Raw genomic sequence first — 72,089 nt, forward strand, 5'->3', positions numbered from 1 at the left:
AAACACAGAAAAGCTAACAAAATCTAGCAAATTCTGCAGCACTTTGTTAACTAGCTAATTAGCTGAGGACAATCCGAAGCTAGCTCTGTGTTGGAGGTTATTTGGAAGTAAAAGACACTGAATTATATTTAGTTTTCTGTGGGCTCATTTGCTTTTGACCTGTCAGGAAAAGAAATTAGAATACATTGGTGATAATAAAGCAATCAGAATGACCACCAGTTTATGTAGCAGGTAATGTTAGCTATTATGTCGAGGTTGATGTGTAAATATGATAATGCTATTCTCGTACCCAAACTCCCCACAGGGATTATCTGGCTTTGAATCAATTTACATCTTGACAATTTGAGAAATACAATAATTGGCTCAGGATTTCATTTTGCCACCTTGAAAGTACCATGCAATATTTTCCTATTGTTGATTTGGATGTATTCCGCTAATTATGGTGTGCCGTAATTAATCACTGATATTTAGACATTTATTTTATGTCTATCATGCCCAAGTTCTTTTTTTTTTTTTTTTTTTTTTTTAGGTACAATTCATGTTGTTTATTTAATTTGTGTCAATGTTTCACTGCTTGTACTTAAACCTGAAAGCAATTAGTTTGAAATTGTAACCCTTCCTGTCTATGTGTTTATTCACAGTCAATCAGCAACACGGTGAAGTGGTGGAGGAGGGGAGCGGGGGGGAAAAGCGTATATATATGTCTGTGCTAGTCTGTCTGTGGTAGTACATGGTGCAGGTAGGGGGCCACAGACAGAATTTAGCTCACTCAGTGACCTGGGGAGACTAGGACCAGCAGTGATTTTCATAATTAGACTGATAGTTTCTAATAACACTATAATGTACTTATATTTTGTGTTGTAAGTGTATATGTGTCAGTAATCTAAGAGCATGGGGTGTAAAAAAAAAAAGGTCTCTCATATAACTAAACTGACCACAATCATGGCTTTGATTAACTAGTCTTTCTCCCTGTATAGACATTAAGATGTATTTTTCTTTCTTCCATGCCCCGTTGTGCAGAACCCTGCTGTGTTGCTCCTCTCTCCATTTCCGCAGTACTATTGATCCAGCCTCCACAAGCCGAGAGCGCGCAGACCGAGCAGCCCAGAATGGAAGTGCACTACTGATGGTGGACACACTCGAAGTGTTTATCATCGCCTTACTGACCGGCGCGATCTTCTCCCAGAGACCTGCAAGAACCACAACCAGTGTGTAAAAGCCACTGGAAACATAAAGCTTATGCGGGATGATTCCTCGCACGGATTTCACTGCGCTGTAATGTATATGTGACAAATAAAGGCTTCTTTTTCTTCTTTGTCTTCTTCTTGTTCTTCATCAGGTTCTACGCTGCAGCAACATATGGATTGCTTGTTCAAGGTGAATCAATTCACATCGATTAAAGAGAATACTGAAGAGAAATGTTTTAGAAAAGGAAAAAAAAAAATCATCCGTCGCCTCCAGCACAATTTGACAAAAACGGGTTAAAAATAGTCACACGCACACACACACACACACACACACACACACACACAGACACACACACAACCTCTCCCCACCTCCGAAATCCTCACTCCCCTGTTACATCCAGCCTCTTTGACAGCTACCTTTCAATCCTGTAATCGAGGGGTAAGTAGCAATTTTCATTCTGCTTCACCATTCACAGCGCACGCTAATGAAAGGCAGAGGCTTGTAGGAATGGGCTCAAATGGGCTGATAGACAAGGCCTCTCCATTCTATTATGGGAGGATGGCTTCTTATCTCTGGTGCACAGCGATGCTCTTCCCAATCCATTTGTCACCAGATTTACCCTTTAAACCATCGCCAACCCCCCAGTTCGAATTCAAGCCTTCCCCAAGCCTGACCAAACGTCTCGCCCATCGTCCATGATGTCTTCATTGCAACACTGCAATCAGGACATGAATTTGCAAAAAGAAATACCTCTGCCTTGGAGCCTGCTGTAGAAGAGGAGGTCAAGAAAGTGGACAGCTTCTGCAGAGATAGGAACGCCAGGAAGAAAAGAATTGTAAGTGGTGTAACAGTGTGAACAATGAATGGTATGATAATCCACTAATAACCAAGATCCACAGTATTCAGTACGTTCAGTTTTAGTACTAATCAAATGCATCATTTGTAGACGGAAGCTATTAGTACATTGTTTCGATACATGAATACTAATATATTTCCTTATATATAAATGATGTGTTGCAGTCTGGGAAAACCCGTTACAATTTAGAAATTTTGGACTATATACAGCACAGTACAGTTCTGAACACTATTTTCAGATTTTCCCGAACTGAAATATGTTTTTTTGCATGTGTCTCCGTATGTATATCTGATTATAACCAAAAGTGAAAAGTGAGAAAGTTTCATTTGAAGAGTCAATTGTGACTGTGGTAGAGGAGTATCAGGGACATTTTGACAGCTTGTATCTGATGACAAACAAAATCGATTGGGCTTTTGTCCATTTTTGTGACATTCTCTGTGTGAGGAAATCACACCTAGCTTTCAGGGTTTCAGGCAGACTGAACGCTGTGTTTTTTAAACTTCCTCCTTATTTACCTAGTGTGATTTCTGCAGAAAGATCAGATAGACTAGATCAGATATTAACTGCTTCTTAAAGTTGAGGTGTCAAGGTATGTTATTGGCAGAAAACCCCATTTCTTTTGTGTAATTTCTTCTACTGCAAGTTGATGTATTCTGTATATTTTACGATCAAGATCATTCAGCTGTAGTACAGTGATGCAGAGAGAAAACTCCAGTGGAAAAAAAAGCCAAACTGATGAATACCAAATGGACAAGTAAAACGACATGCCTTCAATTAGTGAATGACCTGAGGCTGAGAGGAGACACAGTTCAACAACATGGAACAGTCCAATGCAGTTCATTTTATGGAGTGCACTTTTGTCTGCAATAAAATATTACAGGGATGAACAGCCTAGAACTTTTTTTTGCCCCTTCTAAGAAATGAAGAATTCTTTTCCATGGATGGAGGCCTGTGGATTTTTCTGCTATTGGAACTATTTTCTCATCTTTTACCCCACTGGCCCCATGAGAAGTGATGGAGAGGGGCCTCGTCTAGCTCGGGCCTCAACTTACAACAGTGTTACCAAGGAACGGAGCTGGAGCTCGCTCAAGTTCCACTAAACTCTGCAGAGCGCTGAAAAAAAATGCCTCACTGTTTCCTTTGGCAGCACAGGGCTCTTTTTTCTATTATTCCCAGAGTGTGTGTGTTTGTGTGTGTGTGTGTGTGTGTGTGTGTGTGTGTGTGTGTGTGTATGTGTGTGTAAGGGAGAGGGAGAGAGAGAGAGAAAGCTGTCTCCTGACCTGGGGAGGGGGAAAGGAAAGGTCGCTCTGCTTTTCTACCAATTCCTCTGCTGGACTTTTGGAAAAAAAACAGGTCTCGAGCATGCACCCAGCCCCCCTCAAGGTATACAGCTTTACAAACTTAGACCTGTTCTCCGAGGATTAACGGCTGAGGCAACTCAAACCATGTGTCTTTTCTCGCTCTGTTTTCCCCCTACAATCTGGCTTATGAATGCATAATACTTTAAAATCCTAATTGCATTCATAATCTTCTTTCGCGAATGTTAAAATGTACGGTGAGATTTTAAACAGGCAGTCGTTTTACATTACATTGCTTAAATCGATTATTTGTATGGACAAAGTCTTGAGGTTGATTAGCTGAGTTATTCAGGAAAGCAGGGAGAAAAATGAAAAATTGGTTTTTTTTTTCCTAAGGATTGTCAAGGTAAGAGAGAGAGAGAGAGAGAGAGAGAGAGAGAGAGAGAGAGAGAGAGAGAGAGAGAGAAAACCTCTCACTTGTGTATCTCTGAAGAAATACGTGAGAGGCAATCACTGCAGAGATTTTTTTTCCCCTTGAACCTCTAGAAGTGTTCCTCCCTTCTTCTCTCCCTCTCTCCTCCCTCTTTCCCCACCTCTCCTCTCTCTTCACCTCTCCTCCCGTGCCTGACTGCTGCTTAACTCAGCTCCGTGCTCACAGCACAGCCAGGCAACGAGAGCAGACAATTATCCTCAATATCTGTCACTCACATGACAAGCACTGCGTCTCCCCGCCACGCTTCAACAGATGCAGGTGGGAGAACAAAGAGGCAAAGGCTCCTGCTTTTACCAACCCTCCTCTCACTCTTTCTCTCTCCCTTTCTCTGTTTTTCTCTCTCCAACTCTCCCTTTCCTGTCTTCTCGCCGTTTCCTCTACCCATGTCTCTGTCCTTCTCTCCTCTACTCTGTTATCCCCCCCTCCCTTTCTTTCTTCCTTTCTCCCTCCTCCTCTCTTTCTGTCTTGTCATGTGCCTGCTATCTCCTTCCTCATTACCTGGCCCATTTGCATGCAAGCTGTCAAAAGGGAACACAAATGAAGAAAGAAATAAAAAAGAAAAAAAGAGGTAAACAACGTGTGTGTGTGTGTGTGTGTGTGTGTGTGTGTGTGTGTGTGTGTGTGTGTGTGTGTGTATGTGTCTGTGTGTGTGTCTGTGTGTGTGTGTCTGTGTGTGTGCGAGCGAGACAGACAATGAGAGTCTATTTACACTAACCATCACCTTCTAATGCAGCCAAACTACAGCCACATCAGTGGCGGAAATATCCACACTCCTCCAATTCACATCACATGGAAAAATCAATACCTGCACTCACAGTCCTGAAGATAAAATTCAATATCATCAGAACTAAGTGTTCACAACTTCTCTTCCGGATATGATTATTACAGATGAGCAGAGCCTCGCTGCACAAACAAGCTCCAGATATCCACTGGGGCTGGCGCAATAGACAATGCTCTAATGAGCCTTTATTCATTAATGGCGGCTTTTGTTCCTGTAAACAGCATGAATATTTAAGGCAGCCCAAGATTCCCTCCTGGCTAATGAATGCGTCTAAGCCCGAGCATCAGACTCTCGGGGGAGCTGGGCCACTGGGGCCGGTTGCTAAGCGCTCAACCACCGCTCGGGTTTTCATGAGGAATGCTGTTCTGCGCCACCGGTCTGCTCTGACACACACTCATATGGGTACACACACGTACAATACTGACAGTACACCCCTGGTGGCATTGTTTCAGAGGGAAGGTAGAGATGAGATCATACGCATGTAACAATTACACACACACGCACACACATACACACACACATCAACTGACACGGCTTCAATCTGCACTTCCAGTTGCGAAATAAAAGGCATCTGATGGAGCAGATGATCGGATCTAAACCATGCCACCATCTAATATCATCTACAGAACAAGATCAATTGTTTATATTCTATATTCTATATATAATGTTCACTGACTGATTCCACAACTGGGCCTTTTAACGCTTAAAAATTAACGTAATTAATTCAATCAATTAATTTCAAATTCATTTTTGTCACCAGGTTTCTTTGCTTAAAATGTCTGCATTTGGCTCTTAACAGGATTAACACGTAGCAGGGTTGAGGTTCAAATTAGCAAACATACAAAACGTAGTTAACTAAGATCAATGCTAACGGTATTAGGACATTAAAGACAGTTAGGATATTAAAAACAAATGAAATAATTTACTCTAATAATATAATCTATAATTTGGGGAAAAGGTTTGTACATTCAAAATGACCATGCCAGTCAAAATCACAATGTGTTTAATAAAAAAGGGGAAAAAAAGATTGAGAAAGCTTACTTTTCTTCTTCCCGCGATCTTTAGGAAATTTGGACTATGCAACTTCCTGTTGAAGGAATCGTGGAATACTCCACATATTTTATAGGGGTGAACGTCTTCAACAGGGTTAAGTTCATATGTAACTATAATGCACAGCTTTCATAACCTATTACGGATGATTCACGGAAAAAATGTTTCAAGCATGAGGTGTTTACTGAATTCATACATGAATACAAAAATAATATGATTTAAAAATATCTCTATTTTTTAATGATTATAGTTCATGTGTAATCATAGTGGGCTAGGAAAGACAAAAAAATGCTGCTTTGTAAGTAGAGGTTTTATTACCATTTTTAGTTATTTATATGAATCATGCAAATATAATGTTGTGAAGGACACTTTACCTATATAAAAGGTGTCTTTTTTTTTTTTTTTACATACATGCATACAATTTACGTACATATTTATCAATTTCATATCAGTGTGACATGTCCAAAACATGGATTTCTTCCATTACTCTCAGAACTGAATCATGAACAAAATGTAAGACAGAATCGTCTTCTAATATGTTTAAATGTTTAAGCAAGATGCCGTAACCTTATATCACATGTTCTTTCGCTGGTGTGATGAAATAAGACGAGTCCCAGTTCATACACTCATAAACAAACTCTGTCTCCTAACAAGTAATTGGTCCATAGGGAATTGTTATCGTCTTCTAGAGGAGCTCTAATCTCTGTAGCAAATGCCTTGAGTTCCTTGGTTCTGTGTAGTGACAGGAATTTTATTTTAGGATTGAGCAGTATTAAATGGTTGAGAGGTGACCCAGAACTTGACTGTAATCACATGACTGTTAGTCCTGTCTAACACACACACATAAGTGTGGACATGTATAAGCATTTCGAATGGACTTTGTATGAGCACTGTATATCACTTATATCACTATATGGCCAAAAGTATTTGGACACATGAGTTTTGAACATCCCATTCCAAAACCATGGGCATTAATATCAAGTTGTTTGCCCTTTCCTGCTACGACAGCCTCTACTCTGCTGAAAAGGCTTTCTACTTAGATTTTGGACAGTGGCTGTGAGGATTCATGCTAATATCCTGCAAGAAGGTATGGTGCAACGTTGGTGTTCCAGTTCATCCGAAAGGTTTTCAGTGAGGTTGAGGTCAGGGCTCTGTGCACAAGTTCTTCCAGACCAATCTGAGTAAACCATGTCTTTATAGACCTCACTTTGTGCACATGGGAATTGTCATGCTGGAACATGTTTGGGCCTCTTAGTTCCAGTGAAAGGAAATCGTAAAGCTACAACATACAAAGAGAACTGTTTGTTTCCAACTTTGTGGCAACAGTTTGGGGAAGGACCACATATGGGTGTGATGGTCAGGCGTCCACATACTTTTGGCCATATAGCGTAGTGATTGACTCAGTGAAAGAACTCAATGAAAAGATATTAAATATCTTGTTTTAAGATGGATAATTTCCAAGCAAGGTTGGTAAAAGCTTGCTCAATGAGGCAGGGCAACAGAGCTGGGCCTATTTAAGTCTGTTTTTAAATTTAAAATTGTTAATTTTTAATTTTAAAGTCAGTTTTTATATATATATATATATATATACTTTTAACTTCTACTCACTATATTTAAAAATAAAAATCCCTACTTCCTACTCACTACAATTTTTAAACACTATATAGCTCTACAATTCTACAATCATCTATTTGTAACGTCATAAGGTGACATTTTAGCATCAGAGAGCTTCACGGAGTCGATCTAAATTCCTAACAAAGCTAAACTTTAACAGATGTGACAGCAAGAGTGATGATGAGAGCTAATACCCATCACTGTAATCTGTCTGCTTCTATGTACACTTTGTATTGATCGTTGCAGTTTGTTTTGTTTTGTTTAGCTCTTCACATTTAGTCAGTCTGTACCATCAGTTATTCTAACGCAAGCTAACATTTGAGAGATTAAGAATAAAGATGCTGTTCGTTCACTTTAGCTAATATTTTCCCACATACTTGTGTGAAAAAGGAACTAATTCACCATCAGTTACTACAATCAGCATGTGGTTAGAAGCTGATATCTTTTTCTTTTGTGGATCTTGTGATTACCTTAATTTGAAGCTGAGCTTTTGATGAGTAATTGCACTTTTACTCGAGCAAAAAATATGTTTACAATTTTGCCATCTCTGCATGGCAACAGCTAGTGCACTGCGGAGCCACTAAACCAAATGCTGCTCAATCCCTGCTTGAATCCTCACCTCATTTTTTAATCATGCACTGTGGCTGTGCTTCACGAGGCAAAAATGGTCAACATCCCTCAATAAGGAGAACTGATTGGTGGCTCATTGTATCCTGGCGACGTTGTATCACCTGAATTCGAGGCTAGAGGAGCACACATCATACCATGCCTCCAGCGCCCTCCTAGCTGTTGTCAGTTACTGCCAATTTAATGGTGCGTTAAACACACCATTGCCAACGAGGCTTGTGCTGCCACCACTTTCCTTTTTTAACAGCAGAGCAGCCATTAGCGGATCCACAGGTCATGTTGCAGCCTGGTTAGCCAGTCTGACGAGATTAAAAGCCTCTGTTCATTTTAATAGTCAGTCGTTTGCCCACCACCGATGGTTATCGTACGGGTTACAGTTTTGTGGGGGAAATCTCGCATCAGTTATAAAGATTTTATGGATGAACTGGGACGGGGAAACCATGAAATGTTTTCTAAATGGGGAAGCTGTTGCCGCTTAAACAGCTATATATATTTATAGTTAACTGTTCTGAAAAGCGGTGTGGTAATTACGTTAGTTAATTTAATGACTCAGTTGTTGACTCAGGTGAGTCGCAGACTGGCTGAAATGACTCTTGAACACACTGGCGCCCCTCAGGGCCCGTATTGGGTTTCTCGCATCTGTTTTGGCAGAGTGTGTGACTGGTGGAGGGGTCATATATGGACTGGAGCAGGAATGGTAATACACACACACACACACACACACACACACACACACACACAGAGTAAAACTATGTCAAATGCAATTGCTGGTACAAATACCTCTCCCTTCCCCCTTTGGGTCTCCTTCTGTATGTCTGTTCTTCATGACAACACGTCAAATGTTAAATATCATAAAAAGTCAAGCAGCCTTCCTCTTTTGCTTGAATGTAAATGCCTGTTGAACATAAATACATCACAGAACTCACGACGCATCGTCCCCAGTGACAGACAAGATTTGTGATTTGAATGATGGCATCCTGCAATATATCAGAGTGGCTTGGCCATCACCACTCAGCATGTGGGAATTTACACCAGCAACTTACACACTCACTGTTTGGAACAGAAACTGCTGCTACAATGTGCATTTTTACCCCATTTCCATTCATGCACAGAAAAATAATGCAGCACAGTGTCCCTGGTTGTCATATTCCCATGGGACTGCAACATATAAAAAGTGAATAATGTGCACTTCATGGCAATCAGTGAGATACGCGCACACACACACACACACACACACACACACACACACACACACACAGAGTCCATGCTTCCCCAGTTGCCAATCCGTTACTCTGTCAGACAGCGAACGTAAACAAATTGTCTAACTGCAATGAAAACACACTCCCCTAGCCCATGTGCCTGTGGGAGACAAGCGTCTCTTTCCCTCTTCTGCTCCACTGTGGGAACTAGAACATCACTCACACAAAATTGCTGGACATTATAAGACCTCGACTCAATTACAGTCACCAGCTTCACAATGACGTTTAAAAAAAATAAAAAATAAAAACGCCTCTCATATCGGCTCACATAACATCAGCCAGACTAAGAGCTTTAAAAATGTTTTTGATGGAGTAAAAAAATGTATTTTGTATACGAGACATCAAACCATTTTTTTAATATACCATTTTAGATACATTTTCTCACATTTTGGTCATTTGCCAACTACTAGCTAGTTCTCTCCTATCACATAACAGCTACCAGCCAGCGTGGGTGAAGCCTAACACATGCTTCCTCCCAGACACACGAAGCCACCACATCACGGGGCAGCATAACACACTCTGAGAAAAACTGGATTAACTGCCCTCTTCCACATACAGTACATGGACTCACAAACACCTATGAATGGCTGATGTCACTGTGATTGACAGGGGTATGCCATCCCTCCCACCCAGAGAGCGATTTTGCTTCTCTTGGGCTCGCAGCCAAGGATGCAGATTTAAAAGATAGGATGAACGATTTTCTGTGCCGCCATTCGGTGATTTGCTGAAGCTTTCTATAAGGAGACATTTATTTAGGATTTATGGAAAGAGTGAGGGAACAACTGTTTATAGCTGCTATAATATAAGTGATAACAGGAACTAATTTGTCTCATGGATGTTCCACAATTGTAAAAGTTATTAAAATATAAATAGATTTTTAAAAATAGTTTAATGTGCCAAAACAAATAGTAAAACGATTATAGGAAAATAATCAAGTTCAGAGTGATAACATTAACTCTGCTTCAATCATTAATTATTTTCCTTTAACAGAATGCCCTCAAGTGTTTAATTCCTTACTTTAATAACAATGTCAATTTAAGGCAGATCATTGATGGACGTCTCTGGCCAGTCTGGTAAGCGGTCAACCAAAAAGAGCATTTGACCCCAAAAGTATTCCTTCTGACAACAGATTAAAGTAGAAACCAAAGACAAAGTACTTCACACACCATTCGTACTGTTTAACATATTTTCAATGGCAGCATTTTGAAGCACCTTGAGATTTGCAACGGGTGATGCAATAACTGCCACGTCATTGTGTCTCATCTTGTGCGCTGTGTGTTTTGCCAACAGTTCCAGCTGTGCCACCGCCTTAAGCCTGTATACATCATAACACGAAACGAAGATTAAGTGGGATCTACTGGGACTCTTTGTGTTCATTTGTCATGACATGAATGAATTTATCAAGAAAAAAGAACCCTAAATATTGGTATGCAACCTTTAAAGCTTACCAGCCTACATGAAGCAAATTCATTGAACATTTTCACAGGACTACTAGAGGGAATGTTTTTCTAATGAGCTTGGTGGGTTTGATAGCGCAACAGTGCACTAATGCTAATAGCGTTAAACTGGCCTCTTGGTAGGAACCAGTTATCATGATTAATTTCCATCATGCCAGTTCCTCACATAGCCCTCATTTGTTCATAGCAACATTCGTGGATTTAAAAAAATAAATAAATAAAATTAAAAAAAAAAAAAAAAAATTTATTTTTTTGGGGGGATGAAGTATTTCTATAATCAATAATAAATAACAACATAAGCCATAAACTTAAGACTTATATAAAAACTGTGTTGTGATCCTCACCATTGCCTCATCTTTCAAAAGGGAGTGATCCAGACATGAGGTAATCCATCAGGAATAATGCTCCGAAGCCTGTGCCATACAAAACACACATTTAGAAAATGTTCTTGGCATACTGTTCTTTTTTTCATAGCCAAATGTAGTGGATAAACTGAAATATGTGGGTTTTTTCCATAGACAAAATATATGTATACTTAATTCGAAGTGGTTGACTCTTAAACATATTAAATCTTTACATTTGACTGCACTTCAGGTTAATACTCCAGTCCAAGTTAGTACCTCATCACAACTAGCTGTAAATAGCCTCCCATACATTTTTATTTTGACTGTAACATGAGCTATTACACAACTCAGGCTCGTTATTGTTCTGCATTTGGAGCCAGCAAGTCCACACACACACACACACACACACACACACATACACATACACACGCGCACACACACACACACACGCGCGCGCGCGCGCACACGCACACACACACACACACACACACAGAGTGTGGCTCGCCTTCCACAGCAAGAACGACTGGAGCTGGAGTCTGTGAGCCAGCTTTATTTCAGTACCTTTAGTCCCAGTGGAAGAAATGTCAGGCATTTGCCTCACCAGTCTCTGTGTATGTGTGTGAGTGATGGGGGAGGGGGTGTATATTTATGAGCATGATGTGCACTGAGTATTTTTGGCTCCGCGTGAGGAGAGGGGAGGAGACTGAGGTGTTCCTTTCAGGGGTGCGAGCGGCCAGCAAGCATGGAGAATGTAATCTAAAGAAATGGGAACAATCAAGAAGGGAGATAGTTGAAGCAGTGGGGGAGAGAGAGTGAGAGAGAATGGGAGTGAGAGAAAGAAAGAGAGAGAGAGAGAGAGAGAGAGAGAGAGAGAGAGAGAACGTTAGAGAGAGAAGTGGATAAGAAGTAAGGCTCTTTGATCCATTGCATCACCCGCTGCTATGCGTAAGCCAACTGGAGGACCCGGTGAACTGGCAGCTATTCTGAGAGAGAAGACGCCACTGATCTGTCTCATGACTGCTACAAAACACCGTCAGGGTCACGCAGCACACACACACACACACACACACACACGCAGCGGGTTTCAGAGCTCTCGGTATGACCTCATCATCATGGGCACACAAAACACGCTCTATATCAGCTGTGCTTTAACGGATTATATTTTATCCTGGATACCAGTGCGTCCTTAACTCTAAATTTAAATAAAACTCATGCGGACACGTGGGCTCAAGTGGGAGGGTGCCAATATTTTACATCCACGCCAAATTTGGAGAATATACCAAGGATACAGCATATACAACAGGCAAGAATAACCTCAGTAACCCCAGTGACTGCATCTCTGTCATATCTGCTGTCACACCAACCTGTCAAGCAGCCTCTCCGAAGTACTGAATTGGTGATGCTTGTTAAGATTCAAGCATTTGTCACAGCTCTCCCCCACACACACAGCTTGGCAAGGAGCTTCACATACGCGCGCGCACACACACACACGTACACACACGTACACACACACACACTAGCACTCGCAGACAGCCCCTGGCTAAACTCTAAATTAAAGACCTAATGTGCAATCCTCCTGTGATGCTCACAGCTAATGAAATGGAGAAGCTAAGCCCCTGAGCAGTGGACACAGGAGAGGAGGACACCTGACTCCCTTTGTGTGTGTTCTCCGTCTGCCTCACATAACTACACTCTGTAGCAAATGTAGCAAATGTGATACCTGCGATGTGTTATCTGTTGGATAACATAAATCCCCTCCATACAGTGCTTGGCACTGCCTTATATGTTTGGATTTTATATTATTATTGTCAATCTCATCGTCGCGTAGTCCCACGGTAGTCCACTAGATTCGTGCTTGCCGAGCATTATGATAAAAAATACAAGTAGACGTTCATAAATATGTACAATGGAATAAATGTCCCTGTATAGGGAGGGCACTTGCATCACGTTGCACTCCTGTACCGAGCTCGTCTCATTATCCTTCAGAGATGCTCTGCCTATACAGAACGGTTTTTTTTTTTTTGGTTTTGTTTTTTTCCTCGTCCAATCAGACAGAAGAGACAGGTCATTAGGAGGGCAGTCTGGACCTGTCGCCATGAGGTTAAAGGGCAAGCACCTGAGTAATGGAGGCCACAATGGATATTTACTTTTTGCAAAAGAGTTTGGACAGAAATGGACAGATAAAATAATGTCCTGTGAGATTATTGATGATCTTATTGATGGAAGTGCTACTCATTACTGTGTTCCACTGCAAAAAAGTTTAAAAGCATAAATGAAGCATTCATGTAAATTGACATCACCGGGTGCCAAGGTGTGTATAACTTCGCATATACAGTAGATTCATGGCATCAGAAGTGCTGTTTCATCTGGTTTTTAAGGCAATTTTCCGAAAAGGAAACGATCCCTGACAGTGGAAATGGAAAAAGCATTCCTCAATCCCGGTGCTTCTTTTCTCTCCTTGTGAGTCATATCAGGTAGACTGTTTGCTGATGCCATCGTGTGGATTTTGGCTGTGGATTTTTTCCCAGGTGCCAGTCTGGAAAAGGGAGACGGCAATGCACGTACGGGCCAAGTGCTTCTCCTTGTCGGATCCGATAGCTAAGACAGCACGGCGAGCCGCAGAGCCCCAGCGCTGGCTGTCAGCCAGCTGGCCGTCTGGGATTACTCCAGATTGGAGCTCATTAGTGTCCCACTGAGAATCCTTCTAAATGGTATCAAGCTGCTATTTTAGAGGAAGTAATCTCAAGATGGTAATTGTGCTGCTTGAATTATTTCAAAGAGATTGGTTGAGTTCGGAGAGGTACCTGGTGCTCGGGAAGAAGGAAATACTATGAAGGCAGTTCTGGAGCTCAAAGTCACGGGCTGTTTGAGATAAATAAGGAATAGTAGCAGTCCATCAAATACACACATTCAAGGCACCCAGTTGGCCTTGAAGGTGTGAGTACTGATATGCAACAGCGTCCCCGCCTCCTTCGCTGGCCTGGGGCCAGTAGTAGCTAAGATCAAGATGATGGACTTGCTCTCTAGGTATGTCGGACCCTGAAAGATGAGCACGGCTAATAGTCTCATTACACACACCTCCTCAAGCGCACACATCGCAAATGCCACTGCTCGGTGAGGAGAGAAAGCAGAGTGAAAGAGAGAGAAAGAATAAACTTACTACTAATCTTACTTTACTTCTCCCACATGAGCACTTTAGCTCTTTCCATACATAACAGTTCTGTAAGGGTCTAAAAAGACCTTGAGAAGATTAACAGACCAAAGGCTTATCACATCCAGATCTCTAAACTGCATTTTGTCCCATACACTTTTTCTTGATCTGATCTACTGCAATGGCCTTCTCTCTTGCTGGCAAGCACCCAACACCAGATAGGCTTTCTCTTTCTGTGGTGGCTCCTGTTTCAGCTCCACATCTCTATCTCAGGCCTTATCAGGTGACCCAACTGCTTAATATTGTTTATGAGAGCGTGCACCTGGACATTTACTGACGGTCACTTTAGAAAAAGCTGACTATATAAAGAAAGAGTATTGTGTAGTCTATCTAGACTAAGACCCAAGTCACTCAAACCTAAGATGTGCTGCTAACTTGAGGCTAAATGCTAACGCTAACTACAACAGAAAGGTAATTGCTATAATTAGCACGATTCATTCGCACAGCAAGAACCAGTCCCTATTTCAATTTATTATTAAAGTTTTCCTGCAAAGTGTCCATTCCTTCAACAAACGAGACCAACTAAAAGGTTCAAGTGGATTCTTTTAGAAAGTGAGAAACCAGACACTATTCGTTTTCCTCCCTCGTTTTGGCTGCCTACTGATAGAGGCTAGATCAGGTAACCTTGCCCGAAAGCTAAGGGGACATAGTTGGAGCAGGAATCTAATATGGAGATGCAGAAATTACAGACAGGACTTGGGATGAATAATTCAGTTAAGACTGCCAGTTCACTGATTAATTAATCATCAAGCACCTCTCCACTGGGGGTTATGTGAGAGCCAGACAAATGAACTGTTTGCATTCAGCTGTCTCTCTGAGTGCTGCTCACTATAAGTTTTAATCAACTCAAGAGTCTTATGCCATAAAGAAGCCCATGTAAATGTGTAAAGATTCTGTTTAAATGGCTCAATTTCGTATTATATTCCATAACTGACAGAAGGCCGCAACAGCATTATGTGCATGACTCATGAGAAATCAACACAGATCAATACGTCCAAGCAAGAAGGTAATATTGTATCAGACTGGCTTCATCATTGTTGCACTTTGGATAACGGTGCAGCCCCCCCCAACCGCTAATTTAAAGACAGCAGGAAAGCCTGGGGGAGATGGGGGGGAGAAGGGGAAGTCTACGGGTTTGGGCCTTTGGGTTCTGACTGCAGCAATGCCTCTGCTCCTTCCAGTCCATCACAACCCGCTCCCCTGTTAATGAGTTCACAAAGCCTCCTCAGGAAGACCCAGAGAGGCCAGCCAGCAGCTTGTGGAGGGGGGCTCTTGAAGAATTGGAAGGGGAAGAAGAGAAAATAGGAGTTAAAAAGAAAAAGAGGTTGCGGTTTCCAACTCCCTATCCATGTTGAGTCATGGGTAGTGCAGTAGACCAAGGGCAATAAGTCTTGGAATACAGGTCGATGTGAATAATTTAAGGCTGTTTTCCTGGACACAGATTAAGCCTAGTCACTGGATTGAGTTATACTGTCAGCAAGGACTCCTCATAGAAAACATTTATCAGCTTAGGACGAGCCTCGCTTTATAATCAGTGTTGTCTAGACAAGTAAGGCTATTGCGATGGAATAAGCCCTCCCGTTTGGTGAAAGGGGAACGACAAGTCATTTTCTTCTTCTGCTACATATTTTACTGAGCTTTCAGGAAAAGTTCTGTTCCAATAACTTTATTTGTTCTTTCTGCCTATATAAGTATGCTTATAAGTCACAACTAATCTATCCCCCAGTGCACACTTCCTCTTTCAGTTCCACTGCTGACAGCCATAGACCATTCATATGGTAAGTTATCCAGTTTTACTTCAGCAGCCCCGAGGATAAAAGAATCATTAAATGCATCCCAACCTCCTGAACTGGCCTGCAGCGCTCACTTACTTGCCCCATACAACTTGCACAAAGAGAAGTATTCCACAAGCCAGGCAAGCATCCCTCCCCCAGTGCCACGAGAGATGCAACAGGCTTTCCCAAACACAGGACAACTGAGAGTCCTCTCCTCAGGCCTCTCCTCTCCTCCCCTCCCCCTCCCTCCCCTCTTCCTCATTCTTTCGAAGAAAGAAAGATCCAAAAAAGCTCCCCTTTTCACCAGCTTTCTTTTGGATGAGCAGATTGAGCTCTCTTTAAAAAGATACTAAAATCTTTGTTTTACTCTTATTGTGCAGTGGGGGGATTTTTTCTCGTCCTCATCTCTCGCTCCCCGCAGCTGATTTCCATCGGTGCAGCCCAGCTATTTAAGTGTGCATTGTGTGGGCTGACCTATGAAAAATTCAGGGGACACGAGGAAGGGCCCCAGCCAGCGTCCCACCACTGACTGGCTCCTCAGGGATTGCCAGGCTTTGGGCAGCCAGTGGCATTTGCACACCAATTGCAGAATCCCATTCTGGAAGGAAAGGAAGGACTGAGGTGCCCCTCCTCCTCATCCTCCTCTATTCTCCCTCTTTCCAGCGATCCTCACCATGGCACAGACATGAATAGAGGAGTCCACTCTGGGGCCAAGTGAATGGACAGACTGTCAGCGCTCTCAAAGGCCTATAATGTTGTAGCCACTTGGGCTGCATATTAACATGTATGTAAGGAGCAAACCATGCGGTCGCACTCAGGCAAACACACACGAAGAATGGAAAAGTGATCTGTTCCTAAAACAAACATAGACAAATATTCCAGGCTTAAGGTGGAGGCAAGGCTCAGACTCTGCCAAAATATTGATGTTCCAACAAACCGGTTTTTCTAAATATTGTAATTCAAATAAGCGTAGCAAAGGCAAACAGAACTATGAAGTGATGATAATACAGTAAATACAAAGTTTAAATACGAACTTTTTTTTTTTTTTTTTTTTTACACAGTAAAGCATTATAAATAAATGGCTTGGATTGGGATTGCTCATGTATACAAGCAAATTAATTCCACGTTATATATAAATATACATACATTTAGCATGAACAATCTTATCTCTAGGTATTGTTTTAGAGCAAAGAGAATTATAAAGAGCTGAAAATTAGTCCCCTGATGACACTATGAACTAGCAAAGGCAGAAATGTGCAGCCATTTCTAAATGGGAAAGTGTCTCGCTGCAGCCCCGGCAAATTGGAAAAACAAGTGCAAGAATGTCTGCCGGCAGCCAAGGAAAATGCACCTTCGGCCTAGCTGTGCTAGGACATTTTTCAGACTGCTTTTCCTGTTAAAGATTCCGTCTTTTAGACCGTGCGTCACCCTTGGGAGCCAGAGGACACCGTAACGTTAACTCTTTCTGCACCGCACACAAGTCTGATCCAGCTGAAAAGGGTGTACATTTAGCAGCAACCATCTATAATTAGAAGCATATGCTAGATTCTGGAAAAAAAAAACAAACTTGGGTTTGCACAGTGCTACACCGTCATCTTTAAAAGTCTGTCACTCTGATGATCTGAGAGGGTCACACTCACACACACACGCACACATACAAACATTTAGAACAAACATTTAGCTGTGTTTAGCGTGCTTGTTTTTGAATATCTCATGGCTGTAGCTCACAAATTAATGTAAAGCGTATGAATGAGGCACGCTACATAGTCGCCTCAAAGCCTGGCTACAGGCATCACTGAAAGTATCCCTTGACTTCACTAAATAACCTCTCTCTCTCTCTCTCTCTCTCTCTCTCTCTCTCTCCCCTTCACAGTTGCTTTCCAAAACTATTTTCCCACTGTTTAAGATTAGTTCAGGGTAAACATGAACCCACAATTTCTCAGGCTGTATCTCAACCTTCATAGACCCTTAAAAAAACAAAAACATTGGATACATTTTTTTAAATGAGTGGTACACTGAAATATAAATGACAAAGGACAAATAATTAATGCACTCAATTCGTTTTATATTGATGAGTGTCAGGTGCAGAAAACAATGATTTACAACATATTTCTCAATTAATCCATATTATACAGTTGCTATACAGTTTATTTACATTTCCTATACATTCTACAAGAAAACCATTTTAGCTTTGTAAATATTGCAGTAAAAGCTCTTGGCTTTCAATGCCAACCGCTTTTAATTTAAAAAGCCACTTCTGCATGTGTATAAGTCCATTCAAAAGGTTTCACACTGTGAAAATCCACATGAAAGATAAGGGCCTTTTTAAAGATGAAGACGAGGTGTCATGACTAAAAAGCAAAGTCAAATTCAAAACAAAACAAAACAAAAAAAAAACAAATCTTAAAATCATAAGCACGGAAAGAGGTAGAGCATGGAAAACACTGAGGTGTCAAACACCAATAAACTGGTTAAAGATCTTCTGAATCACCAGAAGGACACCCATTTTCTTAAAAGGAGAAGTCTTTTGTCAGTGGCTATTGTCCCTGCTTGAATAGGCTGCCAAGTCTGGCCAAACATATTCAGCACCAGTTAGTTTAAAAGCAGGGAGAAGCTCAGTATGTCAATGAAGGCCGAGTGAAGGGGAAAACCCAAATAGAGAAGAGTATCGGCTTGAAACAATGGCATTCCGACACTGGCCAGGCCGCCACAAAGGGATGAGCTCAGCCTACATATCAGATTTCCAAAAGCAGGATGGAGAGAAGGGAACCCCCACTGGCCTTTCAAAGTCAAAAGGTTGACCCACCACAGTCAGAAAAACCCAGGACTGAGGACCAAAGTGAACTGCCAGGCGTTTTTAACACAATACTGAAAGTGATTCTTCTCCTGCGAATAGTTTCTGTTTTAACTCTAAAACAGCAGAAGGGGGGACAAAACAGACATCTGATATCACAGCCAAGTTTCCATCTGTGATGGATAAAATGTGGTGAATATATATTTAAAATGTTCATCGCAAAAATGATCTAATGGATCAAATAAATAGAGGAAAGTAATAGTGTTCCAGCAAGGTTTTGGATGATTTCAAACAGCCAGAAACCAAAAGAGAAGTTCTTCTGTATGCTCAATGAGGAGAAATATTTTTAGCTTTTCAACAACGTCGCTACATTTATAAAAAACAAAACAAAAACAAAAAAACAAAAAAAAAAAACCCTCAAAATATTGTGATGTTCACTTGAAAGTTTTTTTTTTTTTTTTTTTTTTTTTTTTAAATTGAGGTAATCAAAACAAAATTAGAAGAGAGGACAAATGGTGAAAAGGATTTTAAAAACATTTGTTAAAAGCGATTCGGCCACGCCGTCCAAGATTCCAATCTGATGTGCTTGTCTTTCCTAAGTCACAGTCTTCAGTCTCTATGTTGGAGCTTCCAGTAGAGACTCAGAATGTGTGGCCTCCTAGCAGCATTGAACACACACTGTGAGATGGCGGTGGCCTCACTGTTCCTGATGAAGACATTATCCAATTATCAGTGAAAATAAAAGGACCAAAGACTAACCACCACAGTGATCTGTCAGGTAGAAACAGGCAGGAAGGACCCCCACCCACCCCCAAATGTTTGGAGCTGCTCTTGGATGTTTGAATTTGAATATCGGGTGCTCCGTGAGAACTTTAGTGGATCCTTCGTCCCTCAATCTCCCTGTGCAGTGAAGAGACAAGTACTGGGCTCCTTCAGGTTTTCCTCCACTCCTACACCAATCTTGAACAGCACCTGCAGACAGCACAGGCAGGACATTTTAGTCATGGGTCTTTTCTCATACATTTTTCAGTTTGAAAGATGCCTTAAAATGGCTTCCAGTCAATATGCAATTGTTACCTTTTTGGCGACTCAGGGAGGAGCCACTGAGGGATATCCAACAAGTGGTCCTACCCATGCCCTTGGGAAAGACACAGATACAGAGAGAGCGTGAGATAGATCAGGATCATATCATAGGGTTCAATTGGAAACATGCTAGAATTAGAATATTAACTCTACTGCAAATCATGTCAGTGGGCCAGATTTCCGATTTTATTACTCAAGCCTTGGAGTGTCTACCTGTCATTGTTGGCTAGTTTAATCCAAAGCTCTAAACACCTGCCAACTGAACCGCGGGGGTCTTGTGGGCGCCTCCCCACACAAGAGCACAGGCAGCGTTTGGCACTCGCGCTCACTTTTACATTAACGAGTCCCTCCTGGACCTGTTTTTATATACTGTTATATGGTTCGAATTTCTATTGACAAATTTGAATGAAATTGCCTTAAAATATTCGACAGAGTAAGTGGGAAGTGAAGCTGAGGGATATGAAAGGACTTTTCACAGTGTTTCGGAGGCCTGAAATGCACTGAGGGAGTCTCACATCTGAGGCCTGGGGCCATACAGGGCCTGCCTTCATGAGCTCAGGGGCTGGAGAAGGGAGGGAGCGAGTGGAGAAAAAGTGGGGGAGAATGAGGATTGGGAACTCAGGCCAGCTGAGGGGCCCAGCATGGATGGCTTGCTGCTGTCTGGATGGTTAACTGCTCCATCTGGCTCTCAAACACGCTCTCTTTGGCCAGCACGCTACAGGCACTAAACCTCCGCATATGGACCAGCAACAGCAACACCCTTCTGCTCCATATACAGCTCGTAGGCAACTTCGCTGATCTCAGAAACATATGATCATTTCATTGGGAGTTGAAATGGAAAAGTATGAAAAAGATCAACTGAGCTCAATAACACTGCTACGTGCTAGAGAAAGCCTATAGAGAATTGGTCAGAAAAGTGGTTTGAGCCTAGTTACATCCTCCAGAAAGGGTCAATAAGGAGGAGGGTGTTGCAGGGAGGAAACGTGTATAAATCAAAGAAAAACGTTGGATTCCTTGATGCATTTGTGCAAGCATAGACCTCCCTTTTGGCAAAACCCTAGGGGAAAATGCCAAGACAAGATCTTCATTTTTCCTTATGTTCTTAATGGAAAAAAAGGACCATGTACCGGAGTAGCTCTGGCAGGCAGAGTCAAGCACCTTAATTCATTCTGATAGACAAACACTCCCATAAAAGGTATGCTCTGCTAAATCACGCTTAAGTTCATGAAACACCCCTCTAACTAAAGGCGTGTGTGCGTGGTGTTGGACCATCGCAGAGTTCTTGCCTGAAGAAAGTGTTACTCTGAATTTCAGTGTGAATGATGTGGATCCAGATGTCATGGCAGACAGAATCATAAGCAGCATGAGTTTTAATTAGCTCTCTGTTCATTAGTGTGTACTGATTATCTCCACTCGTCAAAGGTTTGATACGTCAAACAAGCATATTTTCAAGTGTGTGCGTGTGTGTGTGTGTGTGTGTGTGTGTGTGCGCGCGCGTGTGATGACACATTTTTAGATTTTAGACCTTGGCAGAAAACTGTTCTGGATGTGACATTACCTAATTAACGAACACCTGAAAAACCTAATGTTTATCCTTTCCATGATTAAAAAATAAATTCACGTTGAATAACATATAATCTCTTAATTGATGCATTTTGTATGGTTAAATCAAGGAATTTGTCATCCATTTAGTAATTTAATTTATGCTGAAGGTTTATTTTTATTCCTGAATGGAGAAAACAAAGCTAATTAAGCGGTATATTATTTATTTGAAATGAACACAAACCTTAATTAATATCATTACTTCATTAACATTACATATGGTGTATTAATATGCAAGATTATGCTTTGGTCATTTTCACCAAAGCTGCAAATACTATTAAGAGAACCTTAACCCATGTATTACTATTATTATTATTATTATTATTATTATTATTATTAATGATGATAATAATACAATTACTTATTTATTATTTACAATCACAAAAACTTGTTCAAACTATTTCTTATTTACTCATATCTTATTTATCCTAATCTAATATTTCCAGTCTGTGAGATTTTGTTTGGATTTTATGAGTCTTTTGCAGTGTGTTTATTCTCAGTGCTGCAGTTCTGTTGGTATTTTGAAATGTGACTGCTTTAAATATCACACCTGACAATCGCTACTGCTTAGCCAGTGAATTTTAAAAGCATGCTTAGCGCACACACACACACACACACACACACACCATTGTAGTATCCTACATTATCACTGACATAATATGTTCTACAGAGATCTACCATGCAGTTACAATTGCTACCATTGCATAAGCGTTAATAGTGCAAATAAGTAGACTAAGCCAATAACCTGTACTAATAATTTCTCTCAGAACATATATACTTATTTTAATATTCGATTTTAAAATTTCAGAGTTTGTGTAGAAGCTTCAAACATCAAAACATGAAAAAAATAAAATAAAATAAAAATCAGAGACACATTGCTATACGTTTCATTTGTCCGTTTTCCTGTAGTGGAAAAGGCTGAGGATGAATTCATGTCCTGTCTATTTTAGCACCTTGTTATGCCATAAATTATTAACGCACATTATACATAGATTTATTTTTTAGCGTATTCATTATATGTGAATAAACTTAAAAAAAATAAAATAAATTAAAAAAAAAGACATTTGCCTAGCGAGTGTCTTGAAACATTAAGGTTCGTCTCGTACCTAATCCTCCTCTACATTAAATTTGAATCGGCGCTGTGTTGTAGCATCACTAGTTATAGTCACATGATGCACGACACATAACCAGAGCCACTATAAATCAGACAAACGTTGGTTTTAGGGCTGCTATAATGCACCACAGGGAAAAAGAAAAAAGAAAAAAAAGAGAACATGCGAAATGCGAAAATTAAGAGAACACAAAATAATCCCCTCTCGTTCAAACTAAAATAGCTTTCCGAACCCTCCTATATTATTCAAAAATCTACCAAAAAAAGAAACCAAAAAAGTAAAACCCAAAAATGATCATAGCCTGCCTTTTTTGAAATATCTAATCAATTAAATGTGTAATCAATTATTTCTTAATTTTGTCAGATTTAATAGGAAAATTGACAGGATTAAACAAAACAAACAGAAAAACAACAGCAACAACAGCAACAACAACAAAAACCACACCACATGCTACTGAATCACTGAAAGGAGCTCTCCGGGCTAAGCCTTCCGGGTTTTTCTAAAACGCCATATTTGATTTTTAAACTAAGTGTAGCTGTTCCTCAAAACATTCATTAAAATCACTGAGTTTATTGTAATATTCCAGGGAACACAATTAACTGAGTACAAATGAATATTTTGTGATAATAGATATTTTTTGTAGGTAATTCTGTTCTGTTTCTCAGCTAAAACAGAAAGGTAAAATTACACCATGCAATAATAATAATAAAAATAATAATAAATATTAATATTAATAGTAACTTTATGTCTTATAGACTGTTCTTACCAGACAAAACAATGGTATTATTGTCTGAACATGCAGAGTAGCTGCAGAGCCATTTTTAAACATTACAGAGTTTGATTTGAAATGGGTTTTTGTGTGCGTGTGTGTGTGTGTCTAAGCATTATAGTTTGTATACATTAAAAAAAAAAATATTTATGAGCATGGAAATAGCCTGTAATGTTTTAATGGCCATGGATTTTATTTCAAACGTGGCCTGAACCTTTTCTTCACCACAAATTGCACATTGCCCACACATTGCTGCCTTCCAGCAAAAAATGGACCACATTTTCATCTTTACATGCTGTGTCTGTCACCACCAGACAGAGTGTAGCAAAGTGTGCTAATTAAAGCCCATTTCTCTGAGAAAGATTAGCTGTAAACCCCTAGAGGTTAAGCTACCTAAAGTTGTTCATTATCCAGCCATTAAGTCATCACAGTAAATTCAACAGCCCATAAAACCACCAATTCATCATGCTCTCACTGAGAGTCGATTGTGTTTACCTTCTTTGTTGTCACTCTGGCCTCTTGCTCTGTCCCAGAATCCCATGCACTTGCCATTCCTAGAGTCCTCTATCAGAGCCTTGTTGCTAGGGCCATACCAGGTGGCACGTTGCTCTGTCATGAGAGAGTCAAGGTCAATGGTATTCACAGTGCCCTTGCCAGGCTCTGGGCTGCAGCTTGCCATGGCACAGTCTCCGTTAAGTCCAGACTGGCAGTCTGGCTTTTTGCCAGTTTTTCCTGCAAGCGGCTGGTCCTCAGAGATGCTAAACTGCTGCCTCTGCAGCTGGATTTGAGCCTGAAGAATCTCTAGAGGATGCACCTCGTCCTGGGCTGAACTGTCCAGTGGCGTCCTCACCTGTTCCATGCAAGGCGTGTCAGGATAGCCACTCCTATTGTCCGAACTGCACTTCAGGCTGGTTCTGTTGGTCCTAACATCCTCATTGCCGTAGTTAGGGCTAGCATCATCTAGATAATCCATACAGGGTGAAACGCCATCAGACTTGCCCATGCTTTGAATTCCACTATCCACTGAGGTTGTAAGGTCAGGTTTTCCGAACGAAGGGGAGACAAGGACGCTTTCAGGTGTTCTGCCTCGGCCCTCAGCACCCATGCCCAAAGATGCTGGTTGCTGGCCTGGACTAACCACAGGGTTGTTACTGCATGATGGGGAGAAATTTCCTGGACTTATATGTCCACTGTCCCGTCTTCTCTTCCCTCTCCCGCGGCCGTTGCCGATTGCTCCTTTACCTTCATTCCCAGAATCCACAGTGTTGTCTGGGGAGAGGGTGGCAGCTTCCCTTTTCGCCATCTGGCCCAGAGCACTTTGACCCGCTGCTGCATTGTTGTTATTCCCAGAGCAAGGCGTCTGACTATTCTGAGAAGCACTGCTCTGGAAATACTCTGCTCCTGGGCCACAAGCCCCAACACTGCCACTGCTATTTATGTCCTTCTCCACCTGACCTGGTTTGCGTTTGGCCTCATTTTGGCTCTTCTTATTAAAAGTCACATTGAGGTTTGGGGCCCCCAGACTGGCAATCATATTCTGGCAGGCAGTGGAGAGAGCCGCCAGACAGCTTTGGCCAAACACACTGTCTTTTGTACTTGCTTTGTTTAAATTCCCCAAAGAGAGGGCCCCAAGCTTATTGACTGACAGGTGCTGGCTGGAGATGTACTCAGGATGGGAGGGATAGTTCCCTGGTGAGGAGTTGAAACCGGGAGGATTGCTTTGAGGGGTTCCCTGTTGATTTGGGCCCCCAGGAGGGAAACTGTGCTGACGTCTTATAGCGGCTCCTCCAAATTCACCCTGTCTCCTGTTCATGGGTGCGTTTGGCTGCATTGTTCCATCATCAGATGTCTGTACCTGCAAAGGATTGTTCATGCTATTTTCAAACTGATTTTGTGGCCCTGGTGAATTTAAAGACTGCATCTGTACAGTTGTGACCCCTGATCGAAAAATATCATGTCCATTTTGTGATTGCTCCATTCCATGAATGTTAGTTTCCCTACATTGCTGATGTGGGTCAGAAAACCAGGAGTTTTCGTGAGGTAGGTGGTGGTTCTGAGTATCAAAGTTTCCATGAAAATTATTTTTCTTGTCAAAATTCAAATGAGACATGCCACCAATCGGTCCTCTGTGGACCATGCCATTCTGTGTAACATCCCCATGCTGACTTATAGGCTGCAGGTCTGTTTGCCTCATTCTCTGTTGCTGGTTTCTAGATGCCATTTGTTTGATCATCATGGCTGCATTTTGCTGGCGAGCCAGTGGCTGCTGTTGATGTGAGCCACAGCTCAGCGGTGGGGGGCCTGATTGAAAACCATCCGTCACGTGAGTTGTGAATTCCCCCATGGGAGTAGGGAAGGCAGAGGGGGAGAGGTGGTTCTCAAGGCCTGGGCGATTATGTAAGCCACTTCTCAGGGGGCGACAGTTCTCCCCAGCAGAGCCATTTGGGGCGTCAAACCGTGGCCTCTTGGCCATATTTAAATAGGGGAAAGAGTTGAGATGCTGCTGATGGGGTGGCTGAGGTCCAAATTGGGGATTAAACATGGGCTCCCCAAACGGATGCATGTTGTGGTTATTTAATCTGTGTATGGGATGATCCAACTGGCCATGCTGACCATGGAGCACTACGTTATTGTTTTGCATGTCCGGACTATTTGGAACAAACTCTGGCGTGTGGTACAACCGGGGAAGGACAGGGGAGCCAGGGTTCTGTCTAGCCATGGGTCCTGCTCTCTGTTGGGCCATGAGGTGATGTCTAGGACTGACCCCTGGTTCCAATTTCCCCCTGTTCCCAAACCTCTCCGAATAAGTGTTTTGCTGAGGTAGTTGCTGATCGACTTTAGAACCGCCAATCATAGGAGCCCGTGAGCCGCTTTGATTGAAGGTTGGGAAATTACCTCCGACAATCTGGTTCCCTGCTTCACAATAGGACAATTTGGGTTCAGTGGAGTCAGGAGTAGAAAATCCGGCCATATCAAAATGTCCAGAGATAGGATCGCATGGGTAACAGTATTGAGATCCCGCTACCCTTCCCTGTGGGAAAAGTCTATAGTGCTCCAGTCTATTGCTTTCGGGAGAGGAGGATGGGAGACCATGGAAGGACGCGGCCCGATTGGGCGACTGGTCTAGAGGCAAACACGGGGCCGGAACGGCGTGATTACCGTTAGGATGGCCGTGGAGCTGATAATCAGGCATGCTGGCTAGCCGCTGCTGCTGCTGCTGCGAGAGGCATTCTCGCGTCTGAGCTTCTGTGAAATGATTGAATTCTGTCTCGAACATGTGCTGGTGGCCTGTGTTGCTGCCACTGAAGCCAACGTGTCTGTCCCCATGCAGGCAGGAGGTGACCCCATCCTGGTAGGGGTGTGAAGGCTGGTCAGGATTAAGCTGTTGGTTGTTGAAAGGCAGCGGCATATGGAGCTGATGCTGCTGCTGTAGTCCGATATTGAGCATATCTCCATGGCTGTGAGGCTGGAATCCATACTGCTCTCTCCCCGACGTGAAGCCGATACCCTGCATGGGGGGTTCGTTCAAAGGGCCCAATACTGGCTCTACACCTACTGATGGTGCTTTCATGTCAAATCCAGAACTGTTATAGTTAGTGTTCATTGTTACTGTGCACAAGGCTTGTGCAATTACTGTTCATAAAGCCCACAATCAGCACACAGATAATACAAAAAAAAAAAAATCAATGGAAATAATCCAAAATGATCACTAATCCCATTTTCTGTATTCCAAAATGTTCACTTTTTTATTAATTTCTTCTTTTCCAAACAGGTCCATGCTGTTAACAGGTAAAAAGAAAAAGAAAAAAAATAAGTCACTAGTCAAATGATCTGAGAAGCAATGGCTGGGGTATAAAATAGTTTTAAAATATGAATGTCAAATCGTTGTTTGAGCATAGTGTATATATATATATATTTATAATAATTCTAGATCATTATTTATGATATGGTGTAAAGGAACTAGATGTGAAATTAGTTGGAAGTACCTCCGATGCCCCAAACAGAGGGCAGGCGCCGTAAAATCGACGTAGCGAGAAAAACTTTGGTCCTTTTGTTGAGGAAGAGGACACACACACGAGCTTAAAGATAAAAGCCTGAAAAACGCACATGTTCAGAAGAGCTTCACTAACGGGACTTCGCGGGGAATAAGGCTGCAGGCAGCGGCAGTGAAACCGGCGCAGCGCGGAGCGGCACACGACCCATCCTCAGGCTCCCAAACGCGCAGAAGCCGAGCAGAGATGTTGCGAAATGTGGAAGAGCTTGTTTACTCCGCCATCTTTGTCATTTTTGCGTCTGCACGAAGATAAACTTGTCTCATTGTGGAGTCGAGGAACAGTCCGTGCGCGCGCGGCTCTCGCCTGCAGGCTGAATGTCCGGAACACGGCGGTTTGTCACCGGATTCCCGGTAACGGAGCGCGGCGAGGTGGACGCTCAAGTCCCGGTTACTCGCGTGTTAGAGCGGCGGCTCGCTCTGTTTAAAACCCGCGAGGGTCTTGATGGACGCACCGTTCATCTTTATGTTGTCCCGATTTTCTTTATGTGTTTACCTCTACAGTCGGCAACAAGTTTGACATTCCCTCATCTATCCCAGCGCTGCGTGATCACCAATACGGACGCGGCGTCCGTGCGCATGGGGCGGGGTTTGCATCAAGCCCCGCCCACACGGATGCAAAGGAAAACCAGTGTATAATCTGAACTGGAGGCGAAGGGAATGCATGGGTGAGATTATCTACTTGTAAATACCCCCCAGTGTATCGATTTTTATATTATTATATATATATATATATATATATATGCGCACAGATTACGTCTCATGTCATGGCGTTGCTAAACTTTATGCAAAGCACTGAAATGAAGAAATAAATGGCAAGCTGTGCATAATGTATACATCATTCCCATAAATAAACAGTAAAATTTAATGTGATATACGATAATGCAGAATATTATGTATTGCGCTATATTTCTTAAAAGTTCATATTTAAAACTGCTAGAAAACGCAATGTGCATGAGGATGTCTGCTAAAGCCACACAGCGCCATCTAGTGGACACACACCCCTCCACGTCAACTCGTGTAGCAAAGCACGTCAAGAAAAAAAAAGATGTCAGGACTGAGAAAAGAGACTTGAGAAATTTATTACATATTCAGTTCCATTCAGCTGCATTACCTAGACCTTTTTGTCCAATTTAAAAAAAAATAATTTAAAAATGTAATTATACATTCACTGATCTTTCCCCTGAAATTCAACTGACCACAAAACTAAATTAGAGTTTCCTCAAATTCTCCATTATGATCACATGATTACAGTATATCTGATTTATACATCATCCTCATGTTCAAAACCCTCATTTCCTCCCTACCACTAGAGTGTGTTCAGTGTATAAAGTGAACAAAAGAGTTTGAGAAACTCTAACAGTATGATAGTACTCCAGCCTCTCCACGAGTCTCATGTTAAGCTTGACAAACACATACAGTGCACTGATCAATCAATCCGGATTTAGAGGAATTTCCTCATGGCTTGAACTGTGATGCGCAATGAAACAAGTAAACAAAGCCCTACGAGAGAAGTTTCTGCATTCAAACTGAACTTTTGATAGCACTGAGGCTGGCATTCACCTAGTGACTGAACCTGAAAAAGATGCTGCCAACTCCAGCAATTCATTCAAATTTCACAACAGTGTAAACATGTTGGGTTACTCTATAAAAAAAAGAAAAGAAGAAGAAAAAAAATACACAGATCTAATGATTGTGTCAAAAAGATTCATTTCAAATTGAACACGTCCCATCAATAAATGTCTGTTATATATCAATAGGAGGAGAAGTGAGAAGCTTGGGAGGGTTACAGATCATCAGGTACACCTTTCCTGTGGCCGATCACTCAGACTACAAAATATAAAAGTATTCTACGCTTAAAAATCTTGTACAGCTTTGTGTCTCTCTCCCTCACCTCCCCGTGAACATAATGAAATAATGTAATATCACCAATCTCTTAAAGTCTCTATGATAGAAAACTGTACACATTCTATTTAAAGCACGTTATAGAGGAAACGTCAAAAAAGCCCTGTATATGTATAGCAGGTTCGGTCTCTTGCGTGACCAGTGCAAGAAAGCTAACCACTGGGGTTCTTGTTTTGGTTTTTTTGCTACGCTGGCTAATGCGATTTAAGACACCAGACTGAAAGCGGACATGAGAGGGGTCACACAGAAGGCCTGTTTCAGGTAGGGTTTTATATATATATATAAATTTGAAGCATACATGCATGAAGCTTCGAAGTAGTTTTTCTTTATTTTTAGGAGCTCTAAAAAATCTTGACTCTTGATCTTGGAGGATGAGCATTTCAGCCAGCACTAATAAATTCATGGACATTCGAGATCTAGCAGCAAACCACTATCTCTAAGAGCTCTAGAAAAAGCAGCAGTAATTGCACTGGTAGTTAGTCTGAATCGTTGAAAGGAATCAACGCTCCAATAAACGGCCTGAATCTACACTCCGTTCAGTGCTGAGGACGGAGGCCCCTTTGAGGACAGGAAGATCTCCAGAAGGAGGGGGGGAAGGGATACAAAACAAAACAAAAAACACCTGCTCCGTCATGGCATAGCTAAACTCATGCAAAGCCACTAACCAAAGAGGTTATATGGTCTGTGTGTGCGCTTCACCCAATGTGACAGAATGATTGATGGCAAATTGTGTGCGTGTGTGAGCGTGCACTTGCTTTTCTAGCTGCAGATTACTCCCTTCATGCAACAGCATAATATTTTCTAGAACAAACAAAAAACAACAAAGACAAAGCTATTATAGTCCACTAAATAACAGGCTAAAATATAACCATGATTATTACTAATAATGAAAAAATTAAAACACCTCAACCCACTGACAAGTGCTTAATCTGAGAAGAGAAAAATGTGAGGGTGAAAAGAAAAAGAAAAAGAAAAAAGTTTAAATGGCGAGACAACAGCAAGAAAAAAAAAAACCCTCAAGACCTACATTTAACACTGGGATATTACCATAAACAGTTAAAATTGGTCCAACTCCTTTAAACTCTGCTGCAGGAATATCACTAAACCGTAGTTATTTCTAAAATAATCCAATAAATTTTCAGTACCAAAGCACAAGTTCTACCATTCTCCAATAAAGTCATTATAGGCAAGTAGATTATAGGTGTGAGAGTCTCTGTGTCAGTGTGAGGCTGTTTGGTGTGCTGAGTAAGATGCTGACATGGCTACAGTACTACTGATCGTTTAGGATGCTCCCATCGCTCTGGTGGAGGACTCGAACACGCCACAGGCCATCGTCGCTTGTGTGTCGCATCGTCATTCCTTCAACAGTAAATTGCAGCAGGATTCTTTAGTTTTGCCTCATTGTTCATGAGCAGCACTGGTGCCTCGTACCTGACCGGTTTTACGAAGCTGAAAGAGACGGGGGGGGGTGTAGGTGAAAAATGTGAAGGGCAAAGAGCAAGCCTATTTTGAGCAGCACTGATATTTGGAGCTGTTGTACATTTTGGGACACATATGCTATACATTCCATCATTTGGCACCTGTATGAGTTAATGTGCCAACAGTGAGCTGAACAGATCTTCTCTCACACCTACCTCAGCATCGCATCTGTAAGACCACAAGTGGTTTCAAAGAGAATGAAATGTACACAGTACACTCACACAGACCACTGAAGATAAACATTTCATATTTTGCAAATTAAAAAAGAAAAAAAAATTAGTAATGGATGATTAGTAACAGACACCAGACAAACTTCGTAAGCACTGGAGCAGAGAAAGCTGAAAAGGGGACAATGAACAGCTGAAAAGAGGAAGGAGGAACAACAGATCAAATATGAAGCCAGTGTAACGTACCCAAGCATTCAACTCCTTCCTAAGAAATAGAGCGTTTGTTAGTATAGTGAGCCTGTAGACAGAAAATTATGGCACTGCCAGAGCGGAGCATCGTCTCTCCATACTGAATGTGAGATTTATATATACATATAAAAATAATAATAAAAAAAAGACATGTGGTTGAGGAAAAAGGTTGAGTCACAAAATCTCAAAAGGAAGAAGACAGAGATAGGAAGACAATGATTGTTAGTTTACTTGCTTGGCACCATGTACAAGCAGTCTGAGGATTGTAGAGGAGTGACTGCCTCCATTGTGGTTCACAAGGCTAAAGTAAGAACATAAACTTGTAACTCAATGGTTGTCAATTACTATTTGTAAAGTACTATTTGTTCGCCCAAATTTTCCCTGCTCCAATAAAGCTTTCTGAAGTTTTCTCAGCTCCTGAGGTCTTGAATAGCTGGATCAGTCATGTTCTGCTATTGAAAACATTAAACTGTGATCCGCAGGACTTACAACTTGTGCTCTCTCATAACGATCGCTGATCCAATTTTTTCCCTGATCTTTTTGAAGTTATGATCAGTAGATGAGCTCAGACCTCTGTTTCTGATTTTTCCTGTTGGGTGGTGCAGGTTCTCTTGGCCTTGGCAAACACTCCAACACGTCTGGCGGCCTTAAGCACTCTCTAGGGAATAATCACTGCTTTGACTAATCTTTAAACATGACAGAGGCTTTTCATGACACCCCTTCTTGTAAGCTGGTGTCTTGATGTATTCCTAATTCCTGCTGGTGGTAAACCTAAATGGAGACAGTGCTTGGAAACGAGTGAAATCATTAAGGAAGGAGTGATTGCAAGCGATGAGCACGCAAAACACGGACGCCACGAGTCCTGGCAAACTTACGGATCTCGTTCCACCTGTATGCCTATCAGATGGCCAACCCCTAATCTTCAGCTGCTGTTGTGCCTCTTACTTTGCCTTTATGGCGCATCTACATACAAAACAGAAGCTCGTTAGCACACACAAAACAGTGACGTCGCTTTAACACTCCTGGTTGGTTTAAAGAGGAAAGGGTTACAGAAAGGGGAGGACATCATCATCATTAACATCAAACTCTCAAATAGGCTTTGGAAAAGCAGCACTTGGAAGATCTTGGGTCTGGGAGACAAAGCCAAACTAAACTATCAGATTAAATATTAGGCAAAATCAGCACAGTTTAAACTTGGCAGAGGTATAGTAGCAGAGAAACAAATTGTTCAATGTTAGGGCTTAGTACCTCGGCTCCAACTCCATCATATTTGCCACGTTCACAGGAGGGGGAAAAAACGTCCATTTTTAAAACTTAAATAATAACAGAATGGGACTAATGAGACTGAAAGTTGACCATCTGAGAATCAATATTACCTATTAATTTTGGCAAACTACTGCTTAGAGTTCAAGTAATACCAGACTACGCCTTGGGCCTTTGGAAGAGAGAGTATTGATCAATAGTTCCCAAGGAGTGGAAAAGTCTGTGGTTTTCCTTGGCTCTGTGCTGAAAATGATCACAGAGTGCGTCAGGCTTTGGAGGGGCCGCACGGCTGGATTGCATTTCTAACAGGCTGACAGGAAGAAGCTGGGCCAATTACCAGCCTTCATTGTGCTGGGTTACGTTCAACAAAAACATACACTGAAAATAGAGAATATTATAGAGTGGCCAGTGGCAACCAGAAGAAGAAAACAATACTGAGCAGATCTGCAAGTCCTTTAAAGTGCCAAAGTGTGCGTTTCTCATTAAGTTAAGACCTGTTGTGAAAACATGGACGTGTTAATGATTAAACACACAGTATTATAAAGCTGACTGGTAATTTAGCAGAATTCAAAACTAGGGCCGAATAACAACTGGAAACCGATTAACAACAAAACTCATGAATTTGATTAAAAACAAAAACACCCCCCCCCCCCCCAATATTCTAAAGTCATAGCTAAGATCGTGTATTGAAAATGCAATATAATTATTAAGCACGGTGTTACTAGACAAAGCACAAACTGCATGAGATTTAACTGCTCCTGGACAGCAACACATTTTACATTTACAACAACAAAGACTGAAGTAGACACCTTAACCACACGCTACATGTACCATCAGGCCCCAATCAGCAGCCAAGTCAGGCCACCCTAGGACTGCTTGAATTTATTAGCAGTGGTTGCAGTCGACAGAGGTTTGTTGATGTAGTAATCAGCTGTAGTCATTCCGCACTTGGAGCAACAATGTGGAGGTCACCCACATAAATGCCTGCACTCACGTAATGTAATGGTGCACTATTAAGACACCAAATAATACTACCGTTACACCCGTTTCAGTGCTTTTTAAATGTGAAAATACTGTTCTGGAAACAGGTCTTACCTCCTCTAGCTCCTTCTGTGTCTCGGCTTCCATCCGCCGGATATCCTCCATGGTGAGCTCCACCCACCTGTCGATCCAGCAGAAAAGCTGCCGGTGGAAGTTGGTGAAGATCCTTTTCTCTTGCTGCAGAGAGAAGAGCAGATAAAAGTCAATTCCGTTCATTCAAAATCAACACGACACAGCTACGGCGTGTTGAACATTCTCAAGGACTGCAACGATAAACAAGCTACGGCTTAAACGACACAGGAACCTCGGAGTACCTTTGCTGAAGTGCACATAGAGAACATCATACAACACTTCAGAAGACCCTGCTTTTGAGCAGACTAGAAAAAACAAAGTTTCAAAAAGAGAGTGAGTGAATGCTCATATTTACTTTGTGGATGAACTGCTCTATTTTGCTTTGAAGGCCCCACCACTTGAACTTGACGGTGACGAGTTTGTATGCACACATTCGTGGAGTGTCCGTCTTTGCACTGAGCTCTGCCTATTAAAAAAAAAAAAAATCAGTCGAATTATCCGGCACATAAATGGAGGTCAGAAGTCCTACAATCTAAACAGCAACGTGAAACAGTCAGACGTAAACTGGACGATATGATGGCAATGTATTAAAGAACTAATTTAGACCCAAGAAAGTTGTGTCCCATTGAGTTTCAAGTGGCACTGACAACCACCCACCCACTAAAATGAGTGTCTCCTTCACAACCTGTTAGCAGCCTTTAAAAACCTTTAAGTAGCATGACATTGTGTCATATCACACACTCCTATGGACACATGCACTCACCCGGCACTTTAATAGGAACTTCTGCACACTGCTTATTTGTTCAATTATCCACTCAGCCAATCATGTGGCAGCAGCACAATGTATAAAATAATGCAGGTTAAGGGCTTTATTTAATGTTCACATTAAACATCAGAATAGGGGGAAAAATGTGACCCTTTGACCGTTGCATGCTGGTTTGGGTATTTCTGAAACTGCTGATCTCCTGGGATCTCCTGTGTTATGAGTTACCATAGTCTTCCTGTCAGCTCAGACCAGTCTGGCCATTGTCCTCTGAACTCTCTCAGCAACAAGCTGTTTCCGCCTGCAGAACCGCTGTTCAATTTGTGTTTTTCACACAATTCTGGTAAAGTCTAAAGGCGGTTGCGAGTGAAAATTCCAGTTCAGCAGTTTCTGAAATCCTCAAGCCGGTCCCATCTGGCACCAACAACAATATCATGGTCAGCATCACAGAGATCACGTTATGCCCATTCTGATGGGGTTGATTTCACACATTGTGCTGTTGCCCTCAGATTGATGAATTTCATGAATTTATAGGTGTACAGGTGTTTCTATTAAAGTGAGCAGTTACTATGCATCATCTTTGAAATATACACACTATGAAAGTGACTGGAAACAAAAACAAAACAAAACAAATAAAAAAACAGTAGCAGTTTTCACACCTTCCAGTTTGGGCCTAGTGGACCTCGCCCAGTCTTCTCCGAATGAAAGAGTGCGGGGTCTTCGTCCGGTTTATAGTCCTGCAGGACACACCACCGCATTATTTTCTCACATGTATAAACTTTGATCTGAGATCTAAGCATAGTAACATTTCTTTTTAATTTTTTATAATAATAATAATAATAATAATAATAATAATACACAAAAAAGCAATAAAGTAGAGATTAGCCATATCAGAGAGTAGACATATTCGGATTTTCATCTACTCTTAACAAACATACTCGGTCACACACACTGCCTTTTAATCTCCAAGACCTGTACACCGAATACCTTGCACAGATGGCAACTAGGATTAACCCTGCCCCAAAACTGATCCACTTAAATCATTAACGATAGAAAGCAAGAATATACCGCAATCCTTCGAGCTCTAGTCACCCCTTTACTCAAAAATAATTTTAAAAAAAAAAGGTCATTTAGGAAGCAGGAACACAATGAACCGAATGGTGGTAGCACCAAAAGAAAATTAACACACTTTTCCATTTAGCCCACATGCAGCCAAGCAGACAATGTATGTTTTGTGTCTTCGGTTTTCACCAATGCTACTGTATTTAAAATCACCAGCATGGCTGTGGGACATTATTTACAAACTAGATTAGAGAGTTCTGAGGCAGATATTTCACGTTTGTAGGCATATATATTTACAACAAAGGATTTTGTCCATGATGTGCATACTTCCTTTACTTACTCGCTGAATCAGCTCCACAGCTCCAGTGCAAAACTAAAGAAGCAATCATTAAACTCAAACATGTCTTGGCTGAATGACAACAACTGGGGTGAAGAGAAAACCAAGTTTGAATTTTTGCCAAAACATTTCTTTAGCCTCTAGACTTTCTTTGGAGCAGGACCAATTTCCCAATAACAGTCAATTCCTTGCTACTGGTTTAATAAGCAAGGTTAACTTTACAGAAATGGGTAAAAAGCATCAGAGTTTGTTTATGCCTGCTGTACGTTGTATCGTATCGGTTTATGTCAGAATTCAAAAAATAATCACAGCAACTACTGGGTGAATCCGGTAGAGCCTGAACTAGTCTATTATCTACAAAATAATACACATTTAACAAATGACTAATAATAAGTGATCATTATTGAATATTCGTGGACTCACTCCAGACTCCACTTGTGATTTATCTGCTATGTCGATGTGCACAACCTCAACTGTCTTCCACGTCTCCGGGTCCAACACGTGTACCTAGTTAGAGAACATGAAAACAGTCAGGTAATGATAATTAAGAAATCGGTTCAGGGTTTAAAAAAACAAAACAAAAAAAACACCAGACTGAATGAAAGGAATAATACTGCAGCAGTTGGTGTGTTTTGAAGTGTTTGTCATCACTTACATTTTCCGTGAAGCCCATATCTGGTTTGTGCCATGTCTCAATTTTGATCATAAAGTCATCTTTCATGTATTCATTCTGCAAAAGCAGGGGTTACAGTAAGACGTAATCTAAGTACCTACACCTTTCAATTCAAACTGAATACAAACTGCAAGTGAATCTAAAAGAAGTCATTGACGCCAGACTGTAAAATTTAACACTACTCACCGTCACAACTGAAGCCAATGATGCAGCAAGCAGGAAATGTGGCAGAAAGAAATAAAATTAATAAATAAATACAGAAGGGGGAAAAAAAAATAATAAAAAAATAAGTCAGTCATTAGTTGGACAGTACTTCATAATTCAAAACCAGTCACTGGAAACTACGCTACTGTTATTTACATCCATAAGAACCAAATTTAACAGAGTATTTGATTCCAGAGGCTCATGACAAATTCTTAAAATAGTAAAATACTAGCTTTAGTACCAAGTGATTAGAGTTTACACAGGTTTGAGAGATTAAAAGGGTGTGTGACTGGGTTGAAGGCAAAACATACTAGTGCGGCAGTATGGGTAGGCGTTCCAGGCTTTTTCATGGAATACTAGAGCCCCCTCTGGTGCGATCATCTTCACAAAACCAGGCACTTTACTGTGGCAATAAAAAAGAAAGACACAGATTAGAGAACAGCGATCACATCATTACAGCAGTTCCTCTTTTTGTCCCCCGTTTTATGACCGAAGCTGCAGTTTCACAATCATACATCACTGTTTTATAGGATGAATTCCTACTTTGGAAAAAACAAACAAACACACACACACACACACACACACACACACACACACACACACAGACTAGAATCGCATTGCAATAATACACACACATTATATAACAAAAAAGAACGACAAGCCAAGGAGTCCCGAAGTTTTTTTCTTTTTTTATTCCTCTTTCATCCACCAGCAATTGCGATTTTTTTCTTATTTATTAACAAATAACTTTCCACATTATACGCTGTCTTTGTTAAATAACAGATTTTGAATCTGGTTGTTTTTAGGCTTAGATTACGTGGCGATGATACAAGCCCTGTGCTGTTACTATAGAAATATAACATTAGAACGAATGCATTAATATAAAGTTGTGATTTGTCTTGCATCCAGAACTACTGTTAAACTCCAGAATCCAACAGTGCTGTAGTATAAAATAATTTATACATGTAAACCGTGTGAGAAGAGTAATGGTGAGTTACTGCATCACATTACCTCTGTTTTAGCTGATACACTGCCAAGAGTTATTTTTAATTTTTTTATTAAAATTAACAGTTCGCCAACCTTTTTAAGTGGTAGATCTTGTGCGTGTATTGTCCTTTTTCCCCCTCTTTTTCATACGGTTCATTTTTCAGCACTTCGATGCCCTCTCCGCCACCGGTCTCGTTTTTGCTGGCCTCAGCCACGGAGAAAAGCTGGCCCACTTGGTACTGTGCGGTCGGGTGAAGAAAAAAAAAGACAACACAATTACAAGCCTATTAAAATGGAATTCTCGTATCATTTGCAACCATCAAGTCTTTCAACCATCAGACCATCAAGGAAATCTGTGGTCAAAAGAAACAAACAAATAGACTGACATTCAAATACAGACTAAAGGCTACAAATACGGGCAACGATCAGGCTGCAATACAAATAGATCGATTAAACCTGCATGTCGTTTACTGATTGTTTCATTCAGCCGAGTAAAAATCAGTGCACTTAAGCATGTAACTGTAACTGTCACCTCTCACATAAAATCCACGTGTAAGGTACAAGGTAAAGGCTTTGGGGCTGTAAAAGACAAAAAAATGAACATAATTGTGCATTTAATGGGTCTATCGTAATTAAGAACAGGGGCCTGCACTTTCATACAAGTCTCTGTATTGTTTGACAGTGTGGTGTGATAGCACACAGGCTATGGTACAGAAAGCCGGCTTTTTTTTTTTACATTCTGTGATTTGGAGATACAATAGTACCCTTGTCAATACCAAATCATAGTGAAGCCAGAGAAATGGACAGCTGCTTTGGGGTAAACAACAGATTCATTTAGATGTAGTACAAAGCATATTGGCCAGATTACATTATAAACCAGGCTCTTTTGAACCGTTCTCATCTTACACAAAGACTGGTACAAAGTGCTACTTCAGTCATGGCAACTGTTAGCAAATTAGCACAGCAGTAAACAGTAGGGAAACACAATTGTAGCTGAATGTTTATGCTGTGAAATCTGTAATCCATTAAGCTCAGCCCTCAAGCGTTCCACTCGGAGCATGTAGATGTAAATCCTGCGCATGGCCGACATGTGGCCACGGGGCGTCTAATACCAGCTTTTCTCCACCGCACACAAGTGAACTTGTGTTAAATGTAACCTGCGGTACACACACACACACACACACTGGGACCTGTGAGTGATCTGACGAAGTGCTAGTTTTGGTGATTCTTTCACATTTTGCTTGATTTTTTTCCCCCCCAAGAAAAAGTTCCAGCAAATTTACAGTTAGGTGCATTGTATATTTGAATGGAATTTTCAACACTTCAAATACACGTGGTCCCAAAAGTCTTCATACATAGGGGACTATTTATGTCAAGAGCACGTCAGTCGTGTCTTCGTCAACGGATGTTAGTCGGTCCGCAACACTTCCAGTCTTTCTGAATTAGTTAATAAGTTTGGCGACAGTGACGTGCTCGCTGTGTTTCCTGTTAAAATCCATCACAACCTTGCGACAGATTCCCGATCCAACCGTGAAAACGATTTTAGTATGTTCTTCTTTTGTCCAAGGCATTCTTAAAGGATATCCAAAAAAATTATGCAAACTTTTAAAGACATTTTGCTAAATAAAAGGCGGTTTTTCGGTATGACAGGAGACTTTTAGGAAACACTGCAGTTACTGCAGGACTGTGCAAAAAAAACAAAAAAACAAAAACAAAAAAAAACACCACAGGAAATGTAACGTGAAGGCTTTTTTGGTTTTAAACTGTTACATCATCATTATCAGTCTCTTTTGACATTACTGGGGATAAGAAAATGTCAAATTAGAGATAAGAAGCAGAACACTCACCTCTTCTACCGAGCATGGCAAGACCACACGGCTGTGCAATAAAACACAGAGAACAGAATGAGAAATACACACACAGTTACAGTATCAGTTCAAATGACACAGTTCAAGTCATCAATTACAGTCATATTAAACACGACAAGAGGGAACACGGGTTTCCCCAAACCTGGTCCTGGAGAAACTCATCGGAGTGTTTTTAATTCTTGTCTAATACACACGATTGAACTGTCCAGCTCATTACACATATTAAATGTTATAAAGGTTATAATAGGTGTGTTAGAACAGCGAATACACTCAAATGTGCAAGAAAAGGGTCCTACAGGACCAGATTTTGGAGCCTGTGGAATAATTCTGGGCTTAAAAAAAAAAAACAAAAAAAAAAAACTTTCAAACTTGACATGAATTTGAAGCAACTAGTAAATAAAGAGCTGCGTCATTTAATCCTAAACCTATCTTGTGTGACGATGGTGAAGAAAGAGCTCATCTCACACACGCACGGAACCCCGAGCCCGGCCGAACGCGTGGCTTTCTGATCGCAAAGCTCGAATGCTGGTTATTTATTTTACGAATAATCAAAATCCAGACCACAGGCCACGTCAACGCTGTACAAGCTCAAAACCACAGCATGCAAACTGCAACGTTCCAGGAAACTTCAGAGCGAGCGAGCGAGACACTGGTCCAACACAAAGAGGTGTAGGAGTAGAGTAGAACTTTGGAGGAAAAAATGAAAAAGTCAAATAAATGTAGATTGAAATACGGCCATGAAATATAGAGCTGAGCCGGATTAATTATTTTATTATGTTGGGGTTTTTTTTTAATGCCACATGCTGGAAAAACTTTCTGCAACCAGGATATGGGCTAACCTTGAACACACCCTCTTCCTTTACACTGACTTTCATAATCAAATCAATGAAGGAAGCTCATACTGAACATCCACGACACACTTTATACTGTATGACTTTATAGCAAAAAAGGAATGATTCATAACCCCACTAGAAGAGGATGTGTTCCCTTTTGGGTCTGGTTCCTCTTAAAAGTTTCTTCTTCATGGCGCTTCAGGGAGGGGTTTTTGTTGGGGCTGTATTTTTTTGTTTGGTTTTCCGCTGTCGCCACTCAGTTTGGGATCTAAATGTACATCTGGATTTATGTCAAGCTGCAGTGTGTTTTAATAAATAAAAATTCAGTTTTTGCAAAGAGGAATTGCGAACTCTCCCTGAGGGACTCAAGTGAATATAATTAGTTTAAGTGTGCACACCATGTAAATCTACAGGGAAATGCTGGAGGCGATGTTTGCGTCACGTTTTCTTAGTAGCCCGAACAAACTGCTAATAAATGACTAGCTTAGCCCTGACGATAAAACGGGGGAAAACACCAATAACTCACGAGAAGTTGTTTATTCCCTACCTAATGATTTGAATGGTAGCTAGGAATCAGTTAAACCGCTAGTTTCGTTTTCGCGGCTTCACAATCAGACTGACAGACAGCGCGACTGGGAAAAAAAGTTATAAAAAGCCGCATTTCCCGTGGAACTCAATGTCTGTCGCGACGTTTTATTTATATTTATATGCTTTCTAAGCTCTCACAGCGTACGGCTTCACGACTCCAAGCTGGAAAGCTCGGCTAAAATGAGCTTTCTCTCTCTCCCTCTCACCCTTCGGCTTCCTTCCTCACCCTTCCTCACTGACAGAATTAGCATGCTAGCAAGGGTTAGGATGCTAATGCGGCTAAGCTGGGCCTTAAACAAGCCGGTATCCACCTTCACCACCCGAGGCAACCCTCTCAAACAAGCGACACCAAAAAACAAACAAGAGCATATATATATAAATATATATTATATATGGAAAAAAAACGAGCACATGTTACACCTCATGTACACCACATTGAATGAAAGGCAGCGCGCACGCCCCAAACGAGAGCAACTTAGTTAGAACTATAACACTTCAACTCACTACTCCTTGATGATCACCATCTTCTCGCCACCCGTCTGCGCATGCGCCAGGAAGTGTACGTCACCTTTCAGAGCAACAGGCTTCGCTCCGCCTCCCGCATCTTGTGATTGGCTGATCTTCAGCACCTTCCAGGTCACTGTAAAAATCTTTAATGGATCACAAAAGCACGCTGATGTGAACCGCTCATGGGAGAATAAAAGGCCAAGTTTGAATCTGAACACGTCCTGAGGTTTTCCCAGGAGATGAAGAAACATGTGGAAGTTATGCAAAAGGAGATCGTGTTAAATGAACTAAGCCTTCATTCATTCATTTCTTGTCAAAAACAGCTTGATGTGTGGAACTGGGTTGTTGAAATCTGGATTCTGATTGGTCATAAGTTGATTAATTTTCTACAACAGCAGCACAGATAATAGTTCGGCTGCAAGGCAAATCACCGGTTTATATTAATACACTTGTTCAAACATGTTATCACTTTATAGTAACGACTTGGAATGTGGATGTGGATTATATCCATCCATGTACTGTACCGCTGATCATACACAGGGTCGCAGGGAGCCTGGAGCTTACAGTATCCCAGGGGACTCAGGGCACAAGGCGGGGGACATCTTGAACAACCCGCAGGGCACAATCGCACACACACTCACACACCACGGACAATTTAGAGATGCCAATCAACCTACATTGCACGCATTTGGACTGGGGTAGGAAACCAGTGTACTTGGAGGAAACCCCCTGAAACAGGGAGAGAGCATGCAAACTCCACATCACGCATGGCAGAGGCAGGAATTGAACTCGCAACCCCTGAGGTGTGAGGCAAACCTGCTAACCATTAAGCCTCTGTGTCCCCATAATGAATTTTTACTTGTTTATGACTGCTATAATGCACGTGATAAACAGAACTAACTTGTTTCATGAACATGACACAAAATTAAATGTAACTATAAATGAATACAAAATTTTACAATCTTTAACCGTCCAGTTTTGGAAAGTCTGTGCCCACCGTAGCCTCAGATTCCTAGATTTGGCTGACAGCAGTTGAACCTGTTGTGATCTTCTCCTGTTGTAGCCCATCTGCATCAAGATTCAACGCACTGTGTCTTCCGAGACGCTTTTCTGCTCACATTGGTTGTAAAGACTCATTATTTGAGTTATTACAGCTGACCTCTCTGACCTATCTTATCAACAAGGCATTTCCACCAGCAGAACTGTTCTTTACTGGATGTTTTTTTTTGTTTGTTTTTCTTCTTACAATTTTGTATAAACTCTAGAGAATCTTGTGCATGTAAATTCCAGGAGATCAATAGTTTCTGAAATACTTAAACCAGCTCATCTGGCAACTGAAGCTCTTGACCCGTAACTACATGATTTTATGCATTGGCTGATTGGATTGGCAAGTGTATAGATATTCCTATTAAAGTGGCCAGAGAGTGTAATTATCTAATACACAAAAGAGGATGCTAGGTGAAGGTAAATTTCTCCTTTAAATGTGGTAAAGGATTGTGCCAGATAAACTAGAAAACCAGTGCAACACCAACATCCATCTCAGTGTAACTGATAAACTGTGAATAATCCATCAACCAAATAATATTACGGTAGGTCAGGGTGGATCCTGTGGTGGTCACAGTGCACACTGATAAAAAACTGCGGGATTTCTTTTATACCGCCTTTTGACAACATATCTGGTAATGATGCCAAATGGGCATTTGCTTTCTAGTCCAATATGAAGTTGGATATTATTTAGAAAATAGATGGATGGTTTATAAAATCTACTAGAACATTTAATACCTTTCTCATTTTAAGAGCATGGGAATAAGCATGAGTAAAAAAAATTTAGAACTCCAAGCAAATAAATTAAACCCTTTTATTGAGACTTTTTTTTTTTTTTTACTGAGAAATGACTGAGATATTTCTGGATGAGAACATATGCAAAATCTTTTTTTTTTTTTTTTTTCTTAAAAAGACATCGAATCACTGAAGAGCAAGAGAACCCATGCTTTAATACTGACACTCAATTCACATAGATGTCAGGGTCAGATGCATTTTTTCTTTTCACCATTTCAATAAAAATATGAAAATGTTTGTTCATCTTTTTTTTGTGCACATGGTGTGTCTCTTTAATAATATAAAAATGTATAATACTGATTGCAAAACACTTGTTTTAATTTACAAAAAAATAACTGTAATAACAATTACAATCCATAATTATAACAATAACAATAATTATATTAAAAATGAAAACCAAAAAAAATCAAATGAAACAAACCAGTCAAAGCCACATGGTCCTTCACTAACACAAACAGCAAGCGTCTTTTGTACTAATACCATTTTGGTATAATCTTTTTCTTTTTTTCTGACACGTCAGTTCTCAGGTCAGTCTGCATATATCAAATGGTTCTTTTACAGTGTAAGTGGAAGCATAAGGATTATATGCTCTCTGGTCAAGCTGACACAGTGGACAAAATCAGGCTCGTATCTGGGTCATAAGTTTGTGTTATCCTTTCTAGTGTTTCCAACAGAATGGCACGCATCCAAATATTCCACTCTTACCATTTCAGGAAGAAAAAAAAAAAAAATCAAAAGTAGGAGAGAACTTTTAGCATTTAGATGAGGGAAAGAATCTCCCAGGGGAAAGAAATTTATACCCGTTCCCTGTGGGCAGTCTGATGGTATGGGAACCAGGGCTACTCCCTGTGGAAGCCGTGGGAGAGGGGGCAACTCTTTTTGGCTCCATCTTCCGATGACCATTTGGTGGGTTTTTAGAGCTGGGCTCCATCGACTGAAGTCCCATGTCTTGAAGTTCATGGCTGGGCAGGTTGTGACCTTTGCCATGGCGGGGGGACAGATTAAGAAGGCCTAGGACATCCCTTTGGGAGGCACTCAATTTTGCTCCACCATGGAAAGCCCTCATTGGTCCAGACTGCTGCTGTTGAGTGGCACTGGCCCAAAAGGTCTTTAGATTGTGAATGGCTTGCACTTTCTCATCGATGGCAGCCAGTTTGAGGCGGTCAAGGTCACCCGGGCTGGAACGTGTGGAGCCAGTGGATGAATAGGACAGGGCGGGGGAGGGGGCGCTGCCTGCAGGTGACTGGTGGCCTGAGCTTGGCGAAATGTGCCCACTGTAAGGTGAGCTAGGGTATTTAAGCTTGAACTGGGCATGAAGGCTGTCTGAGGTGGGTGATGGCTGGCTGCTGTCCTTCAGTGATGTCTCTGACATGGCGGGACTGTTATAACCCGAGCTGATCTTCTGGAGCTTCTGCGATTTGATGCTAGCTCTACTGCTGGGTCGACTGAAAGCACTGGTCTCGGAGCAGCGGAAGGCGGAGCCTCCAGTTGGTGTTGGGGCATCACCTGGCCCTGAAACGCTGCCCCTCTGGAGTGTCTCCACGGCCCGCATGTGGCTCTGTGTCTCCTCTAGGATCTTCTGTGCCAGCTCCTGTGGGTCGAGAGGTGCGGCAGGTGCAGGTGGGTGCTCCTCCTGCGATTTCACTGTGCTGTCTGTCTCGGTGCTAGACTGATCTGACTCTCCAGTGTCCGAGTTGCCTGCTTTGCCCGTCTTCTGAAAGGGTGAGTTAGCACTGGGTATCAGGCTAGCGGTCTTCACAGGTGATGTTGGGGTGCTGACGCTGCCTCTGGATGAGACGGATGCCACATACCCTCTGCCAGCTCCACCACGGCCAGCGCCACGCTGATGCCCAGCTGGTCGGGGAAGTGTGTCACAATGGGTGCCTAGTGGTTCGCTGCTGATGATGCTGAAGCCTTGGTACTCATCATCGTCGTGCCCACGTGCAGCACCGTGTGGCGAAGAGCGGCTACGTGGAACAGCCGAGTGACGCTGCGGAGTGAACAGGCTAGCATGGCGTGGACGCTGTCCGGTGGCATCTGATGCTCCATCAGGCCGTGGCAGAAAGCTCATGGATGAGGCAATGGAGCTCAGGCTGTAGACAGAGATGGCATCTGATGCCAGGCTGTCAGGGCATGGAGGGGAGAAGGGAGGATTGGTGTAGCCCACAGGCAGCTGCTGGCACACAGACTGAGCTGAGGCCAGAGACTCCAGGGATGAGGAACTGTCCAGGCTCAGACGCTTGGGAAGCTCAGTGGAGTCTATAAAATAGAAGCAGACGTTTCTATTTAGCTGTTTATATGCAATATGCAAACAGTGAGACATGCATGTTTTTTTTTATCATAAAGGTAAATAAGACGATGATGAAGCTTACCAAACAGGGCCAGCAGAGACTGCAGGGCAAAGTGCATTGTGCGGCGGTTCGCTTGCTTCCCAGTCTTTAGCACCACCTCCTCTTGACCAACCTCACACAGGTCAAATCCTACAAAAAAAAAAAAAAAAAAAAAAAAAAAAGATGACAGATAGAAAGAGATTTGCGTTTGGGTGGGAAAGATACTGAGGCTCCAAAGTCCACACTTGGAAGGCACACATGATATGTAATGTAACCTGATAAAGCTACAAACACCATAACTTCACATACTTCAGACAGCATGTTGAGTCTGCTTCAGCACTTACCCAGAGCAGCCAAGAATTCATGACAGCCAGGCAGCCTCCAGAGCTGCACGCTGATGGACACCTGGATAGGGGCCAGTGAGAAATCCTGCTCCTTTTCTCCAGACTGCAGTTGGACCAGTACCTGATGAAGCTGCCGAGAAACATTTGCAATAAACGTACATTCACAAGAGGCTCTTATTAACCTTAACACAAATGATCAGAAAAGACAACACAAATTGAATGCAGAACTAGCTTTATTATTAGGTATGTTTAGAAAAGCAGGTCAATTTAGCTGAGTGCGATTACTGAAAGCACTTACCATTCCCACTACATTTTTAACAGCCTTCAAATGGCAGGTTAAGAAAAAGAGAAGAAGACAGGATTTAATGGCATGTGAAGCAAGCATTAGTAACTGCACAATATGCATGCAGGCTTCTGAAAATACTGCTCAAGATGCATATAACCATAAAGTTAGCTTTAAATATTTGAAGCCATGTTGTGGTCTGTTGCAACGCCTCACCCTGCTGATGAGCTGCTCCCCGGTCTCAGAAGCTGTAATGAGTTTACACAGGGCCTGGAGAGCAGGAGGGGGCAGACCTGAGGACACACAGGACGAGAGGGCGTTGTGATGTCTGTCATCCCAGCGTCTCTTTCACCACAAAGTATCAGGTGACTGGGATGCAAATATCTAAGCATATTCATATTTCTACTTGCAATCATATTTCTATATTCAGCCAGTGTCTGTCAGTGTTCTCCGTTTATGGACAATACAATAAACATTACAATGACTTTAAATGATTTTCAATTAACAATGAAGCTTCATATGTCCACGATGTAGCAACGATGTAGTCCACTCTTGAGACACTCATTCACAAGATCTAAAATGTATATATGTCTAAACAGTGCTTGGAGATTTGTTGTGCATTTTTGTTTTACACGTTTACTTGCCTTATCTTTAGTGTTCTGAATGCTTGTCCATTTTTACAGCATCCTCCCTTTTATTATATACAATATACATATACATTTTGATGTATCTATTGAGAATTCAATTATATATATTTTCCTGCTTTATTTCATAGTTTTTGATGAACCTCATTGCACAAATGTGCTTTAATATATGAGTTTGACTAGACGTGAACAGATCTTGGCACATACCTAGTAATTTAAATGAATTAACACGATTTATAAAAACACGCCTTATAAAGTAAATGGATAAATCATCAGGAAAAAGCTGTTGCTCATGAAAGCCATTTTTTAAATGGGAAGTCGGAGCAAGCGCCACAAGTCAAAGTACGTACCTTTGTTGTTTTTTTTCCTGTCATAAAATGACTGACTGATGTGTAAGCTCAGGGACAGCATAGTGATTTCAATTCTGTATTAATGACCAGATGGCTGTAAGGTCTAATCTTCGGACTTCCAGAGAGCCAATGTTGGGCTTTTGAACCAGGCCCTTAAACAAGTAAAACTGAGATGCATTGGATAAAAGAGTGTGTGCCAAATAAATAAATGTAAATATAACTCATATGCATAGAATATGCATAAAAGTCTGTGAATAGTTAAATAGTAATTTGAATTAGGTGTGTTGAAGCATAAAAAAAGTGTGTCATTTAAATTTTTAGGCTGTCCTTGGTTTTCACCGAGCACATGAACTTCCATTTTTTTAAATCCCTTGTCTTGTGTGTTTTCTTCATGTTGTACTAACCTCCTCCTCCGCTATTTTTTGATAAAGACTACAAGCACTTCTGTGACGTCTGATAAATGCTGCAAACCTAAACGTAATTGTAGTTTAGTAGTTATTAAGGTCTATGATGGACTAGCGTACCTAGCAGAGACTGCAGGGTGGCGCTGCACTGTTGCAGTCGGTCTCCTGGATCTGCCATGGGGAAGAAAACGGCAGCGGGGAGGCCGGCACCGCCCGAATCCAACCTAAAGCCCACAGCACTGAGCAGAGCCTGCCAGCCTGGGACGCCCCCGACTTTGTTCTCCACGCTCTGCTGAGACGTGTACATGGAGTTACGCTGACCGCTCTGAATGCGCTGCAGTGATTTCTCGACCTGCGGGTGAAGAGAGACCGGTAAATTCGACATGATCACTAATTTACAGTTTGCATGGATGTCAAACCTCTCTGCTGCTGGGTGAACCTCTTAAATTTTTAAACCGAATGATCAAGCATGACTTCAGTTTGGGTTGGCCGAGGGGGGAGGGGGAGGGGGGGGGTTGGGTGCACGGCTGAGGACTGGAGTTTGACACCTGTGTCTAAAATAAACAGACACTCTGACTCGTGCAGCTCGCATGAGAAGAAAAATAAACAGTTCTTGTGGTTGTAACGCTCGTGCTGTGATATTATGATTCACAGCATATTCTAATGCTACGATGCTTTATGTGTCACTCACAAGATGCAGAAGGACCCTCAGGGCATCTCTGGCTTTGTCTGGATACTGCAGGATCTCAGCCAGGGCTTGGCTAATCAGAGACGAGGGACTGTTCAGCTTCACATCACTGCCAATCAGCATGAAGCCTATGGAAACACGAGAGGTTTTAGCTATAAAGTCTGCTATGAAAATGATCGTCGCAGTGCCACTGTGTTTAGAAGCATGGCCTAACCTGCCCAGTTGGAAGGATGAGAGAACTGTTTGCTGCCCTGAAGCGTTTTCATGGCATCGGCGAGGGCGGCGCTGGCCTTTGTGCCGTTCAGCAGGGCTGTGTAGAAAGCATGGACGAACATTTTGGAGGCGGCTACAGGCACAGGCCACAAAGACACCAGCACACACTGAGCGCCTGCGGCTAAAAAGGCTCGTGTGAGTCCCACCACTCCGTCTGCTGTCACCTTACTATCCGATTCCTGGTAGGAACTGCACAGATCAAAACACGGCACGGTATTAGCACCGTTAGCATTAGCCTCAGAGTAAGGCCATTAGCTGATACAGCTCAAGGCAACTGTAAATCGTCTGTAACTCTACTGAGAACATGGGAAGCGGAGCATGGCCAGTTTAACACAAACTGAGTATGCAGCAAATGGGTGATTACACAGAATAATTGTAATGTTTCCCTGGATTAAGAAAAGCATGGAAAACACATTAACTTGAAACACACTTATAAGACTATAATACAAGTTATAAGTTAATAGAGGTGTAAAACAAAATACATATAAATGTAAAGCTATTTGTGCATCCTTTAAAAACGGAGACAGACTGACCCCAGCACCACTAGTTTGACGGGCAGCCGGAGGTCCAGGATGTCTGCAGCTGTAAGCAGAAACTCCTGCAGCGGTGGGCTGTCACACACACTCTCAGCGTCGCTGGCGTCATCTCTGATACCGTAGCTAGATTTCACGCTGCCCTCAGTGCCCCCAGATGCCCCGCCCGAAGTATTAGCACCATGCCCAGTGCCCACATCCTGATTGGGTGCTAGCACTAGAGCTGCCAGCTTCCAGGAGACGTGAGTGGCGAAGTGGGCACACTCAGCCTGGCTCAAGGCGCTCATGACCCGCTGCTTGGTGGCACCCGGACCGGTTAGAGGCTGACAGCCCAACAGCTCGGCCACCATGTGCGCCTCCTCCTCAGCAGAAGGCATCGGACCCCACAGCCAGCGCTCCATCACTGAGGCGGGCAGGCGAGGGTTTCCCACCACCGCGGCAGAACTGCCTCCAGGGCACAGTGCTGGGCCAGCACGTCGAGGATGAACCTGAGAAAGAAAGTCATCATAAATGTAAACAATTCCGTTTCAAAATCATTTGAAATATCTCTGACTTATATGTCTGTGTTTTTAAAACATAACTGGAAACTTCATTAATTTTCATTAAATTCTTGTTGTTAATTTGTTCATGTTCTATGAAAAAATGAACCTAGAGGACATATACACATGAAATAATAAGATTTTATTTATCAAACACATACAACGGCAAATAAATAAATAAATAATCTGACAAATGTGAATAATAAATACAACTGTGCTTGAAAGTTTGTGAATTTTCTATATTTCTGCATAAACATGACCTCAAACACTATCAAATTGTACTAAAAGTCCTAAACATAGACAAAGAGAACCCAATTAAACAAATGAGACAAACATATTTGTCTCGTACTGAGGAAAATTATCTAAAATTGCACATCTGTGAACGGCAAAACTATGTGAACCTTTGCTTTCAGAATCTGTTGTGACCCCCTTGTGCAGCAAAAACTGTAACTAAATGTTTGTGATAACTGTTTATCAGTCCTGCACATCAGCTTGGAGGAATTTCAGCCCATTCCTCAGTACCGAACAGCTTGAACTCTGGGATGTTGGTGGGGTTCCTCATATGAACTGCTTGCTTCAGGTCCTTCCACAACATTTCTATTGGATTGAGGTCAGGACTTTGACTTGGCCATTCCAAAACATTACCTTTACTCTTCTTTAACCATTCTTTGGTAGAAAGATTTGTGTGCTTAGAGTCACTGTCTTTCTGCATGCCCCACTTTCTCTTGAGATTCAGTTCATGGACAAATGTACAGACATTTTCCTTTAGAATTTGCTGGTATGCAGCAAAACAGTCCCAAACCATGATACTACCACCACCATGTTTCATATATGGGATAAGGTTCTTATGCTGGATTGCAGTGTTTTCCTTTCTCCAAACACAATGCTTATCATTTAAACAAACAAACAAAAAAAGTTCCATTTTGGACTCAACCATCCATAAAACATTTCTCCAACAGCCTTCTGGCTTGTCCACGTGATCTTTAGAACACTGCAGAAGGGCAGCAGTGTTCTTTTCAGAGAGCAGTGGCTTTCTTCTTGTAACCCTGCAATACACACCATTGTTGTTCAGTGTTCTCTTTATGGTGGACTCATGAACATTAACATTAGCCTTTAGTTGCTTAGAGGTTACCCTAGGTTCCTTTGTGACCTCACAAACTATTACCCATCTTGCTCTTGGAGTGATCTTTGTTGGTCTCCACTCCTGGGGAGGGTAACAATGGTCTTGAATTTCCTCCATTTGTACACAATCTGTCTGACTGTGGATTGGTGGAATCCAAACTCTTTAGAGATGGTTTTGTGACCTTTTCCAGTCTGATGAGCATCAACAATTCCTCAGAAATCTCCTTTGTTCATGCCATGATATACTTCCACAAAGATTTGTTGTGAAGATAGATCCCTGTTGGATGATGTTTCAGGTCATATTTATGCAGAAAAATTGAAAATTCTAGAGTTCACAAACTTTCAAGCACCACTGTATGAAGAAAAGTGTGAAATCTATAGAACTTGATTTACCAGTACAACTGCATCAGTTGTGAATCCGACTACGTGTTTTGTCTCTTTGTAAAAGTGTACTTCATATTACAATGTGCGAATGACAAACAGAGTCAAATCAAAGAGCTGACCTTTGCGTTGGCCCCCAGGCTGCCGATGGAGGGCATGGCTATAAGGCTGAAGCGCTCGTACAGGTACTCGTTGGAGGAGCTTCCCTTCAGCAGAGCAAATGGGATGAGATAGAGCTCGCCTTCGAGAACCAGCACCAGTTGCCTGTGCCGGCCTACGGGCCCACTGGAGTGCATCAGACCCTGGAAGAGGCAGAGATGGAAAGGGAAAACGAGAATTAATATTAGATAACAAATAAAATGGCACATTTATCATTAATTAAAGTAAATATGTTTTCAAGACTATGAAAAATACGTTCAAATAAGGTGTGTCCAAGGTTTTGACTAGTCTGTATATAGTCATCATTCATTCTGCCAATGAGACATAAAGGGATAGGGGAAAAAAAGCAGCCATTTGCTACCATAAACCCATACAAGCTTACAAAGAGAAACTTCTAAAACATGCATTGAAATGAATCAAATGAATTGAAATAAAAATCAAAAAAGATAAATGATATGATGCATGCTGCAGTGCCTCACCCCCTCCATAGGAGCGATGAGAAGGTCATAGAGGGCGCGTAAGGGAGGCTTGCTGAGGGTGCTGGAGCGGCGAGAGAGCGAGGAACTCCCCTCTTTTACCGGAGACACCGTGTTACTGAACAGACTCGTCATACTCTGACAGCTCCTGAGGCAAGGGATCACACACAGAACATAACACACAGCGAGGATTAGAAAGCAGTATAGACATTCTGCTATACAGTAGATGTCACACTATACAGAACGGCCACTAGGTGGCACTGTGCATCTATGCAGGAAGCCAATATGTGGCGGTCAGAACAGTGAGACAGCATCAGAGAACAGGCTCTCAGATGTAGGAAATATCAGTGGGCCGCTGTTGTGAGCACATTTTGCCTACAATGACATAAAAAGTGTGGTTTTGTGCTAGCTATTGTATTCTGACACGTAGATTTGAAAAATCAAGTGTGGACAATGTGTATACACAAGGTTAATTAATGCTTAATCAATGCATATGTATGTGTGTGCAGCTGATCAACTAGAAAAATAATTGGATTATTGAGCGGTGACTTGCAACCACAATAGTCTGAGCCACTTCTCGATAGATTAGGGATGATGTCAGAGAGTGACGGGAGGTATTGACTGTAGATGTCGCCCCATGCTAATGAAGCCAGAGTGTTCATATCTCCTCAGCGTGGAAAAAAGCAACTCAGACTCATCACATTAGAAGCGATTCTCTCATTAAAATATGGTACAGGCAGCGTTTCGCAGAATGTTCTCACATTTTCTTGCGCCCTCTTTTCGCCCTTTTGATGAGTCCATTAAGTGTTGTTTTTTTTCTTTTCTTTTCGCAGTTTCTCTTCCACACTCCTTAAATAAATGAGGAAGTGCAGTAACCAGCTGAATGGCAAACTTTACCCTGACACGGACTCCCTAATGAGCCCCACTGCCTGGAAGCTTCATCACTGGACCATTCTACACCTATTAGCAGCTCAAATGTTTACTAATTGTTCAGTGACTTCGCGATCGATCACTTCTCCATTTTCTCCGGCTGCAACGTTTATAAAAAAATAAATAAATAAATAAATAAAAAAAACCATAAGGGATTGGTGCAGCTGTGTGTGTGTGGTTTTTATTTATTTTTTTTAATTTATTTATTTTAAACGTTTTCTCATACTGGACTAAATTATGTAGAATATTTCAGCTAACACTGTAACAAAAATTACAGTATTATTATATTATTATATGTCTTAGAAGCTGTGTCAAAAAGAGTGTGAACGTTGCATTTTGGAGGGCTTAACATCCATAACCTCAGTTATATAATTCCCATTTATACCACAATGCTGTTGAATTCTCATCCATGCAGTCGTTCAAGTTCACGTCATATAAAACTAATACTAAACAGATCACGAAAATCTTCTCTTGCTATAACTAGAACATGTTTTATTCCCTTCATATTAAAGATAAACTAAACAAATATGAGTACATGATTTACATTGATGTATTTGGCAGAAGCTTTAATTCAAAGTGATTTACAAATTAAGCGCAGTCGTCACATGGATACGCTCAATAAGCACAACCTCAGAGTGGCATGCTAGTTTCTATTAACTGTGCCTTTTCATATGCCGATCACTAAAATCTGCGTCTATTATCAACTTACACTTATTAAATTGCCTATGCTGTTAACACACTTCGACCATAGAGGTATCATCCTCAAGTACAGGGTTTACGCAAAGTCTGTAAAAATTATTACTGTAAACATTATTATTTATGATGATTATGATTTTCACATAGATTGTAAGTTTAGAAGTATGTTTGTTACTCACACAAACACACATGGGCCTGATTCTGAGTAAATTTAAGTAAATAGTAAGCGATCCAAATCAATATTCAGACCTCAAATTATCTATAGACTAAAACACATGCAGGCCAGAGTTTTGATGCGTCTCGATTGTTTTGTGCAATACCCACCTGGCACTAATGGACTGTACTCCTGGACAGAAGTCCAGCACTACGGTCTGAGCTTGGTCTGACTCTTGTGAAATTCATGTTTCTGGGCTAAGTAAATTCACACGAAACTACAGAACGCCATTTAAGGACAATCTTTAAATATGTGGTGGTCTGAGGAAACCCATCAGATGTCACAGAATTCGGGCAAACAGCCAAAAATGACAGGGTTTTGACCAAAAAAAAGCGCTCTTCTTTAAGAAACCATAAATACATCACACTGGAAATGTTTTATTTCCTTTCTAATATAGCCTAGGCTTTCAGCAAAGATGATGCTGTCCATTTTAATAAACACTGTGGTGAAAAGCTGACAGTCTACATAATGGGGTCTAAAACTTTGCTCGGGGAGCCAGAGTTTAAAATGATCTAACTATGCTTATGGTTGAAATACAAACCAAAGAAACATTTTTAAACAAGTGACGTTATCGCATAGTAGAAAATGTCAAAATCCATCACCTGAAGGTTTTTTCCCCAGGCGCCACATAATATATACATAGAACATTATAAATTAATCAATAATCGCAAGTTGTCCTGCAATAATTCCCTCCAGCAGCCAGAGCATTTTTCACCGCCCCCCAGCGATGTATTACACGTACTTGTGTTATAGTATTTTGAACATAAGAAGATGAAGATTGAAATTTAGACACTTGAAATTTATATATTATATATTATATATATATATATATATATATATATATATATATATATATATATATATATATATAGTGTGAATGCACTATATAACTCTACCTGCAGAGACAGACATTAATGTTTTGTACTGTAATGGGAACATTGCAACAGGAACTTGTACTTGATCATGGAAATGATGTCATGGTCTCGGGTGGTGCTGAAAAAATATTTCTAGTCTTCGTAGGCCAAGACAGAGAAAACAAATTCACCCAAGTTTATGGCAAGGCTGAGACCACTGATGTGTGGTCTCAAGACCGGCCTCGAGTACCACGATACTACATCTTACTGTGTGAGCACATTGTTTAGAATGCTTCTTTATTCTTCTAATGAAGATTGTTTACTACTGTGGTAAGAATGTGCTCTTTTACAGGTTAACACCTACTTAAACGTAGGCGCAAACCAGATTAAACTGAAAATCTGCAGAGATGGCAAATTAACATGATTATTATGACTAAGACTATTTCTAACCACTGACTTCAATACATTTAGCTATTATTTTTATCATGCTTGGTATCATGCACACTTCTCATTTGAATATTATTGCATTAGTGTAAAATGTATTAGCCTTTTATATTTATTAGGGATGCAATTGTACAATTTTTTTTTGGTTAGTTTTTCTGCGGTACCCAATAATGACACTGATACTGAAATGACTAACCTGCTCAGTATTTATCAATTAGGGCATAATGGAAGATTTTATTTAGCTCTCTTCAGGTTTCCCTGGTTTAAATAGTGGCCAGCTACATGAGTTACCTTGGATCGAGTAGGTTTCACTGTAGAAGAGCAGTGAAGGTTTTGCTTGAAAAAATGTTCCTGTATAGCTGTAAGTAAAGTACGTTTCATTGCCTTTGCTGCATCAGAATCCCTCATTTCAACCGGAAATGGCTGATTGTCAAGAACAATATCCTGGGTAAGTTATTTTCACTCATCCAGCATTGCCTGTAGACATGTTTTCTTGCCTAGCCAGTGTTTACTGCGTTTATTTGCTGTATGATGTGCGCTACTGGCAACGAACTCCTTGTGTTGAGTGTTATGTTTAAGATGTTACGGCAGTGCTATGGGACGCGCACAGTGCTCAGTGCTCACAGAACTGAAGTGCTCTTCGGCCTGACAGTTTTTCTAGCTACAATGTATACTAGGCTTATTTCATGTCATGGGACCTCTAGGAACACGTGTATATAAATTCAACAAAACTAGAAGTCAGAAATTTAGAGTGTTTGCTATTTAACCTGTTAAAGAGGTTGTTTCTGGACACCATTCGGAGGAAGCCAGTCGGGTCGGTGACTGAGTTCAGCTTGTTGTTCAGCTCCTCAAACTGCTGGTCCAGTAGATCCCCTGCCTCGCTCTCGGTTTCACTGCTGGAGCATGCTCTGCCAAAGAGAAACAACACAATGCATCATCTCGCCCACGCTTTCATTCCAGACATGGCTTTTTAACAACCTTTATAAGACACACTGCTATACAGATGGAGCTCTGAAATCACTTATCACTCCTCTGTAAATCTCCCAGAGTCTATGGATTTCCTCAGGTCTGGCCATTTCCTACGAGAGACGTCAATTTTATAGTCAAAATGGATGAAACGGGGCCTTAATGTGCCAGTCAGCATTTCAATTATGCAGCTGGCTAAAGTCTGAAAAGAACAGATCTCGACGGACAAGAGAGACAGAGATAAATAGGAGAGAAAGGAAAGAGAGAGAGAGAGAGAGAGAGAGAGAGAGATAAAGAAGAGAGAAAGGAGGAGACAGAGAGATCTTGTCACTACAGTCCAAGACACAGAGCTGAGTCACTGCTGCATTGTCCCCTTCTTTTAAACTCCAAATCTATTTATTTAGTAACACATTCAGCAACTCCTGCAGTACAGACTTGAGCTGCATGGTGAAAATCACAGCACGTACCCACATACCACGCAAGAGTTGTATGATGCCAAAAGTTGAATACATGCTAATATATTCGTGTTTTCCGATGCATATACATGTATTGCAGCACGTCTAATGATCCATACGACTTGTCACTTCTCTGCATGTTCGTCAGCACAAAACTCCAGGACTGTTTTCAATATCAAATAAACGTGTCTCAGACACTGCTGTACGCCAATGCCTATGAATAAATGAAAATCATACAGAATTATATGCCTTGTGGTATACAATTATGTTTCATATATAATACATCATCCTGTCCATGTAAACCATAATATGCGTGAAATATATGAAAACTGCTCATTACTATGATCCATATAATCCCCCAAATATATACAGTTGGCAATAATAATCTGTGCATTGTGGTAGTGTAACAATCTGTGTGTGCCGAGGAAGAGGGAGGGGCCAGGCTGTGAGGACACATGCCTGGCACCGAGTTGTCTAATCAGTGGGACAGAGCGATAAAGGAGCGGCTGGAAGCACCAGAGGGAGAGAGAGAGACGTATATACGCTTTGTGTTGGAGTTATGTCTGTTTGACATTGATTTAAGAAGGAGTCTCCAGTGTCAGTGCTTTGTAACAGTCAGAGGTGATCACTAAGTTTTCCAAAATCACTTAATTTTGAAGGTGAGGGAAAGATATAGCTGCTATACTGTAAGTGATAACAGGAACTTGCATGTTATTTTTTAATAATAATAACAATAATTTATACAATAACAACTTGACCTAGACGTACATGGCATTAACAGAGGTGCTTCCGCCAGCAGGTCTAGTCTTTCTAGTTACAAATTTGTAGTTGTGTACTCTTAAAATATACTTAAAATGTGAAAGAAGCTACTGAAGCGAACCCATTTCACACATTTGACCGTGTGACCTTGACCCTGATTGGATCGATTGCAAATTCTAATTTTCAAAAGCAATAATTCAAGTTCATCTGCTGGTTACAATGATATTTCCATACAAACCCTACGAACATTCAAACTCTCGTTCTCGAGATATGTCGCCAGACAAATGAACCGACAACTTGGTAATATAATATAAGCGCCGTGCTGGAAGCATCAATATACTGCAGTGGTATAAGTGGTGTGAAACATTTCGGGATGTGCAGTCATTGGAAAATAATCAACTTCAGGGTGGGAACAGTTTTGGAGCTCCACTTCATGTTGGGCTACATCATACCATCCTATTATTGATTATTTTCTCCTACATCATACCATCCTATTATTGATTATTTTCTCCTACATCATACCATCCTATTATTGATTATTTTCTCCTACATCATACCATCCTATTATTGATTATTTTCTCCTACATCATACCATCCTATTATTGATTATTTTCTCCTACATCATACCATCCTATTATTGATTATTTTCTCCTACATCATACCATCCTATTATTGATTATTTTCTCCTACATCATACCATCCTATTATTGATTATTTTCTCCTACATCATACCATCCTATTATTGATTATTTTCTCCTACATCATACCATCCTATTATTGATTAACAGCACACCCATGTGTTTTATTCCTTAATTCCTGTATTAAATGAAATGGATGTTAACCGGTTTTCATTACCACCACAACTGCCCTAACAGACAGAAAACCTTTATAGAAAAAATGGTTTTGCGCAAGGACAGAAACTGCAAATCTACTTTCAGGCAAGCAGCAATATATTAGCCAGTACTTACTCTCTAATGTGCTAAATTCTATTAAGGCTCAGTGGGGAGCCTCAGTGAGTGAAATATCGCCATCTCAGATTAATATGTGTGTGTTTATGTGTGCTGACAGTGCACATGGTGGTTGCTCCTAAAGTACCAGGCGCCAACGTAAGCTACGAAAAAGGAGAAGAGAAGTGAGGAAATGATGACTGTACTGGGAAGAATGCACATGGCTCCTGTTTCTGTGTGTGTGTGTGTGTGTGTGTGTGTGTGTGTGTGTGTGTGGGGTTGCAATGTGCCTTGAAGAGAAAAACATCCTTCCGCGTTTTCAGCCACAACAGCCCTGTGCATTCCTTCTGCTATGTGTACTAACACACACACACACACACACACACACACACACACACAATCTTCACCAAAATCATATGCGCACAGTGCCCTCCACTAATATTGACACCTTTGGTAAATATGAGCAAAGAAGGCTGTGACTATGAAAAAATTCACAAAAATACTCTGCTCTCATGGATATCAAACAATTGCAAACACAACACAGGTTTATATTTGTTAAACATATGTGTGTAACAATTACTGGCACCCCTATGAATTCATATGAGAAAAATATATTTGAAATATATTTCCATTGATATTTTTTTAGTACACCTGGGTGACTAGGAACAGGAAATTGTTCAACCATGACTTCCTGTTTCACAGGGGTATAAATATGAGGCAGCACATAGGCCAAATTCCCTCCGTCATTCATAACAATGGGTAAGACCAAGGAATATAGCTGTGATTTGCTGCAAAAGGTTGTTGAGCTTCACAAAATGGGACGTGGCTATAAGAAAATAGCACAAGCATTGAAAATGCCCATTTCCACCATCAGGGCAATAATTAAGAAGTTCCAGTCAACTGGAGATGTTATGAATCAACCTGGAATTGGATGTGTGTCTATAATGTATAAACGCACTGTGAAGAGGACGGTTCAAGTGGACAAAAAATCTCCAAGGATCACAGCTGGAGAACTGCAGAAGTTAGATGCGTCTCCAAAACGACAATCTGAAGTCACCTCCATCACCACAAGCTGTTTGGAAGGGTTTCAAGAAAAAAGCCTCTACTCTCATTCAAAAACAATCTCAAGTGTCTTCAGTTTGCCAGACACTTCTGAAACATCAAATGGGATCGGGTTCTACGATCATATGAAACCAAAATTGAGTTTTTTGACAATAAACACAGAGGTTGTTTTGGTGCACACAGAGAGGTAGCCATATGGAAATGTACCTCATGCCCAGGGTTAAATATGGTGGAGGTTCTTTAATGTTTTCAGTCTGTTTTTTCTGCCAGAGGACCTGGACATTTTGTTAGGATACATGGCACCATGGACTCCATGGACAGATATTAAATGAAAACCTGACTTCCTCTGCCAGAAAGCTTTAAATGGGCCGTGGTTGGATCTTCCAGCAGGACAAAGATCCAAAAATCCATAGAAAACCTGTGGGGTGAACTGAAGAGGAGAGTCCACCAGCGTGGACCTCGAAATGCGAAGGATCTGGAGAGATTCTGTACGGAGGAACCGTCTCGGATCCCTTGCCATGAATTTTCCAACCTCATCAGGCATTATAGGAGAAGACTGAGCTGTTATCTTGGCAAAGGGAGATAGCAGAAAGTATTGATTAAAAGGGTGCCAATAATTGTTGCACACCTATAATTAACAAAGATTTTTCTTTTGATAAACCTGTATTTTGTGTCAAATTGTTTGATATCCATGAGAGCAGTGTATTTTTGTGAATTTTTTTTGGACAAAATATCAGAAGTTAAAATAATTTAAAACATTTTTAAATTAAAAACATTTTTCACAGCCTTTTTGCTCATATTTACCAAGGGTGCCAATATTAGTGGAGGGCACTGTATATATAAAAGGTCAGTGACAAACCTACGCGCGCACACACACACTTTCACTTTCTCTCCCTCTCTCTCTCAACATCTGGAAAATGCATGCAGCTATTGAATGTATCATGTTGCTCTGCTCAGAATGCATTAAGATGCACTGAGGAAATACAGAAACAATTTCACACATGATGAGAATACTACGTACACTCAGAGATAATTACAAGCGAGTCATTTTGCAGCAAGCAGACACGGAAATAAATTTCTCTGATTAGCTGTAATGAAAAAGGAAAACACTTTAATTCTGATTAGAGCAGATAAGATGAGTATTTTGTGTTGTATTGGGTTAACTGGCTCTTATCTGCTCCTATTACACTGCCAAAATGCTTTCATCTACACCTAATAAACGCTAACAACTGCAGATGTGTGCGGATTGCTGGAATTACTTGTTTAATTAGCATGTCAAAGCTGACAATAACAGCACAGATCTACGTATTCATACTGAAAATATGCAGTTATTCAGAACTGATGAAACAGTCTGAGTTGAAATGAATTTGCTTAAGAGCTCTATAAATGAAGCATGATTTATCTGGTAATGATAAAAAAAAAAGAATGTAGAAGAAACAAATAACATGCATTATTTACTCACATAGCCATGTTTTCATTAAAGGGACGAGTCAACCAAAAAACTACTAATGAGTCTGACAATGAATGAAGTCAACGAATGGGAAGCAATTAGTGTGATCTCATTTGTATAATATTAATTGGCTCGATCATGAGCGTGAAGCATGTTCATTTTTTACAAGTTATGTTAACATTTTTGGGTGAACTGAGCCATTCACAGGATATAACCAAAATTACACTAGTTACTACTACTACTACTACTACTGTTACTATTTTATTACCACTGCTGATATTATTAATATTGTTACTATTACTATTCTTATTACTACTTTCACTACTGACACTATTTTCACTGCTACTATTACTATTATTATTACTACTATTATTATTTTATTACTTATACTACTACTGTTACTATTCTTATTACTACTGTTACTATTTTATTACTTCTACTGCTACTGTTACTATTACTACTGTTAATATTACTACTGTTAATATTACTACTGTTACTATTTTATTACTTCTACTGCTACTGTTAATATTACTACTGTTAATATTACTACTGTTAATATTACTACTGTTAATATTACTACTGTTACTATTTTATTACTTCTACTGCTACTGTTAATATTACTACTGTTAATATTACTACTGTTAATATTACTACTGTTACTATTACTATTCTTATTACTACTGTTACTATTCTTATTACTACTGTTACTATTCTTATTAATACTGTTACTATTCTTACTACTACTGTTTATTACTATTCTTATTACTACTGTTACTATTCTTATTACTACTGTTTATTACTATTCTTATTACTACTGTTACTATTCTTATTAATACTATTACTACACTTACTACTACTGTTACTATTCTTATTACTACTGTTACTATTCTTATTACTACTGTTACTATTCTTATTAATACTGTTACTATTCTTATTAATACTGTTACTATTACTATTTTTTACGACTACTGCTACTATTCTTATTAATACTGTTACTATTCTTATTAATACTGTTACTATTCTTATTAATACTGTTACTATTCTTATTAATACTGTTACTATTCTTATTAATACTGTTACTATTACTATTTTTTACGACTACTGCTACTATTCTTATTAATACTGTTACTATTCTTATTAATACTGTTTATTACTATTCTTATTACTACTGTTACTATTCTTATTAATACTATTACTACACTTACTACTACTGTTACTATTCTTATTACTACTGTTACTATTCTTATTAATACTGTTACTATTCTTATTAATACTGTTACTATTCTTATTAATACTGTTACTATTCTTATTAATACTGTTACTATTACTATTTTTTACGACTACTGCTACTATTCTTATTAATACTGTTACTATTCTTATTAATACTGTTTATTACTATTCTTATTACTGCTGTTACTGTTCTTATTACTACTGTTACTATTAATACTGTTACTATTCTTATTACTACTGTTACTATTCTTATTACTACTGTTACTATTACTACTATTACTATTATTACTACTGTTACTATTCTTATTAATACTATTACTACACTTACTACTACTGTTACTATTCTTATTACTACTGTTACTATTCTTATTACTACTGTTTATTACTATTCTTATTAATACTGTTACTATTCTTATTTTACTACTGCTGTTGCTATTACTTTTTTCTTACTACGGTTACTATTTTTTTATTACTTTTACTACTACTGTTACTATTTTCTTACTACTGTTACTATTACTACTATTTTCACTACTACTGTTACTATTTTCTTACTACTGTTACTATTTCTACTATTTTCACTACTACTGTTACTATTTTTTATCACTACTACTCAAATTTGTCATGAGTAATTAAGAATGAAATGCTTGAAAAAAGTCTTAATAATGCAGTGGATGTTAGTGAAAATGTTTACGATATTCAGAGGACAAATCAAAGGCTTTTCGGAAGAAAGTTTCACACCAGCTGCTTTTTCCTGCTTCAGGTCTACAGGATATAGCACGACGGTTCTTTCACCTATCTGCCACTGAAAATACTTATACAAAGAATACACCAAATATTCCGCAATAGTTCATGAACTCTTATTTCCGAATTGTTTTCGTTGAATATGATACATGTTACATGACTACTAATCAACCAATAGTTTAAAAAAAAATTAAAAAATAAAATAAAATAAAAAGATAGTCAAAAAGTTGTCTTTCTGATCATTAAGACAAAAACTGTTTTGGGACATCACTGTTTTTCAGCGGTTTTATTTGTGCAGCAAAGAATGTGCCAAACCACACTTCAGTTAACAGCCTACATACACAGACCACAAATGACATTTCCAGCTTCAGTACTGTTTTAGGCTACACTGTTAAATAACTCGGATGACTGTAGAATTGGCTTCATGTCGCCTTAAACATTTTCAGACTATCAAAGTATATTTAGCTGCATTTTTTACCATCTGCCTGCATCTCCTTACCATCTGTCTGTCTGTTCTGTTCACTGCCTCGAACGAAACTAGTGAATAAACAGGCTGCACAGGATAATGAGAGAGGAGACTAGTAGATTTATTTAGTTTAGTCCAAAGCATCAGCACTTAAATTCATACAGGACACATCAGATAGTAACTGGGCAGCAGGCTGTGTAGTATTAGTGAAATAGTATGTGGTTGTCAGAGACAGAGGCAGGATTGGACATAGTCAGGAGCAGCTAATTCACCCTCAGCCCTCCCTTTCTACTCCATTTCTCCCTGCTGAATGGGCGAGCTTATATAGGCTGAATGAATAGGAAGGAAATCACTACAGCGATTACAGCCCAAGCAATAAATTAAAAAGACTGCGATTAAAGAGCAGTTTAGTGGGAAAATCCTTCACACCTCATCACTAATGCACTCGCGAGGGTACAACTATCCCTGATCTTGTGACACTGATGTAACGACGTCACACTGGCACGGGATTCTCACTGTTCTTCTCCCTACCACTGCCGCTATTTTATTTTATTTTTTTTCATATTCGGTCTGATTAAAACAGATCACGGAACCTGCTGGGATCACCCGCAGCATTTAAACGTGCTAAACTGCATGAGTCTCTGAAACACAAGTAAGTGTTTTTTTTACTCTATATATTTTAAAGGTTGTAGTCCTCTGCCTCTGCCATTCCCAGCTCATTTTCACTGTCCACTAGTGATTAATATCCATATTCCCCCAGTGAATACCAAGTAAAGAAATAAAACTTGTGTTTTCTCTCTCTCTCTCTCTCTCCAACAACTGAATATCAACAGCTCAAGCCTCCATTACTTGCGCTAAAATGACGTTTTTTGGAATTAGCAACGGAGGCTTGAGATGAGATGCGTAATAAATTAGTTCCACACACAAGAGCGTATTAAAGTAAAAAACAAAACAAAACGAAACAAACATCTGAACAATATCTTGAGGTGTGGTGATTGTGGTATAAGAAGAATAACTGACTCCGGTCCGTTGGATTATAAGAAATTGAGATTTTATGTCACTACTAAACTGAACATGCTGCACTAGGCTTCAGTTTCTCAATCTACCTGCAACTATTTATAAGTCTAAAAACCACCAGAATACAGGAAAAGGCAATTTCCGCAGATAACCGCTTTAAAATAAACCTGTGTACTTTAGGTCACTAACTTATCAGTGAGACCGGATGCCCCCCTGTCCAGCTGTCACTGCTTATTTCTCAGTGTGTGTGGTGAGAAATGGTCCCTCTGGGCTAAACCTCCAGCACATACACAAACACACTCCATCCTGCTGCACTTACTACCACCATCTGATGTGGCTGCGTCCATCTCAATTTATCTGAATGCTCACAGATTCATACTGGAATAGCTGTGTAGGGGTTCATCACGTTGCCTTCCTCCTCCCTCTATTTTCACTATTCGAATATTGATTTGAGTTTGGTTTATATCTCAAGTGCTTTTTGTTGGAGTCACGCTGTGCTCCCTTAGTCAGGGGCAGTCAAATAATCAGTAATATTTGCTGGACACATTCAGGCAGTAAAGACGACCTCTACATGACCTCAACGTGGGTAATGATCGTGCACTTATCATGCAAAATCGAACACAGTGTTCCTCAGGTCAGAAGTAACTTAGATTAGATCATCATTTGTTGACGCTTAAGCGTCACATTACATCCTAGAAGTGCAACGAGGTTACACTTCTGACAGAACCTCATTTCCTGTTTTGGTTAAAAAACAAGATTTTTCCACCATGAAACCTTATAAACTTGCCTCAGTTTCTTAATTGCATTTGAGAACATATTTCTAAAACGTTGCTTTGGTATCAGAGCATCAGATCTGTTTCATATTAAGGCAGACAGTCATATTTGTGTCACTACAACTTGTGACAAGTGAATACAGCCATAGTCTCAATTTGGACAGTGCCACACTGTCCAAATTGTCAAGGATGCTCACCTGCTGTAGTAGGCATCCACTCCAAGTGCTTCTCTTGCATTGGCAATGTGCTGCTCCAGGGACGAGGCTCCACCCCCTTGCATGGACCCGGCCCCAGCCTCCTGGAAGTCAGATGGCCCGCTCTCCGAAGCCCCTTCACCGAGGTACACTTCGTGGAACTTGAGAATTCCTGGAAAAGCACAGGGAACTGATTTTCTGCAATATGTGAACATACAAAAGGTCATTTTATTATATTCTGTAGGAAGAATAAATAAATGCATTGTGGTGTACTTTCTCTGGCTCAATCCATGTAATTCTACTGGCTTTAAAGGTCATGGATAACATAAGAGGCAGAAAACGCATGAATAGATTTTCAGAGCTACGACTGATTAAATAGTGTATTATTCTTGCTTCCATTGGTTTAAACACCAAACTTCAAGTAGTAAGTCTTTGTGCTGAAGGACAAAGTCCATCTTGTAAGAAGCTGCAGCAAGAGAAGTAGAACGAGGTCAGAGAAAATAAAATAAACCACTACAGCTGGGTCTCTGGAGTGAGTGTTTGTTTGTGTGTGCATGTCAGTATAATATTGAGATGTCTGTTTCAGACTCTGTGTGTGTGTGTGTGTGTGTGTGTATGTGTGGGAGAATGCGAATGTGTGTGAATGTGTATATGTGCGTGTATCTTAGGGAGAGGATGTGTGAGGAATAGGGAGGCAGGTGGCACTGCCACTTTGCGTTAATTCACAGCTTTTTACTAGTTACCGCCAAGCAGCAGGCAGCAGACAGTGAGCTGCGGGGAACAGAAGGTGTGAGGGATATGGCTGCTTCACACAAAACGATCAGCTCTGTGTGTGTCTGTGCGTGTGTGTGTGTGTGCCAGACAGAGCATAAGAACACAATCAAATCCTTACAGATTTGTTAGCGTGTGTGTGTGTGTGTGTGTGTGTGTGTGTGTACAGACAGAGGCTCAGCATGTCTACAGACTAGGGCTCTGCTTGTTTATCCAACTGTATGTACTGGGTCTGTCTCACACCTCTGGCTCCCTCACAGAGACACACCAACCCACCCATCCAATCACTCACCTACCCAACCTGTCCAATCATCAATCATTCCTATCCACCAAATGACTCACTGACTCATCCAATATACCGATCTAACCCCTACCCCACAATCTACCCATCTATGCCCCTTATCCAGTCCCCCATCCACTCACCCAATTCATCCATCCATCAGTTCCACCACCCATTTATCCACCTATTGTATCCGTCCACACCCCTACTCTTAGATTCCCTTATCTCTCCACCCACCCAGCCATCCATCCATTTTATTCCACCACCCATCTATTCACCCACCCATTTATCCACCTGCCTCATACATCTCCTGACCAATGTACACCCAGATTCAACCTTTCATCTACCCACTCATCCAATCCATCTCCCCACTTATCCAATCCATCTATCTATCCATCCAATCCATCTATCCACCTACCCAATCTCTCTATCCACCCACCCTATCCAACCATGGCATTCCACCACCCATCTATTCACCAGGTTGGGTCTATTCCCATTGGGTCACCACCCATCTATTCACCAGGTGGACAGGTTGGGTAGGTGCATTTATCCACCTGCCCCATCCATCTACCCACCCATTTATTCTCAGATTCACCCTTTTATCAATTCACGCACGCAATCCATCCATCCACTCAATTTATCTATACATCCATCTCCTCACTGATCACAAACTCTTATTTCTGAAATCTCTATCATACACTGGATTTCCTGGAGAGAAAAAATGAACCCTCGCCAAAAGCAAAAACAAGCTGTACAGCACACCAGTCTCTTAGAACAGCTCATCACCAAAATAACACAGGCCTGTATGTTCACAAATCAGTACAGCTCCTGCGTGTTCTCCTACCTGAACCTGGGGCCAGTAGCCAGCTGTACAGGTAACCAGCTGCCACTGAGTAGTAGAGCACCAGAGCTCGCTGACCATTCACCGTGTCCAAGATGTGCTCCACAGTGACGGGCGTGTACGGGTCTGAATCCTGCTGGCCCGTCTGCCGTTCCACGAGCAGGTCAGCAAATGCCCGTGTTCGGCCTCGCTCTGCCACTGCCAGCGCCTCGTCGTGGTGACCTGAGATCAGTCGTAGACTCACATTAATACCGTAGACATGCTGATACGGGATCAGCATCCTGCAGCCCATTTCACCCTTCTGTTCTGTTCATTACTTGCCAGTGAACGTGCTCTTTGCCAGAACCTACTGACCCTGGCCTTCTCTTTAGATGTTACAGAAATATAATTGTATTATATGATATATTGTACATGCCCTTGGAGTGGACGCTTAGTACAGCAGGTGAGCATGATGCGCTGGTTGGATGCTTTCCCAGAAACAAATAAAGCCTCATGTTCTTTTCACTACTTAGCGATGGACGTCTCAGGAGATCCCCTTTGATTTCTGAATAAACACGCATTATATGAGATGTTCATCGCAATTACTAGCAATTCAAATGATATTTACACAACACCTTTTATATGGTTGGGGAGCTCGGCGCTGGCAGGTGTGTGTTCATACTTGCGAGAAAAATAAAAGATGAAGGAAATGCGACAGCAGTTAAAGGCACATATATCTTCACTTTCATTTCATTGTCTTTTTACACATTTCTCTCTTATTGGTCATTTATCCCAGGTCAAATCTCTGGACATCATCTCTAGACAATAACTCTAACCTTTAATGTACATGAAAGAAACTGAGGCATACGTTGTACATAGCATGCGCTTCATGTACAGGAAAACGAAGACACGTGAATAAGAGTGTTCAGACTGCATCCAGTGATGAGATTGATGCCACATGCTAGGCATTTAGCACATCTGCTAGTAGAAAGCAGTCTTTGATCGAAAAAACTGAGATGCGTTTTGATTAAACATTTTGTTCATGAGTCTGGAAAGGGTATGAATTTATGATGAGCCTGCATTACGCCTAATAACATTACATAGCGCAAACGCTTCATCCCCTTTATTTAGATTTAATGAGGTTACTTCACAGAGAAGCGCCCTTCCATGTGATTTGCATTCTATCGCCGATGTTTTATTAAATCTTTCACATGAAACGCATCATGTGCTTTTCTTATCCATGCTGACTATTCAGATATTTTATACAGTATAGAAAAACCTATAAAAAAACAAATAAATAAATAAATAAAAGGGCTTTTTTTATTTTTATTTTTATAAAGTACGGCCAAATTCGAAACAACTAAACGTCGTGAGAAATCTCCGAACCTATCCTGTTATTCCAGACCAAATGTAACGAAGCCGTATTTGTTGGCTGGGAGACATTTGGTAGATATAATTCAAGGTTAGGAACTGGCACAGTGCTGGATGTTTATATAAATGTTAATGTAGACTCAAAATTAGTACCCGAGATGAATATTTCAATGAATTTTATTATACACAGGTATACATCTTTGGAACAGTGACGCATCTGGTGCTGCGAACTAACCGTCATACAGTTTTAAGATTAAAGTTGGTAAGAGAGAAGACGTGAAACGATGCCTACCGAGGCTGACGAGGACCCTCTGGAGAGCCTGGTAGGAGGAGGTCTGGAGGTCGAACAGGGACAGTTTGTAATCGGTGCTGTGCTGAGCCTCGTGGCGAATGGTCTCGAATAAAGCCGAGGCACGATACAACTAAAGGAGGAAAGGAAAGAACAAACATATATATTTACACAGCATTTACTGTATAAGAGCTCGCATGAGCAATAATTTTGTTTACAAAGCATGTGCTTTGAAAGATACGATACTAAAAAATGTCAAAAGAGCACTTTTCCAGTTCCCTGCACTGAACAGCAGGTGGCATGAGACCTCTACGCCTAGAAACGCATGCTCCCATGTTGCAACAGTTATTCTGCAGCAAGGGAACGTCCTCTCCCCTTCCCTCACCTTCTTTCATAAGATACGACACGTAATACACCTCGTTCTCAGAAACAAAAGCTTGAGCGGCGAAACAGGAGCTGATTGTCGATTTAGACGGTCGTTTAAACTCGATAATGGGGTCTTTTAAAAATAAATAAATACATCAATAATAATAATTAAAAAAAGGTGAAAGAGGGATGTTTGTAAGAGGAAGTTTCGGAGTGAACAGAGCTCGAGACATAGGCTGCTGTTTGTTTGCGCTTTAGTGCCGGTCTGTTTTTCATTTAGCCTGATGAATAAAGAAGGTCTGTACGGTGTGAATGGCGCACTATTTCTCTATAATTATTCCTTTCCTTTGCTCAGACAGAGAGATGGAGCCATGGTGTCACACACACACACACACACACACACACACACACACACACACACACACAGACACACACACAGACACACACACAGACAGACAGACGCAGGAACACTAAATGTCAGAGTAGTAGACTGTGTTTTTGTGTGCGTGTATTCTGGCGATTATACACAGCTTTCGTTATAAAGTCTGGATCTGCTCTTATGTGTGTTTAGAGATGGGGGTGCATGACGAAAGCGTGTTTGAGTTGTGTGTGTGTGTTTGTGTGCGCGCGCTGCCTAGTGGAGCTGCGGGAGTGGAATGCAGCGTTTCTTTCGTCAGCATCCGCCAAGACTAGCCTGCAATCAATTAAGAGTGGAATGCTCCTGCAGCACACAAACCCGCACGTACGTACACACTCCCACGTTGCCTGTGATCTGCACGAGCCAAGCCCAGAGATATCTATCCGTCTCAGACACAAACATACGCACATGCCGAGGCAGCTACAGCTTTACTTACATTACTCAACACACACAACGATGCAGTGGAATTCCTCCAGTTTCGTCTTAGGTCCATTCAGAAACACTGCACTCACACACACACACACACACACACACACACACACACACTACTCCAAATAAAAAAAAAAAAAAAAAAAAAAGCATTCCATTGCTTCAACTTTTATGGCAATACCTCCGTCAGTGACATCACTCGATCTAGCCGAGACAATGCTGTAACTGCACTGTATAGTTGCATTGCATTCTGGAACTAATTTTATGGTGGATTACGTTATGTTCGAGGTCGATGAAATTTTCTCCATATTCTCCTATCAAACGCCATTGTAACCGCGTTAAGCATCGTCTCCCTGCGACGTCCGCACAACACACAACCGCTAACTTCTCTCTGGAATAAGAAAATATAGCCCCGAGCTACAAATTAAGACCATAATTGCTCAACCGAGCAGAAACAATTCAATGTAAACATTTAATGATTGACAGTAGATAATGTTTCGATAAGGGTTATCGATCACTCGTTAACAGAAAACCTGATAAGGCCACCAATGCCGTGATGTCAACGTAAACATGTATAATAAAAACGAAAATGCACCCATTAATTATCCAGGTTAGCAAGATAACTCGCCGGTACTGGAAAATTAGTTTAGATAGCAAGCTCACATTAGTGACAAACTAGTTTCGTGAACAAAAACAAACAAACAAACACAAAACATTAATGGTTACCTCACTGACTAGTCAAAATAACCAGACAGCCTCAACAGCACTGGGAATTGCGCTTCCTAGCTCCAGTTACATGCATGCTGTCCTCTGTTAGCACTGCCTCGCAGTAGGGCTGGGCGATATTCCAAAAATAATCATATCACAACACATGAGGACGTTTCTACGATACACGATGCATAACACAATATATAATTAAGCTAACAAGCTGTCTGCAAAACAGTAGGAAACAAAAAACGTTGCGTTTGACAATACTTTTACACCTACAGTACGCCTACAGGCATCCAGTCAGTAGCATTCAATTTGTAATTATTAAAAATGTTTAAAAAATTAAAAAAAAATAAAAATACATCACCATACCAATGATATCTCAGAAAAGTGTATCGCGATATCATTTATCATGATATTATATCCATATATCGCCCAGCCCTACCTCACACACATTATCATTGCATTACTCTCCCTTATATATAGAAATCATGACCGAACCAAGAATGAATGAATGAATGAATAAATAAATAAATAAATAAATAAGTGCTTGATTATAACATCAAGAATTGTTCGATTTTAACATTCAAGCTGAGATACTTTGATAATGTGATTCTTAACTGCAATTAAGTGCTCATCTATTAATCATTAACAACCCGAGTGCGGATGTCTCCTCTGAATTTGTGCATTCGCTCATGCAAGGCGCGCCTCTGTGATTGACGGCAGCTTTCACAGATGAACAGAGTAATGACCCTCTCGGCTACAGCTTAAGGACATCCGTCCCTACCGACAAGAATGTTTCATTTACAGTCAGGCTGCATAATGATATAAACACATTACCTTCCAACATAGCCACTTTCTCCAAAGACACTCAGTACATAAGTAACTACACTGTCATCTTACACACACACATGACACTGCCAGAAATAAAATTTAAAAAAAGACGGAAAAAAAGAAATGTCATCATATGCAAGAATCACAGTGCTCCCTAAGGAGCTCTTCCAATCCTTACTAGGCAGGACTAGACGATTGCAGAGCCAGCGCAGCTCCATCTGGCTTGCTAGAAAATTGAAACCAAAGCAGCCTGAAAGCAATCTCAACCTCTGGCGACCCTGTCCGACCCAGTGACATCCAAAACCAAACGGCAAGAAAGCAATCCTAAAAAGCTCCGAATGGATAACGGACCAAAGCCAGAACAGGTCAAGTTAATGTGAAGCTGTGTACATCTGCGAAGGAGGGCCGAGGGAGGACCGGCTTGAAAAGTGTTCCACAACACAAAATAAAGCAAACCCAGGCGCTTTACAGACAGGACAGGGGGTGTGTGCTGAGTGTATGCACCGAGAGCACTGGATCAATTAGGGACTAAGTGGGAGGGTATGGAGCAAGTCGTCTTTCCGCTCGTCAAACTCTGCCTTGTAGTGTGTCTTTTAAAAATCACGGCAGTGCTGGAGACAATTCCACAATGATTCACAACACACACACACAGGCACTGTGACTACAGGACAGTCATTACACTGGGAAGATCTCATTTTATCTGAGTAGGGTTATGGCCACTTGAGTCAACTCAGTGGAGCCAAACGGATCACAAGACTGCTTCTCTTTGTGTGCATCTGTGTGTGTGTGTGTGTGTGTGTGTGTGTGTGTGTGTGTGTGTGTGTGTGTGTACCTGGTGCTGGGCCTCCTCCAGGTTACCGCTGGCCCACAGTGAGAGG

The 72,089-nt window shown here is 41.0% G+C and overlaps 3 protein-coding genes and 1 long non-coding RNA gene across 8 annotated transcripts in view; all 4 read right to left on the reverse strand.

The window, feature by feature from the left end:
• Window positions 1-4,573: 4,573 nt before the first annotated feature.
• LOC128635208 (uncharacterized) lies at window positions 4,574-15,141 on the reverse strand. Its single transcript, XR_008398127.1, has 3 exons — window positions 12,688-15,141; window positions 10,968-11,036; window positions 4,574-10,481 (listed from the first exon to the last, which is right to left on the reverse strand). It is a non-coding gene; the product is annotated as an uncharacterized LOC128635208 (long non-coding RNA).
• A 2,856-nt stretch (window positions 15,142-17,997) lies between these two features.
• On the reverse strand, window positions 17,998-28,061 carry mn1a (meningioma 1a). The gene is made up of 4 exons (XM_017489481.3): window positions 27,300-28,061; window positions 23,809-27,092; window positions 19,825-19,885; window positions 17,998-19,719 (listed from the first exon to the last, which is right to left on the reverse strand). The coding sequence occupies exons 2-3, from the start codon at window positions 26,915-26,917 to the stop codon at window positions 19,875-19,877; spliced, it is 3,120 nt and encodes a 1,039-aa protein (XP_017344970.1). The 5' UTR covers window positions 26,918-27,092; window positions 27,300-28,061; the 3' UTR covers window positions 17,998-19,719; window positions 19,825-19,874.
• A 369-nt stretch (window positions 28,062-28,430) lies between these two features.
• On the reverse strand, window positions 28,431-41,386 carry pitpnb (phosphatidylinositol transfer protein, beta). 2 transcript variants are annotated; one of them, XM_017489483.3, is made up of 12 exons: window positions 41,360-41,386; window positions 39,414-39,444; window positions 37,660-37,805; window positions 36,891-36,982; window positions 36,562-36,569; window positions 36,358-36,432; window positions 36,126-36,209; window positions 34,963-35,040; window positions 33,896-34,006; window positions 33,523-33,645; window positions 32,040-32,127; window positions 28,431-30,718 (listed from the first exon to the last, which is right to left on the reverse strand). In XM_017489483.3, exons 1-11 carry the CDS (start codon window positions 41,377-41,379, stop codon window positions 32,080-32,082), a joined length of 816 nt encoding a protein of 271 aa, XP_017344972.1. In that variant the 5' UTR covers window positions 41,380-41,386; the 3' UTR covers window positions 28,431-30,718; window positions 32,040-32,079. The 2 variants fall into 2 exon arrangements, with proteins under 2 accessions (XP_017344972.1, XP_017344971.1); XM_017489482.3 differs by lacking the exon at window positions 32,040-32,127.
• A 2,060-nt stretch (window positions 41,387-43,446) lies between these two features.
• Window positions 43,447-72,089, reverse strand: part of ttc28 (tetratricopeptide repeat domain 28) — a 237,551-nt gene continuing 208,908 nt past the window's right edge. For 3 of the 4 annotated variants that reach the window (XM_017489688.3, XM_047160759.2, XM_017489690.3), the window contains 16 exons: window positions 72,044-72,089; window positions 68,460-68,589; window positions 66,821-67,039; window positions 64,929-65,097; window positions 55,633-55,773; window positions 51,731-51,875; window positions 51,215-51,394; window positions 49,051-49,538; window positions 48,459-48,706; window positions 48,248-48,372; window positions 47,677-47,908; window positions 46,375-46,451; window positions 46,174-46,197; window positions 45,876-46,005; window positions 45,574-45,681; window positions 43,447-45,460 (listed from right to left, as the gene is read on the reverse strand). The exon at window positions 72,044-72,089 is cut by the window's right edge and continues 64 nt beyond it. In XM_017489688.3, the coding sequence (XP_017345177.1) occupies window positions 43,953-45,460; window positions 45,574-45,681; window positions 45,876-46,005; window positions 46,174-46,197; window positions 46,375-46,451; window positions 47,677-47,908; window positions 48,248-48,372; window positions 48,459-48,706; window positions 49,051-49,538; window positions 51,215-51,394; window positions 51,731-51,875; window positions 55,633-55,773; window positions 64,929-65,097; window positions 66,821-67,039; window positions 68,460-68,589; window positions 72,044-72,089 (3,970 nt within the window). In that variant the 3' untranslated portion in view covers window positions 43,447-43,952. The remainder of the gene's footprint in view (window positions 45,461-45,573; window positions 45,682-45,875; window positions 46,006-46,173; window positions 46,198-46,374; window positions 46,452-47,676; window positions 47,909-48,247; window positions 48,373-48,458; window positions 48,707-49,050; window positions 49,539-51,214; window positions 51,395-51,730; window positions 51,876-55,632; window positions 55,774-64,928; window positions 65,098-66,820; window positions 67,040-68,459; window positions 68,590-72,043) is intronic. The other variant, XM_017489689.3, reaches the window with a different exon arrangement.

The sequence above is a fragment of the Ictalurus punctatus genome, chromosome 16 (genome assembly GCF_001660625.3).
Source record: "Ictalurus punctatus breed USDA103 chromosome 16, Coco_2.0, whole genome shotgun sequence".
NCBI lineage: Eukaryota > Metazoa > Chordata > Actinopteri > Siluriformes > Ictaluridae > Ictalurus > Ictalurus punctatus.

Bases quoted from the DNA above. Each gene is read 5' to 3' on its own strand.
- mn1a (XM_017489481.3), bottom strand. From the start codon at position 26,917: ATGAACACTAACTATAACAGTTCTGGATTTGACATGAAAGCACCATCA.
- pitpnb (XM_017489482.3), bottom strand. From the start codon at position 41,379: ATGGTGATCATCAAGGAGTA. The intron at 39,445-41,359 runs GTGAGTTGAAGT...TTTATTGCACAG, and splicing joins ATGGTGATCATCAAGGAGTA to CCGTGTGGTCTTGCCATGCT. The intron at 33,646-33,895 runs GTAAATATGAGC...TTCTCTCTGCAG, and splicing joins TAGAGCAGTTCATCCACAAA to CAAGAGAAAAGGATCTTCAC.